At 35.5% G+C, this 72,089-nt stretch overlaps 4 protein-coding genes across 4 annotated transcripts; 3 read left to right on the forward strand and 1 right to left on the reverse strand.

Annotated features, from left to right (window-relative positions):
- Nucleotides 1–1,206: 1,206 nt before the first annotated feature.
- On the reverse strand, nucleotides 1,207–2,873 carry LOC121321552 (C-X-C motif chemokine 9-like). The gene is made up of 4 exons (XM_041260555.1): nucleotides 2,787–2,873; nucleotides 2,438–2,567; nucleotides 1,899–1,985; nucleotides 1,207–1,356 (listed from the first exon to the last, which is right to left on the reverse strand). The coding sequence occupies exons 1-4, from the start codon at nucleotides 2,851–2,853 to the stop codon at nucleotides 1,239–1,241; spliced, it is 402 nt and encodes a 133-aa protein (XP_041116489.1). The 5' UTR covers nucleotides 2,854–2,873; the 3' UTR covers nucleotides 1,207–1,238.
- Nucleotides 2,874–3,714: 841 nt separating this feature from the next.
- Nucleotides 3,715–21,981, forward strand: LOC121321653 (ras association domain-containing protein 4-like; the record flags this gene model as incomplete). The annotated part of the gene is made up of 6 exons (XM_041260649.1): nucleotides 3,715–3,780; nucleotides 13,487–13,592; nucleotides 17,985–18,127; nucleotides 18,989–19,204; nucleotides 20,120–20,226; nucleotides 21,912–21,981. Coding segments are annotated over 6 exons (708 nt in total), but the record flags the coding sequence as incomplete, so codon positions are not given.
- A 7,831-nt stretch (nucleotides 21,982–29,812) lies between these two features.
- On the forward strand, nucleotides 29,813–39,726 carry mtg1 (mitochondrial ribosome-associated GTPase 1). The gene is made up of 11 exons (XM_041261017.1): nucleotides 29,813–29,973; nucleotides 30,466–30,530; nucleotides 32,092–32,196; nucleotides 32,429–32,515; nucleotides 32,822–32,878; nucleotides 33,320–33,410; nucleotides 33,849–33,910; nucleotides 34,080–34,176; nucleotides 36,004–36,085; nucleotides 36,165–36,277; nucleotides 36,479–39,726. Exons 1-11 carry the CDS (start codon nucleotides 29,871–29,873, stop codon nucleotides 36,574–36,576), a joined length of 960 nt encoding a protein of 319 aa, XP_041116951.1. The 5' UTR covers nucleotides 29,813–29,870; the 3' UTR covers nucleotides 36,577–39,726.
- A 3,014-nt stretch (nucleotides 39,727–42,740) lies between these two features.
- LOC121321807 (enoyl-CoA hydratase, mitochondrial-like) lies at nucleotides 42,741–50,430 on the forward strand. The gene is made up of 8 exons (XM_041261018.1): nucleotides 42,741–42,916; nucleotides 43,448–43,645; nucleotides 44,184–44,311; nucleotides 44,673–44,772; nucleotides 45,321–45,425; nucleotides 46,779–46,898; nucleotides 49,338–49,405; nucleotides 49,774–50,430. The coding sequence occupies exons 1-8, from the start codon at nucleotides 42,826–42,828 to the stop codon at nucleotides 49,837–49,839; spliced, it is 876 nt and encodes a 291-aa protein (XP_041116952.1). The 5' UTR covers nucleotides 42,741–42,825; the 3' UTR covers nucleotides 49,840–50,430.
- Nucleotides 50,431–72,089: the final 21,659 nt, after the last annotated feature.

The raw sequence follows: 72,089 nt of genomic DNA on the forward strand, positions 1-72,089 counted from the left end.
TTCTTATTATAATATTTAACATTTTATTGTCTGCAGGTATTGTACAGGTTAAACATGGGCACAAGATATAAAGTAAGGAGCACACAAGAGGAGTGCTCTCAGAATCATTCATTGAATAAATGCATGCGGACTGTAGGGAGACATAGCTCACATCACAAAGGGAGGTGTCGTAGCATTTGGGTGCCTCTGTAACATGTTAGTGTATGAAGTATTCTATGTATGGGTTGATTTGTAAGATTAGAACCAGGGACAATGTGTTGGCTTGAAAGGGCCGGCTCCAGAGACATTTATATTCTCAACACATTACAATCATATAACAGTAGATAACACTTATCACTGTGCCATCTTCTACAGTGAATGCACACACCCCATCTGATGGCACATGTATATATCTTAACTTGTGTACTTGTTTTTATGTTTCTGTTTGGTACATTTTCTTTTAGTTTTCTTTTTTACTCTTACTAGTGCTGTATGTCATTTGGTAAGGTACTGTCACTCAATCTTATAAATTGATACAGACAGACAGACAGAAATAACGACCATGCATGGAAATCTGCATAGTAAGTACAGAAAACAATATCAATCAAGTTGTTTTTTTGTTTTATTTTCAACTGAACATACACATAAACACATACAGTTTTAAAAGATATTAAGAATAACATAACAAATTACATAAATATAAATATTACCTAAAGATTACAATTATCATATGAAAACCCCTGAAACCAGCAGGTAAAATCAGTTGCTTATCATTTTGATACTGTTCTATTTTGCAGAAATGCACAGATATCACATTTCTGATATTGTGTGTGTGTGTGTGTGTGTGTGTGTGTGTGTGTGTGTGTGTGTGTGTGTGTGTGTGTGTGTGTGAAAGGTGAGACTGCAAGTACAGTATTTCTTCACATTTGCCAGTCTCTGTGCTTGTCCACCCTGTTCCACCAGTGAGCCTCAACCCTGACTGGAAGAGACCAACACTGCCCGTGGTAATTGTGGTTTTACATAGCAGCCAGTTCTCCAAACATTCTATCAGAATGTCCTGAGGTTTTACAGTTGTTAGTCCAGAATATCTTACAGTGCATCTCATGACAGTGTATCGTTTAAATCAATGTACAGTAAGTGATCTCCTCTACTGTCTCCCTGTTCCTATTTGAATCAGCGGGGATCTTCCGTTCCTTTCTGTTTGCTGCTGCACTCTTCTTCTCCATGGTTTCTATTTTATCCACAAGTCTGCTGAGTGTTCACAATGTTTCACTTTTTGGGTTTTGGGGGGTCTTTGCCTTGGAGCTCTTTTTTTGTTGTTTCTGCTTATGCCTCCGTACAATGCATTTATTCTTCTTGTTTTCATCTTTATTTATTCTGAAAGACGAGAAACACAAGCATGTTAATGCTGAGAAGGTCTGGATCTTGGCTATGACTAATGAACTTCTCACACACTAATACTAATATGTAATTTTGTTTTATGATTTCCTTTATTTTTTTTAGCACAAGTACTAGTTTACGACAGTCTGTAACTATCATTAGAGACACCTCTGTCCCCATACTGTTTCAATTGCACTGAAGGGCATATTTTTTACAGCCTAATGATATTTCTGTATATATTTTGCTCATTTTTGACCTATCGCAGCACAGCACAGCATGACTAACTGGAAGCCCCTCTTCCTTCATACTATGAAGTAACATCCATTTTGGGTTGTCATACAATCCAACATAGATCTTGGCAACCAGACATCCTGCCCTATTTATTTGTATTCATAAAAATCATAATTTGAGCATTGTGTTTGTACAGTTGAAAGTGGACTCACTTTTACTGTTTCACTTGAATGCCTGAACTCTCATTCTGACTAGTTAGCAATGTAAATATTGATTCAGTCTGTTACACACAGTGAAAGTGCACTGACCTGTCGTTCCAGCATTTGATCAGCCGTTTGCCTTGTCTTCCATCTGGACTCAGACACTGTTGACGACCTGTTTCTCTTAAAGTTAATCTAAACATAATGAAATGAAAGGAATTGTTAAAAAGAAAATCTTAATCTGATTGGTTTTTGCAGCAGTAGATACGATTATCAATACATGAATAATTTTTAGGTAGACTAATACAGCTTTAGATAGAAAACTAGTAACAAATACTTTAAGCTTGTTACTAGTTTGGTAACAACATAAAGAAATACCACTTCAGTAAACATCTTGATAAATCTGTTTTATAGAAGTAGTCATATAAAAGTATTAGTTGGAAAAATGTTCATTGTCATAATAATATTGACTTGATTCTATTTCATAAAAGATCATAGCATTCCGAATAATATTAAACCAATATCATTGTTATGATATTAATCCAACAGTTTGCAACAACTTTTGTGTTACTACTACTACAAAAAAAAAAATAGTGTAGCATTCAGTTGCATACAATTGGGAAAGGACGGATATTCTAGAAACTTACATGATTTCATCATTTTTGCAATGTGTTCCCTTTTCAGTTATAGTAAAACCCACAATTGGTTCTCTAACGGATTTTCTGTTTTGTAGACACTGGCATCTTGTTGGGACATACACTGCTTCTCCTAATTGTGCTGTGAAAAAAGGAAGATAATGAAATGCTTTTCTGAAGATAATATTATAGTTACATTGGACTCATTTTAAATTTCTACTTCAAGCTTCAGAGGTTTTGTGATACGCAAATGAGCTGTGACTAATTCTCATTTCACTTGTTATGCAACACATATTCAGTGATTTATATGAATACAAAAAGTAGTAATGTTAATTTACCAAATGCAGATTTTTAATCTTACCTTTAAAAAGATGAGTGCAAGTCAATAATGCCAATACAAGGCTCAGCTTTTGAAATGTGGAGTCCATGATCCGAAAGCTGAAATGAATTTCTTTTCTCCTACAACTGAACCTTTTTATTGTGCACATTGCCTATCCCACTGGGTCACATGGCTTCCCGGTATTCCCCTACTGTAAGAAAGTGGGATTTCCATTTTTTTTTTTTTTTTTTTTGTGCAACAGCATGCTTTGTTGTGTATGATTTGTATGACAAGAGCATCTGGCTACATTCCAGAATCTGTCTTGTGATTTCCTATAAACCACACAACCTTTTGGGATGTCTGATTTCTTGCCTCCACAGAAATTCCATCCTGTTCAAACTTATTCTTGTCTATGAGTCACTTGATTCACACTCCTAATGGTACAGGAGTAACTGTTGCAAACTATCACCATTGTAGCAGCAGGGCTGGTAGGTGGCGTAATCAAATACAAAGACATAAGCCCAATATACGCTCCTTGCAAAACAAGAATTTGAATCTCAAAAGTAAATCTAGTGTTCGAATTAACCACAAATCTGTTTAAATGATTACAGCAGTGGGTTATTTTTTATTGAATGTCTATGCAAAAATTATCCCCAAAAAGTTACTAGATCCATTTCTGTAACACACATCCCAAACATAAACCTCAATGCGCTTTCCAGTGATTGGCTCACCTGTGATATTTTTGTGCACTGTTTCTTATTGCATGTTGCTTCAATGCACTGAAAGTTATTAAATATGTAAAGCATTGTGGTGTTACTAGTATTACTCCACTTGTTTTATGACCTGCATCCCTATTGATGATAAAAGAACATCACAGAAGTGTTATTTTATAGATTCTGAATGTGAGACGATGAAGGGAAACCCGGGATGAGCTCATTCCAGCTGTTTTTAATTTATTTTTTTTATTCTTTTATCCCTGCTGAAAACATACAACTGTTACCATGAAGGTAAAAGTTTCCAGATAAGGAACCAAGAGGTGCAGTATGAAGTTTGATGGATGTTGTGGTTATTTTGATGTTTCTGTTTAATGCTGAAAAAAAAAGCCAGTTTCAAGGTTTGTGCTGCATCCTGAAAGTATTCAGAACTACAATAGACTAAACATGGTAATTTAGTATTTGAAGCTTAATTCACTATGCTATATAGTAGTATTGCATCAGACAGTTTGACTTCACAACCTCATGTGACTTTCTGTAATGAGGAAATCAAATAAAAGGGTTATAGAATTCTAGGTTCACACTGAATTTAGCTGAAAGCAAATAAGTGACAGCTAAATGGAAACTATTGAACTTTGTTAAAAACATAAAAAAGAAATAGGCTTGGATCTAAATAGGAGAGCAATTAAAAACTGGTATATCCTGTCTGGACAAATCCTTCAAGACACAAATAGGTGGTTTCACATACATAGATTCAATTAGGAGTTTGTAGCTCCATGGAATTCCTTTAGTAACTCTGCATGCAGCACAATTTTAGTTTCAAAAGGAACACAAACATAACAAACATATAACATATATATATATATATATATATATATATATATATATATATATATATATATATATATATATATATATATAGTAAAGTAGCAGGTAGAGGGACAGATTCTTCCCTGTCTAAAACAGGTGGAAAAGTATGTTTTGTTTAAAGTTAGTTCTGTTGATTTGCTAATTGGTAATTGTTTAATTGTTAATTATCCCCTGCACCTGGCTATCATTGTAAATTAGAACCAGGTGCAGGGTATTTAAAGAAAGCAGCCAGTCTGTTCAGGGTTGCTGGTGATTCAAACTGAAACAAAAAGGTAGTGTGAAAAAGCCTTTTTTTGTGTGTTCTGTTTTGCAGAGTGTGTTGCAGGTAAACAGCTTAGCTGTCCTGTGTGTAGTAGTTAGTGCTCAAGAAAGAGCTAGGCGTTTATTTTGTTTATTTCTGTTTATTAAAAGCATTGCTTGAAAAAGCAATTTCAGTGTCATGGGTCTAGAATTAAAGGGGCAATGAACCTTGAATTACAGAATTCATCACTATATATATATATATATATATATATATATATATATATATATATATATATATATGTAGACATAACTAACTATGTGCTTATTGAGTTGTGTTAATTTTATAGCACATGCAGTTTGTTTTTTGGGGTCTAAACTTTGGTAGAAACAGCACTACCTGTGTTTTTGACATTTAGAGCCATGACCAGATTAAGTGCATTCATATGTGCAACATACGACTGATGTTTTATCTTTTGCCCAGCCACTCTATGTTTTCATTTATCTTGTGGGTTTTATTATATACTGTACAATTACATTATTCATTGGTTTAATATTAATTAAACAATTTAATCTTAAACTAACCAATGCCTTGGACTTTCCCAGCTTTGTTTGCCAAGTAATTTATCACAGAGGTGACTGCAGTTCAAGGATAACCCTGCTGGGTATTTCCATGATTGCAATGGAAAGAAATATCTTGTCTATTTTTATATTATTACTTTAGAAAAGCTTTAGAAAAGAATTTATGGATAGCCCAGATTTTTTTTGAAAGAAAGTATTTGAATACTTGCCAATTACTTTTAATAGATGTTTAACTACATGCTGTTATCCAAAGACCTAACTTCTGAAGCAATTTTGTTTCACTTGTATTGGAAGTATTAGCTAGCTAGTAATATAAAACTAAATAAAATTAATCCAACAAATGCAAAAAAAGATGAATTACTGTGCATATGCTCCATAGTGGGTTCTATTACCACACCATTGACAAAACTCAAGGGAAAGCACTGAACCCAGGACACCACAGATGGGCAGCCCAGTTAGAGAATCCTCTGCTTGACCCATCCTGAGACACAGTACCAAGGTCACATGTCTCCAAAAGAATCCATACAGCTATGGCAAGCATGTTGCATCATCCTATAAAATGAATGCATTTTGCTTCAAGTCAAATGAAACCTGCTGAATAATGTTATGTTAACATATTGAATTACATACTGCTTTGTAGTTTTCCATATTTAACAAACTGGCACAAATTTAAAATTTTGGCATTTCGGAATCTAACATGAAATATTGTACTATTATGGCTTCCAGTAGACAATATTATTTTGTAGTTTCTTTTATTACACGTTAAATCTAAATTATGTAAATTCTGCTCATAGTTTGTCTTTAAATGATGTCTCAATCCTAAAATTATGGGTGATGCAAAACTTTTGTCCATAGCTGTAGACTAGCTGACAGTAGGTGCTTTCAGAACTAGGCAGCACTAACATTACAGCACTAACATGTTTGTATGGATTAGCGTGGATCTGCTCAGGAAAACAATTTTATAAATGTACGCTCCACACTGTTCCCCAGTCAGTTGTGTCTGATTATCTTGCTATGTCCCATTTATTCCATATGGCCAATGATATCCATGGATTGTGGAAACCAATCACATTAGAGTGTCTGTTCAATTTGAATTCATGACAAAGCTCAGCAAGATCTCACAGAAGTGCCTCTAAGCACATGTACTTGACAGATAACGATAGAATCTGGTTTCCTATGTAAGGCAGGCCTGTTGCTTCACAGCCAATGGAATCTGTTTGTAGCGGTGCTGTTATTTCTCTATTATAATGGGTTTAAGGGCATGTCTCCACAAGGAATGGTGTAGTATCCTCTTGATTTATTAATTCTGCTGGTAATGTTTGTGTAACATCAGATAGTGTAGATGTAAACAAATAAGATGTCCCTGTTTCCTGCTATCCATCTTCTTGTTGCTTCAAGTTTGTTTTCTGTACTTTTTCATCGCAGTTGCACAATACAGATACTGTAGTGTACCTAAAAGCACGGAAGCAGATCCACAACTTTATGAACAACAACAAGGCACAGGGGTCTATTTAAATGATCAAATAATTCACTGCTGTATTAATCTGGTGTTTCCCAGCATCATTAAACGCAAAAACAAACTGAGGGGTCAGAGGTCTGCAATAGAGCAGATGTGCAAGTTTAAGGACAGTTCCTGTTTAGATCATGAAAATAAAGGCCACAGTCTCACGTCAATCTATTTTGATGATCGAGAAGATGCAATTATTGTTTTAATAAAGTTATACTTTGTTTTCCTTCTGGACCGTGTTATTATACCTCAATAGCAGACCTGCATCAGTTTCTTCTTGCCTTTGACTCCCAATACAGTACATTGGTTGGAATCCAAATCCAGCGCATTGTTCTTGTCAGTGGATGGCAGCAGAGCTGTGTTAGAAATCCATTTCATACAGGAGTTACTGCAGTCTCTACAAAGGATCTGTATTTCTAAACTGTTTTAGTAGCATACATTAACAACAAAATATTTGTATTACTAAAAGGTCCCTTTTATTTTATATTTTATGAACTACAACTAGCTCACTAACATGCTAAGAAATGTCATTTTTTGTGTAAACCCATTCCACAAATATGATCAACTCAGAGAAAAGAATCATTGAAGGTGTGGTTATTTAAAGTATCCTTCGAGGATTTTCCATCCATCTATCTAATCTGTTATGTTTGGGGAACAAGTTGAGAGGCTCAGAATCTGGGGGTATATGGAGGCATGTACTGTACCATAGTCAGGGATCGAACTAAAACTGCCATTGCATAGCAAGGTTGACACAGAGATTGATTAGCTAAGCTCAGGTGTGTGTGTGTGAGTGTGTGCTTCAAGATAATGTTTGCATTTATTCAGAGCTCTTTGCCACACCTATGCATGGGAGTGCTTCCAAATGCCACTCCTTGAAGCCAGAATAAACATTGTTAACAAGGTGCTCTTTGTCTCTGTGCCCACTGCAGCAGGGTTAGGATGTCCTTGCAAAGTGAACGGAACTTCCTCCTTTCCTGTTTGTTTATTTAAGACACAGCTGTGGCAATGTCTGAAATGAACTTGAACTGTTGTGCAAGAGAGAGGGGAAGTGTTTAATAAACCATACGTTTTAGATAAGCCATCACATATGGTAGTTTTATTCACTCAAAATCAAGAGTTGGGCCTGTCACTCGGTTATCTCTTGTCTATCAGATATCTAGCAGACTGAACATCGGAATAAGTTTTGAGACTTATTTCATATTTTATTTAAACAAGGAAACATCCAACCTCTTGCTATATCCTCTTGCTAGGTCCTGGTGCTATATATCGACATTATACTGAATTTTACTGTTCAGTTCAAGGTTAACTTTGAAAACAAAATGTGAGGGTTTGTTTTTCAACTTCTGATTCCGCCCTTGTGAACATCCAAGTAAGGGAGAGACAAACTAGCGAGAGTGGCAATAAAATAGGAGTCCTTAAAGAGCCCAAAAACGCTAGCAATTAAACAAGAAATGGCTAGAGTAAACAATAAGGAAAACATGTCAAAGGTTTAGCAGTGCTTTTCTGCATTTTAATTGGTTGTCAGTATCTTGTGGGTGATTGAGACTATAATGCATTCATGTAGATTTGTTTAGCTAATGTAAGTGCATTGACAGAGCATTGTGAGGGTAGCCATATTTATATTAGTGAACTTTAGCTTAGAAGGAATAGCTGATGGAATGTAAAGGTGGCATAACAGGGTGGTATAATGGGAAGGATGGAAGTGTATTCTAATGACAGTTTTGACAGTTTAAAAATGCATGGATTTTAATTATAAATAAAAGCAATAATGGATTCTACCCACACTATCTATGCCATTTTAATACGAGTTAATACATGTGGAAGTGCTTCAGACAAAACCTTGTTTGTGTGTTGACGAACAAAGTCTTTGTGTTTCTTGTGATCATATGGAGTTAGATAAGGAAAACACACTGAACAACACAAATACACCATTGTCATAGTAACAGCCTAAATAGTACTGAATGGTGCTAATGAGGGGATAACAAAAGGTTATGCTATTGTAACCTGCATAGAATGGTATACACATCACAACACCATTCTCTTCTGGTCATGAATTACAAGGATGTGAAACACAGTCCATTGGTATGTGAAATCTGGAGATTACTATGCGGTGGGGATGATCTATGGAATGGGATTGACTTTAGTGTAAGTTTACCCAAATAATAAATAGTATTGATGAAAATGTAATTAAAATATTTTATTAACAAATACAAAATCATTAGTTCTATTAAAAAATATATACTTCTACAATAAAAGATACATCACAATATTATTGTACAATAATACCAGTCAATAATTTAAACACATGTGCATAGCAAATCTTATTACATAAATAATTGAGTGTTCAAGCTCTCTGAGTGCACTTTCGAGTCAGGATTGTCCTCTAGCTTTTGAAATTTTGGTATATTGTTCGGAGGAGACACATAGCAGCAGGAAAATTTTCTTTAAGAGACCATTAATTGTTTTGTGATTGCGCAAACAGCCAATCCAATGGGTCCATTGTGCTTAGAAACACTTGGCTTTTACATTCCATGTGATTTCCGATTGCAAATTGAACATCGTCCAAGCACACTGGCATGAGAGCATTGTTACCCCGAGTGCTGCTTCTCGGTAGAGTTGCTGAGCTGGAAAGTTTCGTTAGAGTCTTGCTGTTGGTTTTTGTTTTCGGAAGTCTCTGCATTTTGAAGGGATTGCTGCACAGTGAGTACCCTGATGAAGACGTGGGCTGTGCCAGCTGACGAATGGACATGATATATTCATCCAGTGACTGGGATGAGTACGAAGGGGATAGGCATCCTCCTTGCGACTTCTCCTCATACATTTCACTGATCGTAGGCAACTGGTCAACAGAGAGAAGTAGTGTAGATTTCATCCTGCAACACGTGGATAGAAAATTAATTTGTTAATGCACAAGGACTTTAAAAAAAAATAAAAATAAATGTTTGCATTAAAATGTAACAAATATACACAAAGCCATTGACAAACCCATTTTTATATATTGTGTTAAACTGATTAGTTTTAACTGTAAGCTGTTTTTGTATGTTATGTTACATGTGGAGAATACATTTGAGACCAAAATTATTTTGTGGAACTAAAGTTTACACTTTTATTGGACTATAGCAACACATAAAAAAGATTCATTATTTTCCAGCTAATTTTTATAATAGTAAACTAAAGAATATTTTATTGATTCAGAGGCTAAACTGATGTGCCTAAATATTGTAAAAGATAATGCTCTGACTTGAACTATGTAACCATTACCAAGCTTCTCAGAAATACTGACTTGAAGCTGAACAATTTGGGTTAATAACCATTTGTGCACAAGAAATATAAAAAGAAGTACAGTCTTGAAATGCAGAAGTAGAAAGAATTCAGTTGTTTTTTTTTAATTTTAGGCTGTACAACACGACAGTGATGTACCATTGTACTGATCAGTAACAACAAATACCCAGCTAATATAAGCTTACCTTATTTGAGTTACTGTGATGCCCAAGTAATGCAGTCCTTTTCTCAGCTTGTGTTTTGTAAATGGTGGCTGATACTGTCACTGTAGGAAGCTTGTACTTGTCTGAGACCAGAAATATTTTCTAGGGACAACAGTGAATGGCAGAGCCTTTTATACTGTTACCCCAGAGGCGAGTTTTAAATCAAGGATAACAGATAACAAAAATAGCTTTGCCTCTGACCTCAGAACTCTAATGGGAGTGTGTGTGTGTGTGTGTGTGTGTGTGTGTGTGCGTGTGAAGCAAAACCCGGTGTGGAAGAGGACCAAGGATTCATCATTTCAACAGATGTTACAGAGTTTACATTTCTTTTGAATTTAATGTACTATAAAGTTATTGTTTCATTTGCCTCCTGCTTATCAGTTTTGCAAATATTTGCTATAAAGACAGCATGTGCGTAATTGGATGCATTTTATATGCAGACAGGAATTACAAAATATCAATGAAAACAATTTTGAAGAATCCACTGCCAATTTGTTTTCTTTTTTTTTCACATATTACACGTTTAAACAAAATATGTGGAAATTTCAGCGCAATAAAAACATATATTTTTGATCAAGAAATAATTTGTTCGGGTGTGTTCATCTGAAAACTAATAAAAATGTTATATAACAGGAAGTCAATATTTTATGACTGGGTACATGTCATTCTATTTTTGAAAGAATTATGTTAAGAGTCTACGCATTTGTACAGTGCCTGTCTCCCACATACAATAAACAAGTCATAAACCACAAAATAAACATGTTGTCAATTTGTACTATAAAGAAAATAGATACAGCGTTTTTGCTATTGTCAAAAGCTCAAACAGTTAACTCAGTTGAATGCCTTATGGTATTTTTATTAATTTGTACAACATCTTTGACTCAGTCCTTATTCTAAAACCATGCTGATTGTATATTTACCCAGAGGTGTTTTTTTTTTTTTTTTTTTTTTTTAGTTCTTCTGTGTCCTGTGAAAGGAAAAGACTTATCCATTACATTGAGTGGGTTCCTCATTGAATTAGTCCTCTAGTCCTGACCACTTTATGAGTAGTTAATCACATAGGCCACATAAGGTTCTAATATTTCTACAGTTAATCCTTTCCAACAGTCATTTAGTGAACCTTCTATGGAGAGGGAGACAGAAATAGATAATCTGTAGTGAATTAAAAGGTTATTATTTGGATAGTTTCTGGTGAAATTAGTTAATCTGCCAGAGATGAGCAACGTTCTTCGTAGAGTTTTTGTTTTCATGTTTGGCTATTTTTCTCTGGTTTAGTGTGAAAAATAGGCCGTAGACCACAATTCAAAAGACAATTCTATGAAAATGCGTTTAGTGTGACATTCATGGCTATCATGATCAGAAGACTTGTAATCAGTCCCTGATGGGTCTGGATGGAGGTCACAATAGTTATCAATGACTGGAAAACACACACGTATCAAGAAATTGAGAGAAATGCATACAAAATGAATATTAAACTTTGTCAAGTGCATTTTAACATTTGATTTCAAGGGAATGTGTTTAAGTCAATGCAGCATGTAAGACTAAAATTTTTTAACTGAATTTGTCATTAAGCATCTTGGGTGTTTGTTAGTCTACTCCTGAGATCTGCCAGCAATCTAAACTTTATAATTGTACTTTCCAGACTCTTTATTATTATTTTACATAAACTCTGAGTGAAATAATTAGTCACACAGTGAAATACCTTTGGTGTGTATTGTACTTGAAATATGGCCTTACAGCAAGATGTTGCTAATGTGCAGTGTTTGAAAGAGCCAAGTCCTACTAAAAGTCCCTACAGTATATCAATCAGGACAGAAGTGAAAGCATGAACTGAAGTCTGAACGCCAGTCCTTTCCTTTCCAATGAAAATGTGCTGCTCTGTATACAGTCCTGTTCTTCAATATCACAGATAGCCATGACACAGATCCAATGTAAAGTCTGTAGCTTATTGGAAAGCAAGCTCTAAAGACACTTTACCACTTCAGACAATGAAATACTCTACTATTCCAGCTTATGTATCCCCAGAATACCAAGTAATACCAATAATGTTGTGTGCCGTTTAAGAAAATCCAATTTAGAAGAAAAGAGTACAATGTAGTTTGTTTCATGAGGCATCCACCTCAAGCTCATCTCAAGTTGAATTGGTTTAGGAAAGTCTGTCAAATCTGCTAAAGTGTTTTTCTTATTTGAATATAACTGAAGCTCAGGATTTGATTGGCATTGATTATCAACACAGCAACCAGAGCCGGCAATTTCCATGGCCAGATGAACTGATGTTTGGGATTAGGAGCATAAATAAAGTATTTGTTTTCAACTCAACCCTGTGTAATAATAACACAAAGTTCAATTGAAATGATGGTATTGGCAGTATATCAGACAGAATAAGGCCCATTTTGTAATACTATATCTATCTATCTATCTATGTATATATAAGTTTTAGCTGAAAGAACCAACTTCCCAACGTTTCTGTATGTTTAACATACCTTTGTTAAGGGAAAGTGTGTTTGAAAACAAACATTGGAGGTATTTATAGGCTTTTTGATGCCATGGTAATCACACATTTATTTCTTTTTAAATCCAATGTCTTTGTAATGTCATTCACAAAGTAGCTGATGATGCAACAGTGCTGTTCCTTTCTATATAAACCTTCAGGAATCATGGTATCTAGTCTATTTATCCATTTATTTTCTTTATTCTTCTATATTGTACATTATCTAATTTATTTTTTTCCTAGAACCACAAACTTTAGGTCATCCATAATGTGTCTGTGGCTTGTAAAGTGCTGACTATTGGTTAATTTTATTTTTTATTTCTTATATTTGATAAGTGGTTCTGTATTCTTTTATATGATGATGTACCTGTCTTACCTACACACTTAATTTTGTGGACTAAAATGTCAGCTAAATTTGCATCCCTTCTAAAAACAACGATCGGTGCTATCGAAAATATTTTTTTTATTTATATATATATATATATATATATATATGTGTGTGTGTGTGTGTGTGTGTGTATATATATATAGGTATATAAAAAAAAAGTATAAAAACTTCAATACAGAGTTCAAGAACCTCAACAAGGCCAACGTGTCCTCAGGCACCACTTTGTAGTCTGTGACGTCACACGTCTCATCTTTATTCTCCCTCCTGGAAGTGACAGTTGTTTTGATTTGATTCAATGTACCCAACCCAGGTTTCCAGACCACTCCTATTCTAAAATGTGAATGTGTGATCAGCATAACTGCTTTTGTGCACGTAGACCTGAACTGCAACTAGAGTGGACTTCAGCCAGCAGGATTTCCTGGCTTTCGTATTATTAATTCTGAATTCATGTTTTGTACTGCTGCAGGAAGAAGGTGAATTAATCATTGAAGGTTTGCTTAACATCTCCTGTGGTCTCCGAAGGCCAATCAGACTTCAGATGCATGATGACAATGAGCGAGTCCATTTCTCATGTACTGGACAGTGAAGGTTAGACCAGACTGGTTTAAACAGGTGGGTAGCAGGGTGAGGTACACAACAAACATGATCCTGTTTTTATTATTTTTATCTCAGAATGAAAATAACACTCTTTATGAAATGTGTTGTCCCTGTTCTATGTTTTTATTCTATCAAACTTCCAGATACTGGTGCACATGTCCTGAACATGCGACTGTGTAAACAAACAAAACTCGAATCTGTTTATAACCTTCCATTAGCCTTTAATTTACAACTTATTGAATTCTGCCATTGATGAAGGAGATATTTTATCACCTCTGTTATTTTATTGAATCTGTCTAATAAAAAAATCAATCATTATCACCAAAGCTAGATGTTGTTTTTAATGTTTGTTTAATCTTTATCTACTCTATAGTTTAATAACATACTTCAGCTGTTTCTCCACTGTTTTGTTGCCTGCATTGCATCTATGTAGACTATATATCAGCCATTATTTACAACAAGTAAGGTTACACGCAGTGACTTAACAGATAAACAAGTGTCACTGATGTTTGCTGAAGCAAGACTTATTTGATTTGCAAGGGCAATTAAATGTAACAAATGAGTAATCAACAGCGGAAGATTAGAAATGTTGTAAACTGTCAAGGTCAGTACCTTCATGACACATACGGTGTCATATTTCTTCATGGTATACAGTAACTCGAGTATCACATGTTTTGAGCAGAATTCTTATATTTTTAACATATGGAAAACAGCTTGACAAACTACTGACAAAACACTCCCTGATGTATCATATTTTTGACTTGGTTAATGATCCTCCCCGTTCTTGCTATAGCCCCCTCCCAAGTTTTTACCACATCACAGTTGATTGCCAGGAAGGTGATGACAAAAGTTAATCTGATATTCACAATAATTGAATTTGTGAGTGTTTCAATTTGAACAGATTATGGTCTATTCTTTAAATATAGTCTGTTGCATTTTGCATGGCCACAGCCAGATGGACTGGGATGATGGGTAAGTAGATCTTATGGTTTCTGCAGGTGGTAGATGGGTGAATTAATGAGATATAAATATCCTGGGATTCCACGTATGTTGCAATTCTGCCTCTTAATCTCATTGAACACAAGCAGATGAATAATATTGCACTTATCCCAAGTTGAGCATAAAAAATATGATGTTGATATTTGAAAGCATTGTTTATTAACATAGAAATAGATTTCCAAAGCATAACTTGGTAAAATATCTTTGCAGAGATCCTTTCAATACCTATACAAGTTCAAAAATAGTTTTGACTAATTTTTATTTTGAAAAAATAAACTTATTGGCACCTGAAATAAATACTGTGGGTACAGGGTTAAAACAAATTGATATACCTGTGTACACAAAATTCAGTGAGACAAAAAAAAAAAGAGTAATCTCTGTGTGTGTGTATGTATATATATATATATATATATATATATATATATATATATATATATATATATATATATATAATATATACAATACAATAAATAAATAGCACTAATAAAATATTAGTTAGAAGAAGTCAAAGTCAAAATGTACTTGAGTATGGTAAATGGTTTCATTGTGGCTGGTATATTGCCAGTAAGTCCCAAAATAACACAAGATTATGAAGTACACAACTTTCCACTTTGCCTTTGCCCTGGCCACCTGGAATCCAAAACGATGATAGTCATACTTTCTGGTGTTTTCAACACTACCAAGGAAATCCCTAACAAAATCACTTGTACTTCAAAATATCCTATGTAACATTTGTGTTCCATATGTGTTCCATGAAGACTTTCAACTCAAGCTTAATTAAGCATATAGTAACAGCAAGACCTTTACCGCAGTACAGCATGTCAGTCAACCTGAATGGGAAACAGCATTTTTTCAGATTAATAACATTCCAGAATAGAAGACAATTTTAAACATTTGGAACAAAATAAGATTTTATAGAACCAAATGCCTGTCTAATCAGTACAAAACTGCATAAGAAATTGGTTGTTCTTCAAAAGACTTCCATAACTTGTCAGTTGTGCATTGGAATACCCTCCAGCTATTCTGTCTTGTGTAGCTGACCTGTGTTTTTGCATGTTATTGTGTGTCTCTTGTACAAACTTACTTACCTGCTGCTGTTTTGAAGATTTAATCAGTTATTCTCTCTTTTTTTTTTTTTTTTTTTAAAGGCATTAATTTGCTGTATGTTTAACCAATTCAACACGTTATTTGACAAATGCAACCTTCCTACTACATGCATGTCAAAAACCTATATAATATGGAATGGGACTTCGTAGGAAGAAAATAAGTTTAAGAATCTAAATATAATTGTAATCCAACCCACTGTGCAATAGGTATATTTATTAAAGGAAACGGAAGGATTCTAACTGCATTTATTTTATACCGTTATAAGTTTACAGCTGTCTCCAGTAAAAATTTGTTTGTAGCACATATTGCTGTGTTCTTGCAGTCCTGGTTGACTACAATGCTGGTCAGTACAAGCTAGTGTGAGTTTAATCAAAGTATTGACAAGTATAAACCTGTCGGTTGCACATCAGAATAAAAAAATTAAAAAATGAAGGTCATTTTATACAGTCTAAGTGGTGCTGTATCATTACTAGATAAGATTGTTAGAATTCAAGATATGGCCTTTTCACGGTGTGCTGTGCCAGGATGTAAGAGGAACTGCTCAATCAATGTAAGTAAAAGCAATATCAAAGCCATAAAGATTAAAGGGAGGTGCAACATAAAAGCCAGATAAAGGGAATGCTCTGAAAGTTTGCAAAATCATCAAGGTTCCTAGAATCTGGATTTTTTTTCCCCCCTTTTTATTTTGTTGGAATATAGTTTACGGTGGTCTTGTGGAAAGCAAGTGATCAGAAATAGTTTAAAATTAAGGGTAGGCTTATAATAATACTCTAGTCTTTTAAAGGTTACCAATCGATTGAACGTTGTGAACTGAGATTCCATTATTAATAAAACACAAAATGTAATCTGTTTATGGTAAGGACAATTGGTCAGTGTCTTTTGTTGTGAAATCAATCAATCAATCAATTAATAATAAACATAAAAATTACAGATATGAGCTCCAGTAATGTGATTTGCCCTGATTAATGTTGTTATTGTCGTATGTTCTTATTATTATTCAGAAATGAAAAGGCTGCACAGACTATTCAAAAAGAGAATACACTTTAGTCCAATAATAGTTTTTTTAACACTGAAATATTTTCCCACAATCTTTCAAGTAAGTACTGTACTGTGCTTAGAAATTGTTAAAATACGTAATCCTGCCAATTAATACTTTATCTACTACTATATATATATATGTTGCTGCTTTTATCAACAGCTTTTATCAACAGTTCGACCCTCAGAGGACGGAACGGCTCATATGAAGCCTTGACGTAAGGAAGAGAAGAGAATCTGAAAGAACACAAATAATTGTTAGTTAAAACCTCTGGTGGTCCTGGCGGAGAGGGTGCCCCCACTCCGGGCATGCTAGCTATAGACTGGTGTTCTGCTGTGATATCATATGGCAGCAATCAGATGTAGGAGTTGACTGCTGAATAAGACCAGCGCCCCATGGTCGTGATCAGGTGATGGCTGATGCGGGTTCTTGCTGTTTAAGAGGCTGTGCCAATCCTAAAGGAGTGTGTGGTGTAGAACTGGGGAGAAAGACAAGACTCTGGTGATGAGAGCAAAGAGGTGGGAAGAAAACCAGTGTCTGGTAATGATGTTTTTGGAGCAATCAATGAAGAGGGGATCTAAGGAACTGAAAGGTATTTTAATAGATATGAACTTAGTTAGGGAGGAGAAAGGGCATAGAGGAGAGACTACCTTTGATATTTGGATGAATTGACCTTGGCGAAGTTGGTGTGTCTTGGATGCTGTCAGGAACAGGATGTGATGTTGATCTGGAACTAGAGGGGTTGCAGGAGCGGATGCCTATGGCTGGGAAACTGGATGGTGCAGGGACTGTGAATTCTGAACTTCTCAAAAATCAAAAGAAGGTGGTTAGGCACATTGCTTCCATGATGATGTCGTTGAATGGATTAAAACATACTGACCTGAGAATTGATTCCAGGGTATTGTTTGGAATGCGAGTCCCCACAAAAACTGCAAACAAGCAGGAACCTGCAGAATTGGGTGGAACACACTTAAACATTGAAATTATTGTGAACTTGCCTGGTTCCAGAAAATGTGATGGGGTGGCTCTATTTATCTTTAGTTACAGAGTGGTAGGGTGGAAGAGGGCATGAATTGGCGGTGTGGTTGCTGAATCTGGAGGGGGTGATGGTTGATGTGAATGGGGTTGCCATTGCCACTTTTGGGCAGAGGTCAGATGAGTGCATGGTGGATGCGCATACCCTGTATGCGTTCACCCTGACGCCATTGAAAATACGATTGAACAGATCGATATCTATATTGGGAGCCTGAAGTAGATGCTGTAGCCAGGTTGTACTCCGGGATGCTGATAGATGGGACCAGGGACGGGGCTGAAGCTGCCTCGGCTGAGGTGAGCAAGGGTGCCGCTGAAACAGATGATGCGGTGAAGGTAGGGGTGGAGACTGGCACATGAAAGACAGAAGGAGGAACTGCAACAGTGCTGGAGCGATTGTCTATGCCATCCAAGTGAGTATTTGTTGCAGACAAGGTGTTTGCAAATGGCTGCATAAAGTTCTTCATGTCATCCATAATTTTTTGGTGCAGCTTTGCCATAGTGTCTTCTGCTATACTTGCAGGTGGCTCTGGAGTGGTGATGTATGTGGTTGGGGCTGATGCTGCTGAGTGAGCAGTGGCGGGGCAGCGAGTGGAGAAAATTGGCTCTGCTGACACAGACTCGCACGAAAGTTAAAATAATGTGGTCTGATTGCTTCCAGATGGTATTTGGATCCCTTTATCAAATAAGGCTTTTATTAATCAGGCTACGGGCTAGTCCTTAAACAAGAGCTGGGCAGGGAAGGAATCCTTTCTTTTTGGAATGACATGGATGGTAAAGCTCTGGATGAGGGGCTGAAGCAGCGGATGCCGTTAAAGGGATCGGGATGTTCTGTGGACTCTCAGGGTCGGAAGTAGAAGAGGTAGGTAAATCCATGTTCGTTGTCGGATCCAGTCTTGGCTCGATAATCGGGTAGTCGTGCTGCAAGGTCAAAAGCCAAATCGGGAAACCTCTCTCTCTCTCTCTCTCTCTCTCTCTCTCTCTCTCTCTCTCTCTCTCTCTCTCTCTCTCTCTCTCTCTCTCAGCAAAAAGCCAATGCAAGAGAAAGAGCAGGGCTGTGACTAAGTTTAAAAAGGGGGGTTATGATGGTAGACAGATGAAATTGAGAAGGAGTGAAGCCCTGGCTCATGCCCCCCAAACTCCACTAAAGAGTACATTAATGTGGTAGTAGATTTAACTGTTTAAGAATGTTTTTAAAATGCGTGTTCTACAGTAGCCTTACATCACTTTATTTGCTCAGATTTAGACTCAGAAATGAGCAACACAGAAGAGGAGACTTCTCAGCTAATGAGAACAAAGAGTGAAGCAAGTTTCATGAATGCCCAGAGAAGATCCAAATACCAAACTTCAGGAGAAATGCAAAGGATTAAACGACATAGGTTTTCCATCAATGGCCATTTGTATAACCACAAGGTAAAAATACATTGTTTGCTTAATAATGGCTAGTTTTGTTTTTTCTTGGTTTACATGTCATTATAGTCGACGTGTATGAATCCATAATGATTCAATTTCTGTTGCCACTGTTTCCATGCCTACCTCTGTCTCCAGTAATGCCACTATAAAAGGAAGTAATTATGTATATTGTTACAGACTGGTATATAACAGTACTACCTATCCATCCACTTGTCTGTCACAAATTGTACCTATTTCTTGGTAACTGCTCATCTAATGTAAAACAAAGCTGTTCCAACAACACTATTTGTCTTTTAATCTAAGCTATTTATTTTTGCAAAACAACCATTCCTTTGTCTCACACATCTTGGTTGTTGGTCTTAATTTGCCAAGTGATGATGTAATTTGCAGATGTGTCTATGTAGTGGCCATGAAGTGATTAAATTCACTTTATGACACGGAGGATGCTTTCTTTTTGTTCACAAAAGCAGACATTTCTAGTGTTAAGTAAAAGTATTTGTTTATGAATGTATTGTTTTATCAGGATGCAGCTTTTCATGTACGCCGGTGCCTGGTCAGCACCAGCAGTGCTGCTAGAATAAACACAGATACAGAACGATCATTTGACACTGCCATAAATAATATCTGAGGGAGGTTGCAAAGTTCGTTGAGTAGACAGAGGTCTTAAAACACTTGTTTAAAAAACAGAAAGGAAGCAGTGTTCCTTTTTGGAGTGAAAAACAAAATTTCTAACAGAATAAAGCTGTAAGGCAAAGAGCATGCCTGTTTGAAAGATGCACACCCCCTTTGAGTATAGTAAAAGAGTTTTTAAAATCAATTTTTCTTACCTTTTAATAGCGCCAGCAATGTTATCATTGGTTGCATTGTTCTTCTATTGGTGAGCTTTGGGATCTTTGCTTGTGTTTTGTACTTCAGTTTGACATCTGCAGATCTATCCGAGACAACGATACTGAATACAAAGCTGTTGCTCCCTCCTGGTACCGAATCACTTCAAACTCACTCACTAGCTGCAATCAGACCATGTAACTTGCAGAAAAGGAACCAGGGTGATGGAGCAACAGTTTAGCTAGAGCTGTGTATTTAAAATATTAGCAAATCCTCAATTAATGTAATAAAACCAGAGAAAACCCGAAAGATTGTCAGCACAATAAACAGGAATGGTAATTATGTTAATAAAGCAAATAATAATTGATAAGAAATTGATTTTTAAAGAATCAGCTAGCATTCCTTATAAAAAGAATAATAATTTGGTCACTGCCTTTTTAAATACAACTCCAACTAAAGCAACAAGTGAAGACGCAACAAGACAACAAAGAAGACATGGTTCAACAACAAAACATGATTAAGTTTCTAAAAGAAAATATTTGGTTTGGTTTTATTCAGATTATGAATTCTAAATAACACTAGATCTCTATTTAAAAAGATAATTATGCCAACATATTGTATGAAATACCACCAGTCAGATAAAATATTTGATTCCTGCTTTAACAAGAAAACAAGTAATATATTTGCCATTATTGCAAACAATATTTTAAATGACTTCTTCATGATATGTCAGGTGATAAAATGTATAAAATGGATTTGTGGTTTGAATGTTAAAACATTGCCTGCCATTCTTCGTTAATATTTTAATGCTATTATCCTTTTGAAAATGCAAAGCACCTCGATAGAGAATGATTTTGTACCGACGTGTCACAGAAGGCACTGCTTATATTGTTAACATGTGAAATATTTACCAGGTTACAACTGTGGATCCATGTACTGCAGTGAGTAATCTATCAGCTATTGTGTATACAGTATATATGCAAACATTGCCCATTTTATTTCATTCTCCTACAGCAACCAAATGTAATTTTGTTTTACAGATTTTACCTATCAATACTATTAACATTTAATGCAATACTTTTCAATGTTTCAGAACGGACCAAACTAAAAGACACAGAATAGCCACTGATATCTAGAATACTTCATGGTCCTGGTGAGAAAATAGCAAAGATATTCCTAATAAAGACAAACAGTTTTACAACTGTTTAAAATGTTCAGCAGGAAAGGTGGGGTTTTTTTGTTTTTTAAGGGATTAACTATGTAAATCCCTTCAGTTTCATTTATCCTAAAAAATATCAGTTTCAGTTTCAGTTTTAGTTTATGATGTTAGCACTGGCTTTGTCTCCGTTTCTTAATTTATTACTAGAGACGTTTCACTGCTATTATATCTGTGTCAGCTATTATATCACTGTCACACCATGTGCAGATTTTGTATGTAGAATGTAGTAATACAATATATGTGTACAATGCATGCAATTTAGGAGCAAAACTGATTATCTTGCTAGTGTAAAATGTAATTTCCTTTATTGATAAATGTTAACAGTAGGTTAATTGCGTTTATATATTATCAGATCTCACCAGCAGGGGGGTCAAAATTCTTTGTTGTGAGATGTTACCAAACATGGCTTCGTGCACAAGACAAGAAGCCTGTTGATTGGCTCAGATTATGCTTGTAACATAGCAACAATTACATTCTAGTTAGCTCCCACTATGAATGCTGGATTGACCAGTTTATTATATATGTCAAACTGAATAAATATAAATAAAACAAGCTTTGGGTGACTGCTACTGTTTTTATAGCAGTGGATAAGTCTATCAAGGATTACTTTGTTTTTACTTCTTCATTTTTTTTGCTGAAACTTTTTTTCCACTTTGTTTGAAGATACAGTGCATTGCGATCCATGATCCAGCAGCAGTTGGAGGACATCTCTGAGAATGACAATCGTTTCTGAGCAGATTAAATGTAAACACAGTTAACACTGAACGTTACAAAAGTACGGTTGTGTGTGTCTGTGTTTCACTTTCTGTAGTCTGATCCACCCAATAACAGACAAATCTAGAGCCTCACTGAGTTATTACAGTTCTTCATTGTATTGCCAGAAATGTAAATTAAAAAAAACAAAAAAAAAAACAGATTGTAATTCAAACCGTAAATTGTCTAAATTGATGTGTTAACACAAAATATGAAATGGCAACGTGGAACCAGCTCAGTTCTGGATTAAAGGTGTGTGTGGTTTTCTGGGGGGTTGTTTTACACATTACATGAGAAGGTATAAGACAATCTAAGTCATCCTTAAATGGAATACATCTGACAGCTTGATTGCAACAGTGGAGATCAGAGGTACAGTCCAAACCACAGTTTCTATGGGGAATGCGCCTTTCTTTGAAAGGAGTTACTGTACAAATTAAATATAAACAGCATTTAAAACTACTGTATGTCAAATTATATTTTTCCATTTTGAGTGTAATCTTTTGTGTACAATTAAGAGTATGCTAAAATACACTGCCACTGTTAAAAAATGTAGACCTACAAAAATGACAGTAAATTAGGTAAGCTTTACTGGAAATATGGTGTTAGCTCTTTATCATTTAAATGCACTTGTGTAAGCTTAATTTACTGGAGGTCAAGATGCCATCTCCTAGGGTTACATGTTCATATTTGGAATGTTTCTATCAAATAAGAACTTTGCTTTGTGTGATTTCAAATTGTTTTTAAATCTTAATTGGTTTAAATTATTGTAATATTAAAGCAGACCTTTTTTTTTTTTAAGATGGAGAGATATGTTTGATTAACTGAGCACCTGCCCAAAACATAGGGACTGCCACTCTTTACTTACCTTAAGTAGCTTATGACTGTTCATAGGGTTCAATAAAGATGTTTATAAACATTGATTTGACTTGTATTCTAAGTGAATGTATTGCATACATATATGAGAATTTACCAGTGTACATATTCTTAACAACGTTCTTTATTTAATAAAGCCTCCATATTGCTAATCACCTACATTTTGTAACATTCCTTACAAATGCTAATACACCTCTGTGTAAAGGAAAGGGGAAGTGAAACCAAGTGTTGAAAAAGAAGGTCACTTACTCTCATGTTATATCATTACATCAGCAAATCTGTCTTTCATTATGTGGTATTATTAACATACATTGATTCTACAGTTCAGTTTCAATTTTTTAAAAATGTTGTGATAGCATTGATGCCAATGCATTTCATCCTTAAGTACAAATATTGGAAGGTATTTTCCCATTGACTAGGCTGCTTTAAAGATGATACAATCATGGTCCCTTCTTGAAATGGGCTAGCATGTTTTGTATTCCGTTCCAAGCATCACTTCTAAAATATAAGTTTCACTAAACTCGTTAGAACCGATAATCTTGGATATATATATATATATATATATATATATATATATATATATATATATATATATATATCTATAATATATATATATATATATATATTAACCGTTTGTGGGAGGATATGACCCTCATTTACCGTTAAAACCGTTTGCAAACAGTGTGGGAGGATATGAGGGACAATTTTAACAAAAATAAATAAATGCTTACAGATATATGTATTGAAAAACATCATCTGTATATCTGCAGATATGTCAAGCCTCACTCATTTGGAGTGACTCACTCATTTTAGGTACATTTTTAGTGTCAGTTGTAGCAGTCTAGCATCTAAAAGTCATGAAAGACAGAGCAGCCCCTGTTATCTCATTCATTTGGATAGTCTGACCTTGGCATCTCTGTATGCGGAATTCCTAAACATTCTTATTTCTAAATTTGTCTTGCTGCTTTCCAGAAATTTGCACAATCTGAAAAATCAGCACAATGATAATAATTCCAGCAGTATGATTGTCTTTCTTTGAATTCTTATTACTGTTTTGTTTCACACGTTGACAAATTTAACAATTAAGCTGTGTGACCTTAACTCTAGTTCCCATGAACTGGTTCACTGCCTTTCTTTAAGAAGTAAAGGGAATGATGGCCCTGCCTTTCGCTGTGATCGAACAGGTCTTCCAGACAAAAGAGAAATTATGTGAATAAGTATTATTTCCTTTCCCAGACAAACAGTAGGAAGTAAGACGGAGTTTGAGAGCAACTTGGTCATTTGGCATTATGTTATGGGTAAATCCATTGATTCTAATAATACATTCAGCAATTGTTTATTGCAGCTGTACTTAGAGTTCATTGTTATTTTTTTGTATAGTACAATACATGTGTTGGTGTTGTCATGGGTTTTAATATATGGGAATGTGTAAACTGAACTGAAGAGTTACATCATTTGGAACATAAATATTTAACATTCATATCAATGTAATGATTTTGTATAACGATTTTGTGGGGGAGCTCATGAAAAATTGTGCTGTGTTGTTTTATATATATATATATATATATATATATATATATATATATATATATACAGCTCTGGAAAAAATTAAGAGACCACTGCAAAATTATCAGTTTCTCTGGTTTTACTATTTATAGGTATGTGTTTGGGTAAAATGAACATTTTTGTTTTATTCTATAAACTACTGACAACATTTCTCCCAAATTCCAAATAAAAATATTTTCATTTAGAGCATTTATTTGCAGAAAATTACAACTGGTCAAAATAACAAAAAAGATGCAGTGTTGTCAGACCTCGAATAATGCAAAGAAAATAAGTTCAGATTCATTTTTAAACAACACAATACTAATGTTTTAACTTAGGAAGGGTTCAGAAATCAATATTTGGTGGAATAACCCTGATTTTCAAGCAACGCTTTCATTCGTCTTGGCATGCTCTCCACCAGTCTTTCACATTTATGTTGGGTGAATTTATGCCACTCTGGGCGCAAAAATTCTAGCAGCTCGGCTTTGTTTGATGGCTTGTGACCATCCATCTTCCTCTTGATCACATTCCAGAGGTTTTCAATGGGGTTCAGGTCTGAAGATTGGGCTGGCCATGACAGGGTCTTGATCTGGTGGTCCTCCATCCACACCTTGATTGACCTGGCTGTGTGGCATGAAGCATTGTCCTGCTGGAAAAACCAATCCTCAGACTTGGAGAACATTGTCAGAGCAGAAGGAAGCAAGTTTTCTTCCAGCACAACCTTTTTTATGAGTGCACACAAAAATATTCTAGTACTTATTTGTGTAATCTTTCATTCATATACTGTAAACAATCATGAATAGAAAGGCCAGTGTACTGTATATGCACCAAGTTATGTTTTCAACAAAATAAATTGCAGGCGTGCCTGTGATATACCGGTGACAGATATATGAAGCCATAATGTTGTACCCTCTAGTGGTCAAATTAGTACATTACAAATCAGCCTCTAGGAGGATACTCAAAATCCAATAGGAAACGTCCCTTCTCAGAATCCAACTTTCCTAATGTGATTATTATGATTTAGAACAATGATTGATTGGGTGTAAATTTAAAAATAGTTAAATAACATGCCAAACCTTGAAAGAGAATGTTTGTTGTTGTTGAAACTGTTCAGATAAAATTCAGGGTGCCATCTAGAGGGTACAGAAGGCAAAGCAAGGATAATATAGTTTATCTATCTACACAGCATGGGTCATCCAACCGTGGTCCTAGAGGGGTGGTATCCTTCTGGACCAGGATTGGAGACCCCTGATCTACAGTATTTAACCACAGCAGGCCTTTTCTGTAATCCTATCATTGTAAATCAAAAGATTAGATAATTATGATTACTTTGCAAATCCTTTATATTACATTGCTTTTGCTGCTGGAGTAGATGCAATTTATTTTATGGGATTACCAAGTTTAATTATAGTTGTACAGGGGAATAGGATTCAAAACACTCCAACATAAATACTAAATAAGAACACTATTATTCTTTAAAAATCTATCGAAAGTGCTTTATTTATTTATAAGATAGGCACCGATGAGGTATCATAGTACCACACATTGTTATGTACTCACAACAATTCTTTAGAAAGTTTAGACGAAGTTCAGTTCTAAATCATATTGTAAGGATTTTTTCCTTTGTATTTCCCTGACCTTATAGCTCTTTACTAGGTAAGATGCTGTTTAAACTTGGCTGATATTACATGGTGTTTCCGCAATGTGTCTTACAGGGGTATTTTGACATCTTTTTGGTATTTATAGTATATAGGGTTATGAGTAATTAGCAAGGGGACTTCACTGTACACATCATCTTTCAAGTGAAAGTGTATAAGAGAATTTGTTAGACCTGTTTTGCCTTTGTTTTTACTGTCCGGTTTGTACGTCACGATAAGGGGCATTACGATAAGCCTCTGATGTATCTGACCACATCAGGTGGCATGTATGAGGGGTGATTAGACGATAAGTTCTAGTTAAGCCCAAATGTGCAAAGAAACCAAACTGCTCATAAAAGCAGAAAGGAAGGTATATGCTTTTTGTTTCCTTAGAGTATATTTAGAACAGTACATTGGGGGGGGGGGGAGGCAAAACCAAAGAAGGAATAAAGATTGTTTGAAACTTTGTGTAGCCTGAATTGAAAGGCAGTGTGCACACACATTTGCATACATATAAAAACACGATAAGCATTGTGAACTCATGTTTGGAAATGTGGCTAAAGAACTGAGCCAGAAAAGAAACTGGCAGAATTGTTTACATTTGATCCGCACATGAAAGAGAAAGAAAGAAAAATGTTTATCTGCAACAAACTAAGATGTATGAGGCCCAGAAATATTTTATTAAAAATTGGTAGTGAGCTTTAAATTACAAATTGGTACTACTAATTTGAACAGTAATGAAAGCAAGGTCTTTTATGTTGCAAAAGTGGTTATTTTAATGGTTAAATTCAGCTACCGCTAAAGTACAAATACATTTGTTAGCAAAAACAGGCTGGCATGAATAAAACACTTGCCAGTTACTTTGCAATAATGTCAAGTACAGTACTGTAATAGGGTTCTGATTCTGATGGTGATTCAACCAACGGGACAAGGGGGGAATCAAGCTGGCAACTGGGAGCAGGACCATACAGCTGACCACATAGAACTCACTCTAATACAACAGGACAATTGAAAACTGCTGTTCTGCTCAGGAACCAGTGTCTGAAATGCGATAATATTGTCACCTACTCTGGACACAATGTGGAATTTGAATAATTTACTGTAGCGTTGAATATGTTTAAAATGAATGTAGGGAAATTAACGGTAATGTTATTTGTAACAATGGGTTAGCAATAGTGTGTTATGCCGAACGAATATATCTGTAGGTATTGTATGAGAGAATATCACAAGATATAATGGAATTTTGTGTAATTGTGTATGGAAAAGGAATTGCGCCCAGTGTGTTACAAATAGACGATTAGGCATGCGTATACTATTTTAGTACTTATTCAGCGTATAGTGAGAATTTTTGTAATTATAGCTCCAGTTTTTAAGAGATTCCCCAACCTACTCGGCATTGATTGGCTTGGAGCTGCCACTAAGTACGTTTGCGCTGGGTTTTTATTTTGATCAGAATCGCACTTTTGGAGAAGCCACGCCCTACAGGGCAGAAGCGTTTGACTTTAACCACTGAGTCTGAACGAGTGCATTCGCAATCAGAATTAAGCCCTATGTGTTCTTTGATTTGCTTTCTCCTTGCTTGTGTTTTGAGTCCTAAATAAAGTATTTTTGATTGACTTTACCAGAAGAAGATTAACTATTTTCTCTAAAAAGTAGTCCCAACTGCTGATTGCACAGCAGCAGGTGGCAGCAGTATTCTGAGCAGGACACTATTTTGCTGTATTTGTATATTTTTGTGGAATAAATGTTATGAATATTATCATAGTTTTGTACACACAGTTTACAGGTTATTCTGTGTTTAATCAAACCTAATTTCTATCTGAGAATGTATTATCTTGACATGCAATACTTGTCTGAATCGTATGAAACAGATACAAAGGCACTGGGTTTCTGTTTGGAATAACATGTATGAGTAACCAATACATATTTCAGAATTACATTTTCACTTATAGTGAGAGAAGCACTTGGTTATGAAAATCTTTATTTTTTTGAGTATCAGAATCTGTGCACATATAGAGATCTGTCTGTCTGTATGTATATATCGCACTCTGTATCTGCTCAGATTTTAAGTGGGTTTTAACTTCTTATTGAATATCCCATATATCGATCGGACAACTTGCATTTCCAGTGGATGCTTTATGGTACCAGTACCACAGTATCCTTAGTATACTGTCCTCATCCAATACATAGAAAATGCTGCAACAGTAAGTGGCACCCCCTTGTACATGTCTTCTAAATTCAAGCTGGACCTCATGACCTATGAAAAAAATGACTGATTCAATAATCTGTAACACTGAAACCTTTTACAATAAACCTGCTTGTCTCCCTTGAGCCTTCACGGTTTCTGTTTGCTGGAGAAGCCAGGCATTGGTCATTTTATTCAACTACCCATGGCGCCTTGCTGTCTGGCTGAAGAGAAGCAGACAGACTGATCACTTGTTGCATTCAATCTCCTCTAATATCTCAACGCTTCACCTCAAAGCTATGAAGACTATACTTCCCATATCCAATGAATTACTAGCAGAGGGAGAGAATGAAGAATGAGACATGTAGTGCCTAAAGCCTGAAAATGATTTATTTGATTTGACTTGTACATATATACATTTCTGAAACTTATATACCAGTAAATAGAATTTTTTTACAAGTAATAAATAACACCAAAAAAAAAAAAAAAAAAAAAAACTGAAACAGCTCCATCTATTAGCATCACAAGTGTTTTAAATATGCTTTCATAAATTGTTCTTCTAACACACTGCATTCCTTTTTTTTTCCTTGATAATTCATAAATGCTATACAATAATAAAGAAAAACATAATCTATAATCTTGTTCAAAAGATTGTGGTCTGTGTCCAAAATCATATTTATACTGAAGACAGGGTGATATTCTTCAGTAATTTGCAGGATGGTTTCTTTTACAGATTTTAGATTGTCCTGCTTCAGCCAATTAAAGACTTCCAAATTTGGCTGTGGCATTGGGTGAAATATATAACACCTGCTCACTGGGTGAAATATATAACACCTGCTCATTGGGTGAAATATGTAACACATGCTCCAATCGAACCTCTCTTAGCAGATGATGCCAGTAGGCAATGTTGTTTGGAAGAGCTTGACAAGATGGAACCGAAGTGCACAGTTTTCAAGTTTGAATGACAAAAGGAAAGTTATTTCTTTAAAACATGCATATGTACACCTTATTTGTGCTCTTTGTGATTTACCACCTTCATTCAATACAAATACACAAATTGCTGTTTGTCAAATCTATCTTATTGAAAGAGAACCAACATTATGGAACATTCCTAGCAAGTGTTTCAAATCTACTGGAATATTTCTCAAGATAAATGTGAATATAATATATATATATATAGCTATATATAATATATATATATATATATATATATATATATTGTATATCATGTCAATTATTCGTTACGTTTGTACTTGTAGTCCAGTAAATAAGCAATGCAACATGGTCACCCTACACGAGAGACAATGTGCTTTTGGTCATCTCCTGTAAACAAATATTTAAATACAGTTATTAAATATACATAATTATGACAACATTGTTTAAATTATAAAGGATATATGTTCAAAGCTCAAAGACTATAAAAGAAAAACATGCTAAAAAAAACTACACTAAGTAATAATTAATCCTTTGCTGTGGTTACAATTACAATGCCGGTAGCTTTTGTGACAGGAACTGCTCTTCTGTAGATTAGAAAACCACCCGGAATGTAATAAAAGTTGCACACTGTACATTTAAGTGAGGGACAAGACAGATCGTGTATAAACACAAGAACGTGTTTAAAAGTTAAAAATGCGAATATACCAAACACTGTGTAATGTTGCAAAATTCCGACAGTTTTTTGATTTTGGTAATAGAGAAATAGCTAACTGGTTCCCTGGTCATATGGCGAAAGGTAAGAATAATTGATTTAAATTTTCAAGTTCAGGCAAAATTAAGAACACAACAACACAAGGGGTTTATTTGATCCACTTATAACTTCTGAATAAATGTATTGATTGATTTTATTAGACGATACAGCATCGTCTTTCTTGGGTTATACAACACATCTATTTCTTCAGTTCTGTAAAAATTGCTAAATAAAATTACAATCCAACATCCCGCAGGGCTGTATGTACATTGATCAACTAGACCCTAAGTAATTACTTTACACGATACGATAGTGAACTGTGAATCGCTAAGTTCATTATTATTATTATTATTATTATTATTATTATTATTATTATTATTATTATTATTATTATTATTATTAATAATAATAATAATAATAATAATGTTAGACATAAATGTTGGTTTCCGCTAATTAGCCCGAGGCTCCTGTGAAAGGGAAGCAGGTGATGTATAGTCTGTTTTGTTGTTTGAATGCTTTTTTACTTTGTTGTACTAGGACTCAGACAGATGAAGGCGACTCTGAAGAACGTGGACTGTATAATAGAAGTTCATGATGCCAGAATATCCTTTTTTTTCTCTTTGGGGGCCAATGCATTCCAGACTAGTACGGGGATGTGCTTTTACAACCTCGTTTAAGCCGCCCTATGTGCAGTGCACTCAGGCAAAAGGTCCTTAGACAAATAACATTAAAATAAATACTCCAAAGCGGCTATCTTTATTCTTTACTGTTGAAATGACAACGATGGTTTAATCAGACTATCAATACTGTCTTTTCTCTGATCTGCACTGTACAGACTGTAGGAGGTGCTGCATTGTTTTGATTTAGGTTGCTAAAATCTAGTCTTCAGCATTGGAGGTAAAATACAAAAAAAAAAAAAAAAAAAATGAACGACAATGCAAAAAAAGCAGAGTATGTTTCAGCTGAGGATCCCAAAGAAACTGTACATGCAGATGGAGGTAATTGTTTAAGCATAGAAAATACTGTAGCGTTTCACAGGCAGTGAGAGACAAACGTGCTTGTTCTTCGTTCCAAAAGCTTTATTGAGTCCCTTTCTCCCCACAGAGTCCACAGCTCTCAATCAGCTTCCCAGGAGCCATAGCAAACATAGCTCAACACAACACAACACATCACAGCGTGCAAGCTGCCCCTTTGTACCCCAAAACCCAGCGAAAACAGGTGACATTTAGTCATAACAAGACATACAATGTACACATAACACAGCACGTTATTGGACAACATTCACAGCTGCACTCACTCACATGCACAGGCACTCAGGACAGGCAAAACACGGAACAGAGACACAAAACGATACAACACATAACGCAAATAGTCGATACAATACAATCGATTGCTATTTAGCTTCAGAATCACACATTAAACGAAGGGCTACTCCAGAGGCTGCTAAACATAATGTAAAACAAACAGCTTTCAGAAAGCAAACTTGAAAGTCAGTTCTACATGTACGTTCTAGCACAGCCATCTCGCTTCAAACAACCTGCTGCTGCATACTTTTCATAATTTTAGCCCCGATTAGGCATGCTTTCTTTGTTTTGACTCGGTACTAATAAAGTAAATTCCTGAGTGGGACAAATAACATGACCACGAACGTGTTGTCTATATTGCCTTTATTAAAGAATGCCAGATGCCCTTGGGTAACCGAGTTTTGGGACTGTTTCTAATCAATTTCCACATCTGTATAACTTGCCAAAGCTTTGCCTTACACTTCCAGCCAATTCAGTGGATGCCGACGTGCCGTCTCAATGTAATGGCAAGTCCACACCAGACAGAATGTCGGCAGCAACTGCAGGGGGATGTCGCATGCTTGCCTTTAACAAATGACAGCACTCTGTTTTAGTAAGGAAGCAAGTACCACTGTTTTTAGGCGCTTTTGCTCTGAAATACTTCGGTTTATTTAATGTTTAAACAGGTCCGCAAAATCCTAGTTTTATTCCATAACCTCCCGCGAAAAGTACGTAAATTTACAGCGGTTTAAACCCCTAGTAATGTACAGTAAGAAGTGCAAACAAAGTACAGCAAATAAACAAACTTTTATTAATATAAAACTGTATGGATATTTTCCTAGTCTTCCAGTTCATCTTGGGGATTCTTTAACTAGATCACATTCCTTTCTCTGGCCGTAATCCTCTCTTTCAGGAAAGTTTAGCCATTAAGCCACATTTACTGGTGCTGAACAAAATGGATTTAGCAGATTTATCAGAGAAGCAGGCAAGTATTATTATTTTTAATAGTATTTAAACAATCAGGGCACAATTTAAAATGAACAAGTCCCAATTAATGAATTAAAACACTAAAGACACTACTGTGAGTCTGTTCAACAACGAAAACATGTAGAGCTCTAAATGTGTTGACCAGTGTGTATGTTCAGAGACTATTCATTCACACATCATTTCTGCAGTTTTGTACAATTATACTTTAAATATTGCTTTTAATTTTATAGAGAGTTCTCAAACAACTGAAAAGGGAAGGTGTGAGCAATGTTCTCTTTGCTGACTGCCTAACACAGAGAGATGAGAATATGAAGAAGGTGAGAATATTGAAATACCATTCCAATTAATAATGCTTTAACTGGGAGTTATTTCACTTTGAACAGAAACACTAAAAGAAACATTTGTTGAGAGGCTTCTAGTCCAAACCTTTGTCAAATAATCGTTTCTTATAGTGTATATAGTTGGCTATCATTTAAAGTAATATTTTGTATACATAAATTGTGATAATCATGAAAGTCTCAATTATTATAAAAACACAATTATTTAATTAATTATAAACAGTCTAAATGTGCTTTAAATAAGCCTAGCTCATGAAATACACTTGTTTTTTTTCTTTCTTTGAGGTGGTTCCAGTGGTTACAGAGCTAATTGAAAGCAGCCCCCGGTTTCACAGGACAGAGGTCAGTAATTCAGTTTGACCTGTATTGTGTAATGATAAATGTATCAGGTTCTTGTATTTCCAGGTCACAATTTGTAACTCATGCACTCAAAACATTGTAATCATCCACAAGATGATGGGTTTGTGTTTTAAATGAGAAGGCAAGACACATTTAGGGATTTACAAAAAAATACATAGCCTTTTTATTTTTGTTTATTAGATGTTTTATTTCATAACTAAAGTTAAAGTTACCACACTTTTTTTAGTTTTCATTTAACCACAAAAATAATGTATACAAGTGTGTTTACTAACTGGTATATATATATATATATATATATATATATATATATATATATATATATATATATATATATATATATATATATATATATATAATTTTACTGTAAATCATGTTTCAGATATAGTGCTGCAGTTTACAAGTGTTTTTCTTTAATATCACCAGAACATGGAGTATTGCCTATTGGTGATAGGCATACCAAATGTTGGGAAATCTTCTTTTGTTAATGCCTTACGAAGATTGCATATAAAAAAAGGTATTTAATTTAATTTCATGTACTTCCAAAACAAAATTAGCTATATTTAGAGTGCATGAGATAGCCTTAGAAATAGATATAGACAAAACGTTTGGGGACTGCTTTCTAAAAGAAGAGACACAATTCCATTATTTACCCCTACATATCATTTGATGTACCAGCAGTAACTTAGTCATGCTACCTCATACACGGGTAAAATGCAAAGGTCTTCCTGTTTAGAAAGTAACCTTTTAGAATTATTTTATTCTTTTGATTATGTTTTTGATTATTGACTAAGGAGGACTCTCTTTGTAGTAGTGCTTGCTCTGTGGAGAGGTACCTGTTCTGGACGTGGAGGGCACAAAGTGAATAAACTAAGCTAAGCCATATCGCAGTCATTGTGTGATTTACTGTAATAAATTATCAGTTTATGCACATCATTTATTTTGTTCTTTTAAGGAAAGGCTTCCAAAGTTGGAGGGGAACCTGGTATTACTAAAGCTGTCTTGTCTAGAATTCAGGTAAACGCAGTTTGTTGTCTGTGAGCACGCTGTATAACGCAGATCAGAATGGTATTCATCATTACACTTCCATCCTGGTTTTACTCAGTTATGTCCTCAGTACTGCAGGTTGCAGGTTTTTTTTTTTTTTTTTTTTTTTTTTTTTTTTTTAAAAGCTGTGTACTTCCAGGTCTGCGAGAGACCGTTGATATATCTGTTGGACACCCCTGGAGTTCTTCCTCCCAAGATAGAAAGCTTAGAAACAGGAATGAAGTTGTCGTTATGTGGTAAGTGTACACAATAGATAAAATAGTATACAGTAGTAGACTGCATCCAAATTCATTGAAGATATATATACACACACACACACACACACAGGTAGTGGACAAAAAAATGGAAACACCAATGTAAAGTCACTTATTAGGGCGTTGAGCCACCACGTGCGTATGCGTCTACCAGCCTCTGGAATTCTGCAGGAGGGATGCGGCACCATTCTTCCACGAGAAAGTTAGTCAACTCACTCCTGGTTGATGGAGGTGGAAAATGCTGGTTCAGGCGTCGTTCCAGAATATCCAATAAATGCTCAATTGGGTTCAGATCTGGTGACTGAGAAGCCATAACATATGGATAACATCAGAGTCATGCTCATCAAATCGTTGGGCAAACACAACTGCTCTGTGGATGGGGGCATTGTCATCCTGGAAGACACCCCCCCAGCAGGAAAGAAATGCTGCAGCATGGGGTGAAGAGGATCACTCGGTACCAATAAATAGCGATTGGCATTGACCTTGACTTCTAATGGAATGAGTGCACCAAAACCATGCCAGGAAAATGCGCCACACAGCATACGGGACCACCCGAACCCTTCACTGTCGGAACCAAGAACTCGGGGCTGTAGAATTCTTTAGGCTGGTGCCACACGTGCACTCGTCCATTCTTCAAGAACATGGTGAAGGATGATTCATCTGACTATATCACATTTCTCCACTGCTTGGTAGTCCATTGCCTGTGCTCTTTGCACCACTGGACTCTCAAATGTGCATTGCCAGGTGTGATGAGCGGTTTGTGCACTGCAACCCAACTTTGGTATCCCGCTCTGTAGAGTTCTACGGCGGACCGTTTTTGATGAAACTGGCTGCTCGCGCCCAAGGTTGAAACTTGCAGTTAATTGATCTGCAGTTGCTCGCCTGTTTTGCCTTGCACTTCGAATTAATGTACAGATATCACGATCTTGGAGTATGTGCTTCCACCCGCTGTTGCCCTTTGCTGATAATGTCAATCCCTCGGAGTTCTATGCCGACATCACCTTAGACACCGTTGCTCGTGAAACATCAGAAAGTTGATCTGTCTTGGTCACTGAAGCTCCTGCCAAGCGTGCCCCAACAGTCACCCCTCTTGTCACTGAGGTCTCCTCTTGCAGCCATGCTAGCCATAATTATAGGCAACCAGGCTTGTCCGGCATTTTTATGCATGACCCTAAGCATGCTGGAATGTTACTTGCTTAATTAACGCATGAGCCACACCTGTGTGGAAGCCCATGCTTTCAATATACTTGGTGTCCTTCATTTACCCAGGTATTTCCATTTTTTTTGTCCACTAGCTATGTGTGTGTGTGTGTGTGTGTGTGTGTGTGTGTATATATATATATATATATATATATATATATATATATATATTATATATATATATATATATTATATATTATAAATCTTTAGTCTTTTGAAGTAGTTATAAAAATTGTCTATTATACAGTGTGATTTTCAATGCTGAAGTTTAATAACAGTCCAATTAGCCTCTAAAAAGTAGTCCAAACTGCAATATGATTGTACAGCAGCAGGTGGCAGCAGCATGCTGAGCACGACACTATTTTCCTGTATTTGTTTGTTTTTGTGGAATAAATGTTATGAATATTATCATAGTTTTGTACACACATTTTACAGGTTATTCTGTGTTTAATCAAACCTAATTTCTATCTGAAAATGTGTATCTTGACATGTAATACTTTATGAAAATCTAGATTTCCACCCACATACAGTATGTATACAATGGTTACCTCATTTCTATTGCATGAGTGTGATATTAATTTGTATTTCCTTTTTGTTTTCTCGACACAGGAACTATATTAGACCATTTAGTTGGTGAAGATGTCATAGCAGATTACCTTCTTTATACGTTGAACAAACATGAAAAATTAAGGTAAGTCTATAAATATGAGATTATATATTACGGTTTCAGTTTTTATTTTATTAATGTTAACACTTTACTGTCTTTCCAGTTATGTTGATAAGTATGAGCTGGGGGAGCCTTGTGATGACATCCAGCATGTTTTGAAAAAGATTGCAGTTAAACTTGGAAAAACTCAGAGAGTTAAAGCCATCACTGGAGTAGGTAAGTTACTGATTTGTCTATCAGTTCTGTCATGTAGACTGGTCACTGGTGCAGAAGACTTGATCAGTCATGTAGACCAGTCAGCCAAACAGAGAAACTGTAAATGATGTGAAAGTCAGACTGGATGAAAAACGAATGAAAAAAACTAATCTTTTGAAATTGAGGCTTCTGAGCTTTGAGTTGCTGTTTTTTATGTTTCAGGGGATATCACTATCACAGTGCCAAACTATAGTGCTGCAGCCTATGATTTCATCCGAGTTTTCAGGAAAGGAGAACTAGGCAGGGTGATAATGGACTGATTGACCAAACTCTGTGGACAAAGATAAGCTGTTGTGTCTACAACGTGAAACAAACTAGAGAATTAACTAGTAAAACTCATTGTATATAACGGGTTTCTTGAATTATTTTTATGTAAAAGCACAAAGTAATAATTAAACTGACTTTATTTAAATATCATGTCCAGTTGTTGCATTGAATGTTCAAAGTTCTCTTTCACACATAATGGTACAATACAGTAACGTAGCCTTTAGAACTTAGTGTATCTATTATTAATACAGCCGTGTACCTTGGTCTGGGGAGGGGTCACGTGAGTAGGTAAGTCCATCTATGTGCAATATCCATTTGCGTCAAATATGCACAGAAATCAAGTCTTTTTCATTGGAAAATCTTAAACACAGCTATTTTAAGTCTGATTTAGTCTGTATGTAATGCACAAGAGATAATCTGATTCTACTCCAGAAATAACAACAGTTGTTTCATACTCTACATCCAAAGATTAACCTGTTTATCCTATTTTATCTGGTAAAGATTTTTTTTCCCCCTTCTGAACTTTAATGTCTTCTTAAGCCATATTTATTAAAGATAGATTGTGCCTGCTAGTATAGTATTTTTTTTTTTTTTTTTATGACGTCAGTATAAAAGATAATGCTATGCTGGCTTGGCATACCCTGGAGTCTATTTTAATTATCCAAACCATGGTTAATCTTAACAATGATGCAAACATGAAGAACCTGTATTGTGAAATGCATCCAATCATGTATATGTTTAATGCCAGCAGTACTATACAGCCCAAACATTTTCAGAAAAAGAGACACCTGAAATACAAGAAATTTTAGATTTTATTTATTTTCTTATAAATGTGTAAACTATAATCACACAGAAACACAACACATAGTTTAAAATAGATACATATTTAAAATGATAATGATAAAGATCTTGAGAAAGATCAATGTTCCAGCATGTGATAAAAAATAACCATTTATCTACAGCCCCACTGCCTCACAGCACATCAACAATTGAAACATAAACTACAGTAAGTGGTACATTAATTGTATTTACCAGTTTGTTGTCCTACCTGTGTGTGTATATATATATAATACACACACACAAAATATCTTTATTAGGCATTGGGTGCTATAAAATATTGACAGTTTTTAAAATGCAATAGCAAACTTATTTCTACACAACCATATATATCTTTATTTATAAATATAACAAAATTGAAAAAGTTACAAAATGGCGTTGTCTTGGGTCAATACACAAATTGACCCTGAAAGCACATACATTCAGCTGAAGAAGACAGAAAATAATTTAATCAAGGTATTACATAATCTATAGTGCTCATTGTGAATGTTTACAGCCTCTATATTTGAATGGGACTAAAAAAGCATAAAGTAATTGGTGCATTTCGGCTGCATTTTGTTCCCTAACAAACTGTTTAGCCATAATTTGGGCTTGCCACTTTTGCAGTGTGTTACTGAACACACTCTAATTGTTCAACTACATTTATTTAGTACTTTAGTATGTTGTTATAAAGCAAGTGCAACACACCCAGAATTACAGTATTCTATTAGATACATAAATATCCTTGAAAAGGGATAAACTTGAAATGGAATGACACACTGGAAGGATTGGAACAGTCAATTCCAGTAGTTCTAACAGTAATTCACTGCTATTATAAATCCTAGTGACTAGTGCAGGTATTATGTATGCATGTATATCTAAACTGCATGGTTCTCAGTTTGTACCTGTTACCACCACATGGACTTTAACAGATTGTCTATAAAATGTGTAACAGGCAATGTTCTGTGTTTTACTGTAATTATAGATACTGTTGCCCTCTATGGGGGAGTAAAGGTAATGCAATACTTGTCAAAGAGGCTGCTTTAGTTTGTACAGTTGTTAACATACCAGGTTAAATGATAAAGAGCTGTCTAGAGCTATTTTTAAAAGAAGCATATAACAGCTTTATAGTTACATTAAAATACTATTGAAACAGCAAACATATCTCCATGTTTTGGATACCCTGCAGTATGTCACATACTACATCACTACAGTTAACAACAGCATCTTGACATTACTGTATTATGCAAAATAGAAACCAATGTTTGATACTATTGAATATTTAACCTGTGCACATGTAATTTACTAAACTTAGTTTACAGTTAGCAACAGATGGCCCTAAAACGATGATGTGAAACAGTGGAAAACTAATACGTTCAGTACAACCAGCATACATAACTGTTCCATGCAACACCTACTTCTGGCAGTTAACTGCAAATCTAAAACTAAATATAAAGTACTTTCAAGTAGCATCCTATATCAAAACACTGTTACTTGCAGAATATTTTTTTACAGATTGTTCTAATGATAAAGCAATACAAAGGTTAAATTCAGAATGAATGCTTCATAGACTACTTTAAAAAAAAAAAAAAAAAAACCCTCCCTGTGCTCAAAAAAACGAAATATTCAAACACAGGTTAGTGTACGTGTCTGTATGGTGACTCCGTATGTACATGACATGAATGGGACATGTTTCCTATGTAAGGCTTCTACTTTCCTGGTCAAGCAAGGTAATGAAAAGTAAGCTTTAAAAGCTTGGTATCAAAATCATTCAAGAATCCTAAAGCTATCTTACAATGAAACTGCTATGAAATACCCTGCTCAGTACTGAAATATTCTTAAGAATTATTCAGAAAGACTCTAGCAAAGCTTTAACAAGGTGTGCTTTGTTGTGAAATGACCACACTGTATCACCTAGGTGTGTAATAATGTCACAGCAACACACACCTTGAAGTGTCTTATGGTGATTAGCCAGCAGGAAAACCTGAGTAGGGTAAGAAAACAAAAGCCCGATCTAGTTTATAATGGTTCATTAAAGAGCCATCAGAATATTGTATACCTTTAGGATTCTTTTATATTTAGAAAGTCCATGGATTCATTTTTATGCATGAAAAGAGTGAGACAAAGGAGGCTGCACAAAGATCACAATGTCCAGTGTGAAGCAGGATTTGGACAAGTTGGCAGAACAATGTGTCTCTAACTACAGAATGACACAAAATATGTAGATCTGCTTTTGAGGCCTGTTCTGGGGAATCAGAGTATCTGTCTAGTTATTTTTCCACTGGGGAGATTAGATAATTAATAATACAAACCCTGAAGACTTTCAGAAGCTGACATATTTGAAGACTCTAATCAGGCAGAGGGCTGATGTGATGTTGATGAAAGAACATCTTGGTTGGACCGAGGTGGATGTTCTGGCACTGTAACTGTAGTCACCATCCGTCCTGTTCCCGTACTGCCTGCCGTACATTTCGGAGCTGTCGCCCGAACGGTAGCGAGATGATGCCAGCCACCCTCCAGCTGCAGCGCCAGCAGCAGCCCCTCCCGCCGCTGCGGCCGCCACCCTCAGCGTTGACCCTGAAGACCTGTATCTCGTCGCCTTCACCCGAGACCGCGTTCCACGAGCAGTACCCCGGGCAGCCCCCCTAGCTCCTCCCCTTCCCCCCTTTGAGATCACAGTTTCACAGAAGAAAGCCGCCAGTAGCAAAACCATCCAGCAGGTTGCTGTAGTTCTGTTCATTGTGAAGAACTTGGGCACCTAAATTATTTTAAAGAAAAAAAAAAATCAAAAACAACAAGCAGATAAGGATAGATACACTAAGCATTGCGATTTTGTATGTGAGGCAATGCAACTGAGAAACACCCATCTTAGAACATAATATATTGAACAAAATGTAAGTAAATTCATAAATGTAACATACAGAAAATAGGAAAACAACTGGATGACGAGGCAAGGATGTAATGTTATTAAGATATCAATACTTTTTCCTAATTATCCCTGCTTGCATATCTCATGCTGCCGAAATCACTTAAAACAACAATAGTGTTTGGTATCATACAAAATTGTCCAGTCATTCCTGGACTGCAGTGAATTGAAGGAGTGGATTCGGGCATTATTGTCAACTATCCTTCCACAATAAGCCTCAAATTTAGTATATAACTGTAAATTAATTCCTCCCATATGTGATACTGGAAAGTAATAGGTTCATGTATGATATTGCATCTCACAGGTTAAGCTTACAAAAGTATGCTTTTTGGACCATAAAAATGTAATGGACAGAACTGGGTGCAAAGCGTTATGGGATGTACAGGAATAAAAAAAGCAGAGAATAGAATAGAATTTCTCCTAAAAATAGGTCATTGACAGAGAAGCCTATATATCCCTTCAATGGTAAGCAGCCAAAACCAATCTAAGTAATCTTGGGAAAGAATTTGAAAGGCACTGTTTAGAGACTTGTGAAATCCTTATGTAAGTCAGGTAGATATGCTTTAAATTACAACAACTTAAAAGCACAAAAGTCTTCATCCCCTATTCAGTCTTGCCTGATTTTGTTTTTAGGTCAAAATAAGCATTATTCATCAGCAGAATCACGCTCCTGTTTTGAATCTGATTTAAAAAACACAACCTCTCCTGTGTTTTTTTTTTTTTTTTTTTTTTTTTGTAGCTCGACTTGTAAGATTAATAAGACATTATTTGTGCTCATGTAGTACTCCACAACAAATCAATTTAGATGGGTGTTTGAGTTTATTATTGAGTTTATTATTATTAGTAATAATGATACTACAAACCATAATCAGGCCGATAATATATATATATATATATATAGATATATATATATATATATATATATATATATATATATATATCAGTACCCATATATATCACCAAACCCTGTATGTCACCAAACCCTGTAATTGTGCAGAATGTACATGACCTGTGCAATGTATTAACCTCTATGTACTGCATGCTCTGCTTTTGTAGTTCATGTATAACACTTTTTTTTCTAAACCATCTTCTAACAAATGTACCATTTGTAAATAACCAGTATGAACGGCAATACCATACATATGTTAAGTGGGTGCTACATTAGAATATGAATGCCTAATCATACAGATGGTTAACCTTAATAGTATACAATTTTGCATTTCATATACATAAATTACATTTAGCCATTTTTTACCCTATTAATAATTCTGTAATTTATTACTCACCGACTGGTTGCTTTATAAAATCCAACGCTGTTTGCAGCACCTCTGGGTATTTATTATTATTATTATTATTATTATTATTATTATTAATAATAATAATAATAATAATAATTTATTGTCCTAAGAGTTGAATGTCTTTTAACTGAACGTTTACCCTCCTACGCCTAGGAAATGTTAAACCGAACATAAAACAAGAATCGTAGCCGAGCATCAACGATGAATTAACTCCTCCCTTCTGAACACACTGAAAGGGATAACCTAGGAGAATGTAAAGGTGCACGTTGGCATGTTCTTGCGTTTTCCCTCGTTTTTTTCAGTCCTATAAGGTATCATTTTCGGTCAAGTGCACTGAGCATATTGCTGAGGCGAGTTTAGCTATTACCCTGAGTCCCTGATGAAGCTTACGCTGAGCAAATGTTGCATTTGTGGGTTACTGCACTGTTATTCCCCCACCCCCACAAAAAAAAAAAAAAAAAAAAAAAAACAGGCCATGGCCGTTTATAATTGAAAATAATTGGAATTGCTCATTGAGTTAAATCGTGTTTACAAAACACCATTGCGTTGTTTATAAATAATCATATTAAGAGTGATACAAAACATAGTATATTTATGTGATAACTGTCATAACCATCACTCCCAAACATTGTAAAAACGTCTCCTTTGATGCTTTCTATCACAATTCACATGCGCTTTCGGTATACAGGATGTTACCAGGAAGAAAAAAAAAACAGTATTTCCGCTCAATGTTTTCAGTGTGGAAACAAAAAAATGTAGAATGCGCCTATATTTCTGATGAATGTAAATTATCTGGAACATTACAGTTTGTGCATGAGGAACTGCAGCTTTATCTGATACACAGATTGAGCACTTGTGTCTGTGCCAAGGTCAGTTATCGTTGTTTATCAGTGCCCAGTCTTAATGTTATTCATGAGACGGAGTAATTTGTTCACGTTTGCAAATCGTTTCGTTTTCAAGCAACTTGCCTCAATTCTGTTGAAATATGCCGTATCCAAAACCAAGCTAACAATCTGCCAAGTACCAGTCCCGCTCTCAACTGTACAGTACAAAAAAAACCCAGCATGCTCAAGCTCCGCCCCCTACACACCCCTCAAGCGTGTCAAAAAAGAAATATCGCGAGATCTCAGGTTTGTCTGTAAGGACGTGGGTTTGTTTCCAAAGTCAAGTTCACGAATTAATAGAGATTGCTTTAAAATAAAATGGCTGCGCTCTGTAGAACAGCAGCGCTGCTCTTGCAGCATACAAAAACCTCGCCCTGGACCCTCATTGCAGCAAGAACATATAGTTCAGGTAAGGGTTACGTACACTCCCAGACCACAGCTGCACTGGTTGTTCTTGCAATGACAATAAATATACTTGCGTTTTTCTTACTTTTCTGTACCTCCTTAACTGTCTGCATTACGTTAATATTATTGAGCAATACTTCCCGGGAAATGACTTGTATGTGTTTTGTCTTGTTCAATAAACAACGCGTAGGTGTAATGATTTATTTGAACACATGGATTATTTAGTTGGCAGAAACACACAGGTATAACCAGAACTAACGTGCTAACGTGCTAGTTGTACGTAATGTTGTCATCAGCTTACGTGATTGACATAGTCACAAGGCTTTTGCTATATAAATCGTCAATGAATGAATATTTTACCATACAACATTTACAAATATATTGTCGTGTTCCAACCTAATGATATCATTTTTCTTTACTGAGTTAACAAAAACAATATCATGTATCTACATAAAACTGTATCTGCATGAAACATCACATACATTACAGTATAGAAGATGTTAAGTTTTGTTTTTATACATTTCATTGTTTCCAGGTGGGCAGTACCAGCATATCATTGTGGACAAGAAAGGGGAGAAACAGAATGTGGGCTTTATCCAGTTAAACCGTCCGAAGGCTCTGAACGCCCTCTGTGATGGGCTGATGACGGAGATGGGCCAGGCTCTAGAAGCTTTTGAGGAGGATAACCAAATTGGTGCTATAGTCATTACTGGCAGCGAGAAAGCATTTGCAGGTACTGTAGATTGACTTGAAGCTTCTTAATTTAGATCTTGAATAGTGGCACAGCAACCAAGTATTCTATTCTGCCATTGCATATATCGCTATAAAAAATGTTTTATCATAATTTATTTATTATCTCATAGAAAAGCACCTACAGTGGCCTACATCTGTTACACTTTCTTGTACAGTACACGCTGGTTGCTGCTGTTTTGCTGTTCTGGATTTGAAACTTCTTGATAGTTGTTTTGTTGCTACCAGAGCTGAGATATTTTACATTATGTTTTCATTGTATCCTTTTTTTAAATTTAAGCGGTAGCTCCTACCCTGTGTCTGTTTAACTGGATTCGTTTTTAAAGACCTGGGATGTGCCTTTCCCTTCAGTCTGTGTTTCAGCACACTTTAAATGGGCCAAGATGTATCACGCGATGTTAGGTTTCATCTCCACAGGCCATTTCACTTGCCTGATATTCAGTCTGTAGTACTGCTCTGCAAATAATAACAATCATGTAATAGACTACAACTTATTTAAGTGGGTGATGTATTTGTTTCAGCTGGGGCTGACATTAAGGAGATGCAGAACCGAAATTTCCAGGAGTGCTATGCTGATAATTTCCTGGCTCATTGGAACAAAGTGTCTCTCGTTCGAAAACCTGTCATAGCAGCTGTGAATGGATTTGCGGTAAATGTGTCTTTTAAGAAAAGTGTTACCCACAGGAATGACAACTGTCTTCAGTCCTTCTCTAAAAATACAATATCATTGTAGACACTTGGGGACAGAATAATAGAAAAAACCATAACTGCAACCAGCCATTGAAAGACCCGAACCTGCAATAGATTGGGCAGTGAGAAAATGTTTCGCTGTTATGTTTTCTGCGATGTATCAGTTTTTATACTGTCCCAAATGTTAAATAGCCTTTTAGTTTTACCTTAAGTTATGTTTGGAAAGTAGTTTGTTCAAATTCCAGAAAGGGTTTTTAAGTCTTTAGTTTAACTAATGTATTTAAGTGTTTTAATTTAAGGTGATGTGTTTTTGCCCGTAGCTGGGTGGAGGCTGTGAGTTGGCTATGATGTGTGACATTATTTATGCTGGGGAGAAGGCACAGTTTGCACAGCCAGAAATTCTTCTGGGAACCATTCCAGGTAAATGATTATAATTATTTGAGTTTTCTTGATGCTTTCGCTGTCCTGATGGTTTCATAAATATATGTGCATATTGAACTTAAATTCTGCAACTGCTTAGTAAAACTAACGTCCATATCATAACAGAATACTGAAAATCTGTATTAGTGATGTGTCTGGTTATTTAAAAAAATATGCTCTAAAAAATTACAAAAAAGGGATATTCTACTAGTACCACAAAACAAACACTAGGTGTCACTGTTTAATGCAAAATGTATAAACCCTGGAAACTCTAGTATTCCCCTGCGGTATGCATTTTAAAGCCTGCACATTTATTTCATCTGATGTGTTTTTGTCCTGACAGAACATCATTGTTATGGAGTACTAAATCCGTTTCCACTGTAAAATGTGCAGAGGCAGAAATGTTTGTAAAAGTTCATATCGGGTGTCAAAGTGAAAAAAAGTGATGTTTGATTTGGACTGTTGGATACACTTTGAATGTTGAGTACATTTAAAACTTTGTATCCATTCGGTGTGAAACATACAATATTTACAGTATTTATTTGTAGGTGCCGGAGGAACTCAAAGGCTAACAAGAGCTGTAGGCAAGTCTTTGGCTATGGAACTGGTCCTCACTGGCGACCGGATATCAGCTCAAGAAGCTAAGCTGGCAGGTATGGACTGATCAATAATATATGGTACAGTACTTGAGTTTTACAAATATAAATATGAAAATGTCAGTGAAAAAGGTACAGTGTGTACTGTTTTGTTTCGTGTGTGAAAACGTGTTTGTGTTATAATTGGGAAATGACTTGGCCATCAGATTGCATAATTAGGAAACCTGTTCTAGTTTAGTGCTCTAAAACGGAGCTAGGTTTGTTTTGTTTTATTTATTTATTTATTTATTTTTGTGCACAAATAAGTAGCACAAATGCGCATTTTTAAGATCCACTTCCTGTGCGTTGGGTCAGTTGTGTGCTGAAAAGAACTTGGAGGTTCTTAGGCTCTGTCACGAATTTATATATAATATAAAATAAAAGGAGGTATAACTGCAGTGTACAAGTAAGAATTTTTTCATGTACACACAGGTTTAAATTATTTTAAAATAATTTACTTTTGTGTACATCTAAGAATATATATAATGTATATATTAGTAGTTTTTTTTTTTTTCATTTATTATATATTTGCACATCTAACCTTCTATTTTTCCTAGATACAGGCACTATTGGCCTGAAAGATTAATGATAGTTAAAATAAAATAGTGTCTGTTCTGTGCCTTCCATGCATTAGCAGTTTGATGGAGGCTTGTGTTTATCAATGGAGGGCTTGACTGTAATTGGATACATCTCCATCATAGAAACCAGGCTATGTCCTTTGTGCCATAACTGTGCTTCAGATCGGATGGCATCTCCTGCAGAGTAGTGTAGCACAAACCAGACTGACACATATGTGAAGGTGCACATGAAAAGAGGCATGTACATTTCAAAACATTTTGATATTGGACACCATTTATAGAAGTCATATTCATACTGTATTTTAAATGACGTTGCATGTAAAATAATTCATAAGCCTACCAGTTGAAACCCAGATTTGGAAGACCGGCCCAAGATTCTGAACATCTCTTCATTCAAGTTGTGTTTACAAGCTATTCTAGCTTCCTCAGAGCCTTCAGATTAGAGGAACCATTCCAAATTGAACAGTTTATAGCCCATTTAGTTAAATTATTTGTACAACATAGTTGTCTTCCCTAAACTAGTTCCACCTGTGGCATGGAAACCTCTGGCTTCAAAAAGTTTAACAAAAATCAGGATTTGCTTTGTAAGGGTCATCTGGGATTATATTGTGCCTATCTATCTGTAACAGATGTTTACTTGAGTTTTTTTTTTTTTTTTTAAATGCTTGGGATGGACCCTATTAGATATTTACTTTGAGTTAGCTCGGAAGTAGGCTAGGTCAGGAGAATAATACAGGTAACTGTGTTTTGTCTTTTGAATTGGGGTGGTAATCCTTAAATTCTTAATCCTCAGGTCTTGTAAGTAAAGTGTATCCTGCAGACCAGGTGGTACAAGAAGCGATCAAATGTGGAGAAAAAATTGCTGGCAACTCTAAACTTGTTTGTATTATGGCAAAGGAAGCTGTCAATGCTGGTAAGGATCTAAAACCTGTTGCTGTATATGAACAAGCCATTACATTTCTGTTCTTTACATTCTTTTCACACCTCAAAGGTCAGACAATGTCAGTCTTTTACTATGGCTATATATATATATTACACACACACGCACACACAAATACAGTCCTGGGACAAATATTCGACATGTATCCGGATACAAAAATCAGATATTCATATTCGTTGCAATGACAACAATACCTTGCACTTATTTACCGCCTCACCAGAATTTGTGCGACAGTTTAAAAAAAATGGCAAATGAAAAAGAGCTCTGGGTGATATGTGAGAAAAAAAATTAACAACACAGGATCAACACAGCAGCTCTTGAACCTCTATTTAAAAGTTTTAGACAGCAAAAAGTAAACAAACCAGATTATGGGCTTGCACTCGGTGATCTCTATGGAAAGCCATCTGGGACAAAAATGTGTTGTGCTGTGCGAGCCAGAATATCAAGGGACCAAAAAAAAGGAAATAAGAGTAGCACAACACTCGCTCATTGAATTCCAACAAAATACTGTATTCTATCTGCATGAAAAATAAAACCATCTTGATGTTTCGGCCATGCATGCGACCTTCATCAGAGACGAAAGTTAAATACACCAAAAAAGGGACAACACACACAATTAAATTGCACAATTAAATAAACAATCAACTTGCTGAGAATTGGTAAAGTTCAGTCACCTCTATAATAAATTTAACTCGGGCACAAAGAAGTTAGAAATAATCTCAATTAGTACAAAGTGCTCAGTTTATGTTTAGGCTATACAAATAGGCAATAATAGACAATCGCTTCATCATTCTTCAATTAATTTAGAAAACCTACAGAGTACACACACACACACGGCTAACTAATATCACTGTTTAAGAAAACGAACCCAGCGTAATTTTTTTTTTTTTAAAACCTTGGTTGATATCCCTTATTCTGTTATTACTTTAGTTAATTTCTTCAAGATTGTACAGCATTTTAAAATGCAATGAAAAGGCAGGATGCAAACATACATATTTATGAACAAACCAGTTGGTATAACATGTTGCATGAATCTTTTAAACGTAGTGGTACCGTGCTGGAATTAGCTTTCATTTTCAAAACACCTCGGTTGTGGTTGTAACCTTTTAATTTATAAGTTCATACAATGCAGGATTCAGTATTGTGGCACATGTTACTTCTGTCTTTTATAGATGTATATGATTTGTTAGTTATCGAAATCTCAGTCAACAACTGAAGACATAAGAGGATAATTTCGTACCACTTAATTTGCACCGATGAAACATTACCTGGTTAACTGTACTGATGGCATATCAGATGCTTAGATGATAGATAGGGTTGCATTCTTTTAGAACTTAAGGATAAAACAAAATTTATTTTGACAAGAAATTGCATTCGTTCCATTACTTAGTTGAGCACAAGGTGGAGTCAATAAATACTTTCTGATTGAAATATAGCCCTATGTCATAGTTTGGGTTATTCAGTCTATTTAAAACAGTAGGTAGGTGTTTATTATTTTAATTAGTCGAATAAACTACTACCAAATACTACTACTACCAAATAAGATCATTTTGTTACCTACTGGTAGCATATCCTCGCTACTGCCTTAAAGTTAACTTGTAGCCCTGATATTATGTATTTTTTGTTGAGACTTTATGTGGCATGTAATAAACGAGAAGCAACATTCTCTTTTACAATGCCATTTCCATGTTTGTTTTATTTGAAGTGTTTTAAAGTTTAAATTTGTTTGTTTGCTTGTTCATCTACAAAAAGGCACAAGTAAACCTTGTGTTATTAGTTTATGAAAACGTGTCTGTGGCCACTGTTTACTGTCAAGAAACGGCAATGGCAAGGAATGAAAAAAATAAATAAAATGTGGTGGCTTTTATATACTATTTATTTTGGGATTAAACAAAACTTGAACTGTTATTTGGCATCCTTTGTTTTGTAGTTAATTCACTGGGGCAAAGTAAGTCCTACACAACTTATTCTTTACTCCTGGGATATTTTTCTGTTTTAACATGTTACATATGTCTTGCTGTAAAATATAAAGGCATACACAGGGTCCAGGCCACGCCCCCTGGCCCTGCTACTATGTTGTCTCTGCCTATGTTCAGAGCAATTTAATGGTGTTTATTACTTTTTGAAAAACAAACGAATATCCAAACAAATATTTAAATTATGAACAAATATCCGAACATGAAAATCCTGTGTTCATCCTAGAGATATATAATGTACATATGCTTTACAAGATAACTGTAAGCTGAAACAGTTGTTTTATTTCAGGTCTTGTGTTATCAGGGAGGATTGTGCTTTAATCATTCACTCTATCTGTAGTCATAGCTTAAGTTGCTGGTACATTATAACTAGAACAAACATTTTTTACAATTTCCAGATTGTCAAATAAATGTAATGTGTGTTTTTCTTTTCCAGCATTTGAGTTGACATTAGCTGAAGGAAACAGAATGGAAAAGAGATTATTTCACGCAACCTTTGCTACTGTAAGTAGGTTACAATGCCTAGTTTTAATTAAGACCTAATCCTCTGTCTTAGTAAATTATATATAAAAATAAATTACTAATATACAAACTATTGAAACACACTCCTTTTACAGTGTTCTGAAGACAAGTTGTTGAAACGCGTAAACATTGTTGCTTGCTGACTTTTATCTACAAATTGACTATGGATCTGGATTAATCGAGGGGAGTTGCTTTTTCCCTCTGTCTGGTGTTTTCTACAGTCAGGTATTTTGTCTATGTTTAGATCCCGGGATAAGAGATTGGAAACAAGCAGATAATATTTTTAGCGCTGGTATAAACTTTTGATAAGAAACAAAAAAAATATATATATATTTTTTTTTTTTTCCTAGGACGACCGGAAGGAAGGAATGACTGCATTTGTGGAAAAGAGAAAAGCTGCCTTTACTGACAAGTAAAGTGCAGCAACACTGTGAAAAGCAGGTTACAAAATGAGTAAGCAGCCATTGAAGTGGACTTTAGAGGCCTTGAATTAAACTAGGTTTGTTTTTGCTTCCTATCAGAAGAAATAAAATCAATATTACATATTTTACAGACTTCTTTTTCCTTTTCAATTAACAGTATACATATTAGAGCTGATGTGTTATGTTATTTATGTAAATCATTCTAATAAAACTGTCAGACTTAACAAGTTTTAATGGTTTTCATTCTTTGAGTCTCCCACTCTGATCAAGCTGATTGACAGTGGTGTTCACTGCTGCTGGACAGCTCTCCATAGCCTGGGAAACAGCTTTCATCTAGGATCCCTGTGGTAAAATTGCCTGATTTCTGCCCTAGAGCATTTGTTTAGGGCTAACGCATATAGGCAAATTAGGGACTAAACGCTTAACTTTCAAATGTGGTCATAGAGTTACTTAGCCCCATGTCCTTGTGTTCCCTAATTACAGGGCCATTACTCGCACAATTTGAATGTTGATGAATGCAGAAATGTATACTGGCTTCAGATGATGAAGTTATTAATAAAGATTGTGGCAACCTCTCATTGGAAATGTTTTGGTCTCCTTGTCTGTATGTGTATTTAAGACCCATTCCAAGTTAACTTCCAATGAATGAGTAAAAATGTGTTTGTTCTTTTCCCTTTTCTCAAGCACTCTCAGTAAAATAAATAAATAAATAAATAAAGTTAATGGCAGAAATTTCAGCTTATGGAATGGATTAAGTGGAGTCAAATTTTCTAGCAGATGGTTGTACGAAAATGAGGGCTCAGGGTGATTATTGATAGGATAAATGCCCTCAATTACAGCACTACCTGGTAATGCTATAAAGCCAGCATGCTCTTGGGTATTGGCTGAAGGTGGCAGTTAAAATTACATCCTGACAGACTGAATATAGAGCAAGGCTCCTTTTTCACTGATGAAAGTTTTGTTATTCAGCTTGGTTTTTAATGTCATGTTTATCTTGTTTTTTTCTCATTTGCTGTGCTCAGATTACAGAGCAATTAGAGAATTAGGCATGGAGCTCCATTGTTCCCTATCAATTGCTTGCAATACCAGATACGTTTTTTTTTATGGAGCAAGTCTTTACTTGTCTTGTACAGTATATGCAGTTAGATACTAACTATTAGTGCAGTCAAACCATGTCAACACTGTGCTTTTTAGGAACCAATGTTTCACAATGCTGTTTTCAAGAACCTAAAAGGCAGTGCCTGTAATACAAACAGAATTAAGTGTTTACTCGTGTGTGTGTGTGTGTGTGTGTGTGTGTGTGTGTGTGTGTGTGTGTGTGTGTGTGTGTGTCATATATATATATATATATATATATATATATATATATATATATATATATATATATATATATATATATATATATATATATTATATATTCTGTTGTGCCTTTTTAAATACCAAATTCCAAACTATCAACTGCACTGCAAGGGGCATTCCCATAATTATCAGTTTGCCATTTTAGGCATAGGAAATTACAAATTGACTGCTTGCAGCATAATTTTATTGTCCTTTAGAGCCTATAAAGTAATACAGTATTTAAAGCTGATGCTGTTGTTGGGTTATTAAGCCACACTTATAATATTTGCTATAATAGTCGTACTTGGTGATTCGAATGACTTGACGTGCACAGCCTGGCGTTTATAATCGCTGTTATTTATGTTCACCACAAGATGGCACGATTTAATTAAAACGCAAATATATTGGTTATTTGGAATCTCCATTGACAAACAGTTGTGCAGTTGATCAGACGGGAAAAGCGGCAGTGAACAGACTGGTTAAAAATTTATATATATGCATTTTATATATATATATATATATATATATATATATATATATTTTAAAGAAATATAAGGATATTTTAAAAGCGTTGATTCTATTTTTCAATCAACAGTTTTTTGAAGATACAACCCCATGGGTATTAATATTATAAATGTAAGTAATAAAAAAAGAGGTTGCGACATTACTTATACGCCGAATTAGTTATTTCGTTTGTATTTTTTATTTGTTTTGGGGGTTTTTTGGGGAGGGATACAAAAAAAATCTGACACAGAAAAAATAGCAAAACACTTGTTTAGTTCTGAAATACTTGATATTATTGTGTTTTTTAGTTCTGTGTCAAGAATCTAAATATAAGGAAGACAGATGCCTTTCATGTGTGGCGCAAGTGCTGCACTTTACATGCTTTGAAACTAAAAGTTACACTTGCCTCGCAGGTGTTATTTTTTATTTATTTATTTTTAAATCAAGGTAAAGATTTAGGAATTTAAATCTATAAGGTACTTTACCGCCTACAGGCTTCCTTTCAAAACGTTATATATTGTGAATTTACAAGAAAGAAATAAACGGAGCGTGGCATATTCCTCGAACTTATTATTTATGTTCTTGATCTCCAGCTATTCGATGAATTTGAAAGTTTGAAAAGGTTAGCTACAGTGTCCGTTTAATTGTCTTGTCTTGTCATTTTTTTGTAATGCAATTTATCGATGTTAGCAGAACAGGGTGTAAAAGTGAATTCCTATACATTTTGGATTTTATGAAGATGAATTAAGACGCAGAAAAGTTAATTAATTATTGATTTCCCTATTAGTGATGCAACTTTCACTTTGTTATCTCAAATGACTGTTTCTCCTGGAAATCTCTGCACGGTTGTCAATGGAACCCCTTTTGAAACGCTTTCAGGAACAATTGAAATCATGTGGAGAACATTAAACTACTCTTGTGTTCAAAGTGCAGTGTTATTTTAATCGCGTTTCTCGTCTCTTCATGAAGACCCGAATCTGTGCCTCAGCGTTGATTGTTAAATACTATAAGGTGGCGGATTTGCCGATGTTTTATATATATGATAATTTAATTATATATTTTGCATCAAACGAATTGTCTTTAATTATACTCTTTTAAAATAAATAAACGTTTTGGACCATTGGTATTAAACTAAAGGATTAATTTAAAACAAGTAATATACTAACAAAAATAAGTTTGATGGAGATAAATGTTCAAATTCTTGTACCGCGAGAAAAATACTATTTAAAAAAAAACTAAATATATTCTTGTGAAAAGCACGTTGTTATGTTTTATAAGTTTATATTAAGTTACTTTTGATATTAATTCACATTAAATTTCAAAGGCGTCGTTATGAAAACCAGCTATAATCTCAGGCGCCACAGAGATGTCTCTGTGGGTTCATTTTATGCTTAGGTGATTGACTCTGAAACAAGGCATTCTGCGCGATTTTTAACCTTTGGGCAGCTGTAACACCATCATTAAAGTCATCTGTAACTGCACATATACAAACAACAGCCATATTAATTGTAATTGGAAGAAAGCAAACATGTATTCCTCACAATCCTGTGACATACGTATATTTTTGTTAATACAAAATTATTTTAGAACAACATAATCGCTATAAAAGTACTAGCACGAAAAAAAGCAGAACAATTTCATTTATGTTATATACAATAGTCTCATATAAAAGGTAAGTTAAATCAAAGGGATAACCGATGAAGCTTATAATAATTTATGGTAACTCCTTCAACTATAACGACGTCTTTTTTTTCTGCACAGCGTCTCTTCAGGGAATAAGCTTTGTAGTTTAAGAGGCTCGAATGTGTGTTGAACAGTGAATAGTGAGCAGTGAAAACGGCTGAAATAAACAATCAAGCTGAACAATAGATTTCAATTAGCTTCTTCACAGGAATCGTTTAATTACCTTTTTTAACGATTGTAAACCCATGTGTGTAATAGAAAACATTAAGTTTGAAGTGAATACCGTTAGCTTTGTTTTTTATATCGTTTTTAATAGCAAACTTGTTTTACAATTGATTTGAAATACCAGGTTGCGTTGTTAAAAAGAGAAACATATCCAAGTGCTGCTCCAAAATGATCTAGTCTGTCAAGTAAGATTTTACCACCTGATAGTTACATAAAACTTTAAAAATGTAACCTTTAAAATGTACCATAGCAGATTTGATTATAGAAAAGCCTTTTTCCCCCCAACCTCTAAAGTCAGTCATTTTTTTTTTTTTTTTCGTGATCTCAATGTATTTTCACACTGCTTCACCCTATCTTCACAAGCCCATAGGCTAATTGATTTTTATTTTCATTCAATATTGCTTCAGTTAGCTTTCTTCTCAGCTACTGGAACAAAACTTCTTAAAGGAGAGAAAAAAAAGTCTCCTTCTCACACTGAAGAGAAGACACAAAGAGTCCCTTAAAGGAAAACCCCAAAGGTTCCACTTTGAAGTCTCTCCCCTGCTAACTAAAAGGTCAAAATAATAAATGTAGACCCAAATTGAAGCGTTCAAGGGGGACAAAAGAGGCAAAACGTTACATTTTGGCTGAGGCAGTCCCTCATAGCGTGATAAACTCATTTAAAAAAGCAGAACCAAAGGGAGATCAGCATGGGTCCTCAGATAAAGAATAGAGCTTTCAACAGATCAGACAAGACTGGCTCCTCCATTCCTCCTTTCTTTTCCATATCAGCCTCTTTCCATTTCTCTCCATATTCTGCAGCTGCAACGCCTCCACACTTCCATTCAAAACTGCAACAGAGAAATTTTCTCTAAATTACAACCTCATCAAGAAAGAGAAAAAGTCACTTTGCATTAGCAGCAGCTGCACGTTAGGGGATTATTCTATGGCCGAATCGCTGGCTTTATTTATGTAACTTGATTTGTTTTCCTAACCCTTTTTATGCAGATAGAAAGCTATTCAATTAAAATGCGCCTGATAGCCTTGATGTTGGTAATTAGACAGTATCTGCTTTTTTAAAAGCTATTGCACAATTCCATGGAAAAACAAAAAATGAGCTTATAATATAGCATACAAACGTATACAATGAAATATATAGTCATTCGTTATTATTATCAGAACAGCAGTACACGTAACTAGATTTGATTTCACTATAGTTGTTCAAATCTTATATTTATTATTTCAGTGATGACCAGAAAATAGCGTACATTATAGAGGTAATGATAACTATAAATTAGTTATTGATTAATTTTGTTTTAAATTGGCATTATGAATGTTTTGCAGTGTTAATCATGTTAGAGAGAGCTAGGTTACCAGCTGCTTGCATCACTAAATCAAAGTAAAAAGTGAAACAATATTCTTTTGTTTTCCTTTTCAGTTGAAGAACTGAGGCGTGTGATTGCAAAGTGAAAATGTCTCATCTGCGAGGCAACGTTTTGAAAACTGCCCCAATTGATTGATAACCAAGAATTTAACCAAGTTGATAGATAACTTCATAGAAATTAACTTTTTTTTTTTTTTTTTTTTTTAAGACCGCATGAGCTCCTGATCGTCTTCCTAACACAAGGATCCCGTGGTAGAGGAGAAAAGGGGACGCTTAATAACAAATTGGGCGAATCATTTTTGAAATAATTCTCAAGCAGAGATATTCGAAAAGCTGGACTTTGAAGATATGATGAGACTTTGAAAACAATTACAGTGAAGGGGTTGCGCATACCAATACGACGAATAACAACTCGAAACAAGTTGACTCACACTAAACAAGCACATCACACAGAATGGCATATCTATCTATCTATCTCTCCCTCTATCTATCTCTCCCTCTATCTCTCTCTATATATATATATATATATATATATATATATATATATATATATATATATATATATATATATGTGTGTGTGTGTGTGTGTGTGTGTGTGTGTGTGTGTGTGTGTGTGTGTGTGTGTTTTTGTTTTTTCATGCAGTCCAAATGTTGCACATGTTTAAACATTACAGGGATTTGCTATACAAATGCGTATAATGATTATCAATTAAGGTACTGTTAAAATATGTTGATATTACCTACAGAAAAAATAAAGCAGCGATGCCCATATGTTTTACAAATGCTTAATATAATCGCTTGCTAATTTCTATTTATAATGTCCATTATGAATTGGCATCTATTAAAATAACGCAGTACACGTTATTAATTAGATACAGGCAAGATAGGTATTTTTTATGTTTTCTGCTTAAGGAATAATAACTTCCAAAGTAATTAGTCATTCCACAATGTGTAACAGAAGCCACCTCCCATCCCATAATAACGACTATATATACCATGTTTTGAGGTCTATTCTAACTCTGAATGTTTGCTGAATCCACTGTAACTGGTTGAAGTGCACAGTAGGACTTCACAGAGTACTGCCTGTCTGAACCCCATGGTGAAGAATTGGCAAATCAAGTGAAACAACCTCTACATATTTGGTCTGCATATATTTGTGTATGATATTTGTTTAATAAAGTGAATGATGAGCCTGCACATCACTCAAGGAATTCTGTGGAGCTGAAACATGCAGACATGATTTCATACCTACAATAGGCGTTAACGGTTTACATTTTACAAATCTAAATGTGTTGTTGGCATTAGTAACTCATAAGTCACCGGTGATGAGAAATTATTGAAAACTATTAATTATTTTATCTAAAGAAAACACATATTCTGCATCACACCTTTTAGGTTGTGTGTCATATTTGTACTGTCGATACACTTTATGTAGATGCAACAGAACGCTGGCACCAGCAAACTTTGCAGATGCCCATTCTTCATTCCTAGCTTATATTAACAACTGAAAAGGGTGGTACTTTGATAAAAGAGTCACGAGTGACAAGACCTGAAACCCATTAAAGGAAAATAACTAAATCAAATCAACTACCAAGAATACAATTAAACATGCACGATTTTAGTATAATTTCTGAAATGAATCACAATACTGGCCGAATCATAATATCTATTATTATTTTTCTGGAAGTGAGTGTTATCCAGCTTCCTTCTTTAAGTGTGTTGGAATGGAAACTACACTCTCCATGTGTACATTTACATGATTCATTATCCTCATATAACACATATTTCCTCAGCTTGTACAGATATAAGAGTGAGCTTGAAAATCAAATTAATTCATTGCATGTATTATATGCTCAAATAAATACTGGCCATCCATTATACTGTAGGCTCTAAATACTTAGCACATTTGAACAGTTCATTCTGTTTTGAAGGCTAAACCAACTCATTTGTTTGACTCACTCCAGCCAACTTTTTTTTTGTTTGTTTTTTCACTCTGACTCCTCTGCCAAATATGTACCCATTTTAGAAACTGACTTATATAAAATGGACCAGAAGCTGTGCCATGATACATTTTGTTCAATTTGCAGGCAAAAACTTGAGAACACACATGACTGCTCACAAATTATAGTTTAAACTAAAGTGAACATTTCTAAAAAAAAAAAAAAAAAAATTAAAAACTCATGCAAAGTGACATATTCCATAATGCCAGCTATGAAGACTCCTACTTCAAAGCATGTGAATAATCAATTAACTGATTAGTCACATATTTTATAAATCCTTGAATGATATTCAATTGTAATACTAGCTTGTCTCATTTGGAACTTTTACAATAGAATTCATAGCATGTAAAAGTCTTTTTTATGTATTCTATTTTTAGATAATCTATTTTAGCAGTGTTCCCCATTAATGCCCATGTTTTAACAGTGTACATAAATAACCAGAGCAGTTGGAAAACAAGAATCTCTGTTTACATGCCATGCCCATTTCTGCCAACAGAAGGCTCTGTGTGTACTTTATCGACTTCAGTGGAATAGGGGGTTTCAGCTGCAGCATTTGTCATGAACTGAGAAGGTATGGTCTGCTGCAATGATAAAATTAAAAGAAAATGTGTTCTTTGATTGCATAGGCTTATGACACTTACCTCATTATGAGCGATGCACTTTTCTTTTGTGATATTTACAATTACAAGATAAATATAATGCTATTGCATTAGGTTTAGCAATATTATATATATATATATATATATATATATATATATATATATATATATATATATATATATAGACACACACACACACTCACAAATCAATTAAAAATAAAAACCTGAAATGTCTTCATTGGATAAGTCTTCACTCCCTTTGCTGTGACACTCCTAAATAAGCTCAGGTGCAACCAATTGCCTTCATAATTCACACAATAAGTTAAATGGAGTCCATCTGTGTGCCATAAAAGTGGTTCACATGATTTCAGATTAAATACACCTGTCTCTGTAATGTCCCACAGTTGGGTAGTGCATTCAAAGAAACCAAGGAGTTTTCAATACAACTCTGGGTAAAGTTGTGGAAAGGCACAGATCAGAGGAAGGTTATAAAAAGATTTGAAAGGCATTGAATATCCCTTGAAGCATAGTCAAGTCGATCATTAAGAAGTGGAAGGTATACGGCATCACCCAGAATCTGCTTGGAGCAGGCCGTCCTCCCAAACTGAGCAGAGGGTAAGAAGGGCATTGGTCAGAGAAGACACCAAGAGGCCAATGACAACTCTAAAAGACCTACGGCACTCCATGGCTGAGATGGGAGAAACTGTCCATGTGTCAACAATAGCTGAGGTACTCCACAAATCTGACCTGTATGGAAGAGTGGCAAGAAGGAAGCCATTTCTTAAAAAAGCCCATGTAAGCTTCATTATGAAAGCCACGAAAGCTTCATTATGTCTATTTTTACTGTCATGATGGTCGTGTGGTGTTAAGTTGGGTGGATACGCCTATTATAATAACGAGTGTGTTTTCCAGATGACCCCACCAACGTGTATGATGCCAAATACACAGTATTCCATCCTTCCGGTAGGTGGTCACGTGGGACGCAGAGATCATGTGAAGTGGGTGGGTTGGGAAGAGTGCGAGTGTGACAAGATAGTGAGATGGCATCGACTGAGCTAAGACACTGTCCTGGCTTTCGGTAGTTATCCACTTACAGTAGGGTGGGCAAATGTCATTTCTGATTTTAACTATGAAAAAATCTAATAGACTTTTTGTAAACATCTAACTTAAACATATCTGAAATAGAAGGACACAAAGACATATTTTAAAAGTGTAAAAAATACTTTTTTGCGCACCAAAACTCAATTCAACTTTCATTCAGGTCGGCCAGGGTGTCCTTGGCTCACCGCACACCAGCGATTAAGCAAAAGAAATTTTATTAAATTGTGTCACCTGATTTGAGTCTGTTACACTACACTTTCTAAAATAAATATTTTTTACAATGTATCATACACATATTTAACTTAATAGAGTAACAGTACCTTTTTGTAAACATTGGAAATTGGTAAATTGGCTACTGTAATATACTGCACATTCATGCCAGCACAATATAGCATAATAATTACACACAACATTAACAGTTTGAATAAGAAATGTACAACATTTATACCATTACAGGTTGAGATAGAGGTCAAGAAGAGCTACTTTCTTGTAGTGACCCGTGGGCAACATCTCTGACGGCAAAAAGCTCTTCAAATAAAACTTACCATGCAATGCTTAAGCAAAGCAATGTTGGGCTTGGTTAGTACTTGGATGGAAGACCACCTGGGAATACTGAGTGCTGCAGGCTGCATGTTAAGCTCATATGAATATATATATACAGGTTGAGATTCTTTAAAAAAAAAAGTGCCTTTTCTCCCTGACATGCATTCTATATACAGTATAAAGAGACAGAAAATGTGGAAGACTTTTATAGAGGAACATCATATCCATATCCAAGAATGCAAGTAACTTCTGTTTTACTAAGAAAACATGACTCTATATGACACTGAGGAGAGCATAGCCTGCTGCAGATTCCCTGCCGGAATTAAGAGGTGGTAATCATTGAGGAATAGTCCCATATCCGTTCAGCCTGTGATAGCCTTACACCTTGTTGACAGTGTTATGGCAGGCTTATTGTCTAAACCCAGTACATGATGGGATTGATCGCTATGTATTGCATGTTTAGTGTCCAAACCCAGTACATGATAGAATTGATCCCTTTGATTTTTGCAGCTTTAACCTATTCCCATATGCAATGGTTTTGTGGCATTCACTTGGGAGTATCTTGAAATGGAAAATGTGACAACATGCATGTGACCAATCCTCATTTTTAAACATAAGTACATTATCATGGTAAATATCCTTTTGTTTTAATTAAATCCTGATATGTGTACCGTTTCAGCTTTGTACTCTGTACAAAACCAGTCATGGAAGAGTGACTGTTTAAAGTCTGGTTACAGTTGACAAAGATGTAAATATCAATTTAAGACTTGCCATGGGGTTATTAGATTCAGAGCATTGCATGTTTAGAAGTTGAAGCAGTCTGCCAGTTACATGAGCCAAAGTTACAGATTTTTCTGAATTATTTGAATGTATTCAGTCCATTACATACTGATGTGGTAGTTGCCAGATTATAATGTGCAGTTGGCTTGCAATAATTTAAACAGACAAATGTAGCTGTTACGTAAATACTCAGCACAAATTCACAGCAATTGGATTAATATGTATACAACAATCACTATCATATTTTACTTGTATTGAAGAAATTTACATTGTTCTTTTTTCTTGAACCAGTATCAGTCTCTTAAACCAGCAGGACCAGTTTAAAACCAGCAAACTGCCAACTCACACTATAATAAACTAGTGTTAGAATTTCAAAACAGATTACTTTCAATATACTTGAATTTATTAACATTTACAACTGTTTACTCTATATTCTGATACAATCAATAATCATGACAATGACTGGACAAATATATCACTTTCTATATACAAAACTGTAAAGAGTGACATATGTCCACATGTGCCTAACTGCACTATATCCCAGTTGACAAGGATAAGCACCCCCCCACCCCCAGCAGGGGATGATAGCCCGCGTGGTGGAAATGTGGGTTTAGTTCTCTTTTTTAGCTTTGTGCAATCAGTTCGATGTTCCATATTATGATGGGACTACAACCCCAAAAAGAGCTCATTGCGTTACTTCTCAAATCCAATCCTTCTATTTCCAAGCAGGCTCCCCCCTCAGTACAGTCCGGACATTGACGTGCACAACCCAATCCTCGGCTCCTGTTCATCCCGTCCCTAACCCCTCTGCGGCTACCAATGCCATTTCTAATGAAGACATCTTTCAAGCCATACAATCACTTCATTCAACCACAGCCAGCTTAGATCATTGCCTTTCCTCCTTGGAGAACCACCACAACTAATTTTCCCAGTCTAAGCTCAATTTTCTTGCAGGTGCTATGGAATCCCTTACTGCAGTCCAGCTTCCTGTGTTTTCCTCTGGGCCCAACACTTTTCTTCAATCTAGTAACCTTTCCACAGCAGTCTCTGCTTTCGAAGCTCTAAGCACATCGACTCCCATGACTCACCCTACTCTAGTTTCCAGCAAACTCTGGGGTTAGATTCAGGAAGGTAAGGATGTAAATCTAGTCCTATTGCTCCTATCTTCCCTAGATGTTTATTGTATTTGGGTCCTGGGTGGCGGCGACGTATCGATCATCCTGAAATCCAAAAACCTGTGTCTGCTGAAACAATTCACCATTCCAGAGCTTTCCATATTCAGAGACATTCTCTGTGACACATATCTTTTGCGCTACCCAGAACTGGGCACCTACCTTAGCATCCTGATGGAAAGTGTTTGCCCTCGGCTCAGCGCATGTACAAGTTCACAATTGGGATCAAATAAAAAATGACTAAGCATGACGCAGTCCATTCCCATTAATCCAGTAGCCCTGGGGGCTTCACTAATTCACCACCCAGATAGAGTGTTTGTAGACTATCTCATATCAGGTCTTAGCGACAGATTCCCCACGGCCATGGAAAACACCCCCCTCCATGTATTTCTCTTCCAGCAATTTAAAATCTGCTGTAAATGTGCTGTAGACAAGCTGCTGCCTAAAGAACTAACTAAAGGGTTCGTGATCGACTCATTCTCTGATCCCCTTTTCCTTTGTACGGCTTTAGCCCTTTAGGGGTTGCGATTTGCAAATATTCTGGCAAGAAAAGGCTCATCATCGATCTATCAGCACCGCACTCCAGTTCCATATCAAGTATTTATTTCCCCATGAACATTTTTCCTTACCCTATGCCAGAATCAACCATGATATTTGCTTAATATAGGCCAAAGTGCATGACTCTCTAAGGCTGATGCAGCCAATGCTTTTAAAGTCATGCCTATTCACCTCTCCCAATGGCACCTATTCAGGGTTCTAAAGAGAAAACAATTTTATTTTGCAGTACGCCTCACCTTTGGATGATTTATATATTTCTAAAGGGGTATTTATATATTTATTTAAAACAAATTACGCTGTATGTCCCTCTTTTGCTCTTTCCAGCTAGCTGTCAATGCACCCGGGTGACAGTGCATTGAACCTCCTCTTTCTCAGCCCAAAAGGGACTTTTCCAGGGTTTGGTTTTGTGGCAATCTATGCTCAGCTCTGGAGTGCTGGATTCCCTCCCGACAACTACACCGGGCATTCCTTCAGGATCTGCACCACCACTTCAGCTGCTTCAAGAGACATCTCTCCACATTATGATCAAGTCTCTGGGGCGAATAACATCAGGGGCGTATTGGGCATTATGTCTTAAAAAAAAAAAAAAAAAAGAAAATATTATTTATTATTATAATTTTTAAAACAAACTCGGAGGAACGGTACCCCTCGGCCATGGATTCCCTAAGGTTTCCTCCTGCCTCCCTCAGTGAGAAGGGATTTTTTTTTTTCCTTACCTGAATGCCAAGCAATTTAATTCTGCAAGATGAGGAGGGCAATGTGGACCAAACCGGGCATAAGTACTAAACTCCATCTATTATCGTCAATAATCTAATTAAGAGCATTTGGTTATAGTACAAGGAAGGCTGAGCAGGGCTTTTGAATTTAGGTTTTTTTTTTTTTTTTGGGGGGGGGGGGGGGGTGACTCGCGCCATTCTCTCAGCTGATATGATATGTAGGCATAATATCAGTAGACCGTCACAGGCCAGAGGTGGCCTTGACCATTTGAAGGAAGGTGGCCCAGAGTGCTACGGTTCTGCCGCTGGCATGACTATCATTAATCAATAACCATTTTGTCACAATCAGCCAGTAGTTGGGGCAGTGAAACGTAGCCAGAGTTCCATGTCCTGCTCACTGGCAATAGCATCATTAAGCAATAATCATTCATTTCAGTCAGTCAGCACATGGGCAGCCCAGAGCTCAATGGACAAGGCCATGAGCCAAAAAGTATATTACGTCTCTTGGTCCTTCTGTTAAACACAATAAAGATTTGGTCAAATCAATCTTTGGTGGATGCCTCCTTTCTGAATGGGAAAGATTATAAAACTGCCAGCACTTTAAGAACATAAGAAAGTTTACAAACGAGAGGAGGCTATTCGGCCCATCTTGCTTGTTTGGTCGTTAGTAGTTTATTGTTCCCAGAATCTCAACAAGCAGCTTCTTCAAGGATCCCAGGATGTCAGCTTCAACAACATTACTGGTGAGTTGGTTCCAGACTCCAAAAATTCTGTGTCAAAAATCTGCCTCCTATTTTCTGTTCTGAATGCTCCTTCGTCTAATCACTATTTGTGAACCCTTTGTTTTGTTTGTTTTTTTTCAGGTCGAAAAAGTCCCTTGGGTCGACATTGTCGATGCCTTTTAGAATTTTGAAAGCTTGAATCAGATAGCTGCATAGTCTTTTAGCCTGTCTGCATATGACATGTCTTTTAAACCCGGAAAAATTCTGGTTGCTCTTCTTTGCACTCGTTCTAGAGCAGCAATATCCTTTTTGTAGCGAGGTGTCCAGAACTAAACACAATATTCTAGATGAGGTCTTAATAATGCATTGTAAAGTTTTAACATTACTTCCCTTGATTTGAATTCAACACTTTTCATTATATATTTGAGCATTTTGTTGGCCTTTTTTTTATAGCTTCCCCACATTGCCTAGATGAAGACATTTCTGAGTCAACATTAACTCCTAGATTTTTTTCATAGATTCCTTCTTCAATTTTAGTATCTCCCATATGGTACTTATAATGCACATTGTTATTGCCTGTGTGCAGTACCTTACCTTTTATATATTAAATGTAATTTGCCATGTGTCTGCCCAGTTCTGAATACTGTCTAGATCATTGAATCCCTATTGCATTCAGTTTGAGAATTAATTGTTTATGCGGGACTTTGTCCAAAGCACTGGAAATCTAAATAAACCATGTCGTATGCTTTGCAATTATCCATTGTCGATGTTGCATCCTCAAAAAAATCAAGCAGGTTAGTTAGACACGATCTCCCTTTCCTAAAACCACGCTGACTATCTCCCAGGATACTGTTACCATATAAGTAATTTATAGGTAATATAATCCATTTTGGATCTTACTGAGTTACTTTTCCAACAAGTAAATCAGTGTCTTACACAACAGGCTGCTGTTATGAATGTAGTAGAATATGACAAGCAGAGAGGACTGAAGATCCTGAAGTGTGGGGGGAATATGTGTGACTCCTTGACCAAGCTAAGCCAGTTAATTACTGTAAATGCTGCTTAAATGCTTTTGAGTTTTTATGTAGTGCTTCAGTCTGCTTGCAGAACTATGTACACCTAAATCACTTTTATAAATGCTTTTTTTTTGCAATTTTGGATACAGTACAAGAGTACTGTTTTCCTTTCTTTAACATGAAGCAGTTGCACATGGCTGTTTTACCGCACCCCAGTAGTATGTTAATTTCAGTAAAAGTGTATTTTGAGAAAAAAAAAAATGTAATTAAAATACAAACTCTGCATTGAAATGTGATGTACGGTGTTCTGTGTGTAAGAGTTACTCTTTCTTTTACCACTGAAAATTAAATACAGCAGACATTTATGGAAACAGACTTTAGTATACAAATATTGACTAAAGTTAAGGCCTTCATGCCAAGTGGAGGTCACGTTTCCAAACTGAGTGTTGTTTTAAAGAACGTTTTCAATTTGCAGCAGTAGTTCAGTGTTCTGTTATGAACTTTCTTTTTTGTTGCGCGAAACACCAAATTCACTTTGGCATAGACTGTGACACTGCAAGATTTTCCTGGCAGTCTGACACCAAATCAAATAGACAAAACAATATTTTTATTTGGTTTGGTGAGTTTCAGAACCCCCAACAAGTTTGTAGTGATGTGAATTGTATGATGCCCAATGTCTCATTACTTGATGTTAACAATACAATATTTAGCACTTTAATAATATATAACATGTATATAATTGTGGCATATCACATTTTCTTTCTTCTTAAAACTGCTTTCAAGATTTATAGCATGGGAAAAGATTGGAGAGTCTTATTCTCTAATGTGCGTAACAAGTATTTTACTTGGAGAGCATTTACAAATTATATAGCAGTTTTTTCATTAAGGTTCAAAAGCTTTTGCCTTGAGCATTCTTTTTTAGCTGCAAGATAAGTGTTTCTGACTATCCACAAGACATTGACCATGTGAAAGCTTGCTAATCTACAAAGAAAGTTCTTTGCTGCATGAAATCAGTAATCACCATTATATACCCTACCCTACCTGTTTAATGCATTAGTGTATTAATGCATTACTCTCCTTACATAGCACTGTGGAGTAAATACATTTCAGTTCAGAGATTGAAGGGCCTAGTTAGTAAAAATAAATAAATAAACTGTAAAGCCCGATTTTGTAATTCCACCCTGTCACCTCGCTTTATTTCAGCTACAAATATCTCATTGACTATTTGCGATAGAGAGTTAATATTTTTGAAAGTAATAGAAACTCCTCAGTCAAAATCACTTTTACCTTTTACCACATACCTAATACGGCTGTGTAGCATTCTTACGTGTTGTTCCCACACTGAAGCAAGCAGACAGGCAGGTGAGAGCCGGAATGGAGGCACTGAGACACAGAAGTGCAGTGAAACACGCCAGCATGGTGCTCAGTATTTATTAACACAAAAAAAAAAAAAAAAATCAATAATGTCAGGTGACGCTACCAGCAATGGTAGCACACAGAGGGCGGTACAAGACTGTAAAAACATAATACAATCAATTATATTTTTTGTATATTCCCCAATCTTAGCTATCATTATGTTTTTATACTGATGCTCCGCTGAGACACGCCCACCTGCCTGCTGGAACAGCTGATTGCTTTCAGCTGCTGTTCCACGCAGACGGGTAATTGTTCCCGGCAGATCGCCAAAGCAGCTAAACAATTAATTAAATCAATCTATTTACAACAATTATCGAAAAAATACACAATAAACTACATATTTCCCATGTGCAAGGCTTCCGCCCTGGCACAAGATGTTATTAAAAATAATCGTAATTTTCGTTACCAGACTGTAAGTTTGTGTTCAGTAACATTGTTTGCTTGTTTTATTCCTTTTCCAGAAATCCGTGGAAAAAGTCAAAAGATTTGTATTTTATGAGTGGGCTAAGGAGGCTGCTGCTGTTGCTGCCACAGGGTAAGGTGTTTACTTGCAAATCTCCTTTCAGTGTTTAGATAGTATGACAAAATGGCTGAGTGGATGTAGGTGCAGCGGTGATGCAGTGCGGTAATGAAACAAACAGAGAGGTTTAATCCGGTTTGGAAAAGGGATCTTTATTTTTTATTTTTTTGTAAAACCAAATGCGAAGGAACAGATTACGATTCTCTGTCTCCTTTTATGCTGTCACAGATGACCCCTTGGAAAACGAGTGCAACCGCCTCTCCAATCTACGGCTGCCACATCGTTTCTCTTCCAGGTCAATGCATTATTGCAACAGTGTCTTGCCCCCTTCCTGGCTGGCCAACTTCTCTTGAAACCTGGGAAAGAACTGTCAGACCAGCCCATCCAAGAAACTCTGTTCTCGCTGCTTAGCAACCTCAGAGGTCGGGAGGGAGATTTACAACTAAGAATCATTGTATTTCTGTCACAATACTTACAGTCAATTACCCAAGTGGGGACGAAAGAGTTTAAAGCAGAAACCATGTGAACCAAGCATGTTCCCATTACATTAATTCTTCATTGTAGTACACTATTTAATACATCACCTGTTGTATGCGTAAGGAAGGACAAGAAATACCTTAGTCCTTATATTGTAATACAGTATCTATATCATTTAACACTGCTTTCATAATATAACTTGAATCTTAAATGTAGTCATATGATTTCAAATGCCTTTGAAAAACTGCACATATATAAATAGTAAATTCACATCATGGCACATTTTTTATTGTTTTATATGAAACAAATGTTTTCTTAATGCATGCATAACTCATTTTTAGAGAGACTTCGCTATATGGAAATCTTATCATCAAGAAAGGTGGAATTGCAGCGGAAGACCAGTGCTGACCACGAAGCCATTTCATAAAACCTAATGACTTAAAACTGTTAAACAGTTTGGTTGTAAAGAATTTAAAGCAGAATCAAATATCCCTCAAGCCACTTGGCATTTAGTCCACTGTTAACTGCTAAATAAATGTGTTTTTGCAGGAAAGCATTTAAACTGGAACATACATTTTAAGTATGAATTGTTGTGAATTTTTAATATACTTTATTTTGTAAACTCTGCTTTGATTACAAAGAAAACCGATCAAGACCTACATAAAACAATAGAAAAGAAAGGTTGATGGTACTACCAGTATCATATATATATATATATATATATATATATATATATATATATATATATATAGATATATATGTGTGAACTTGCGGCTCTCCACACAGGCTCACACAGGTTCTTTTCCCTTCAAAGTCATGACAGGACACAAGGATTGAAAGAACAGCACTCACGCACACTTTTAATAAACAAAATGAAATAAACAAAAACAAACACCTAGCTTCTATTTGGAGCACTAACTAAACATTCACCAGGAACCTTATCTAACAAAAGCGGACAGCTAAGCTGTTTACCGGCTGACGCAAAAACATAAAATTAAACCTCAAAAAGACTTTCACAATACCTTTTACATAATGGTTGAAAACACCATCAACCGGGCCCTCCACACAGCAGCAGCCCTGAGCAGACTGACTGCTTTCTTTTTAAATCCCTGCACCTGGTTATATATATATATATATATATATATATATATATATATATATATATATATATATATATATATATAAAATTTAGTCCAATTTGTCATACACTGACAGTCAGTTACAATTACGGTACTAGTTATATATGTCCCAGAATGATTAAATTTAAGGTGAATAGTGTAAGTATTCTCAGTAAATAATAAGAAAGAATCAATTGCGCTTTTTCGAAGGTAGTATAAACCAGCCAGTGTGGCATGATTCAATAATACCTGTAATTCTGTGCATAGCTGAGTTGATTTGTCTTATTTTAAAAGGGATGATAAATATGATCGCGGTCTTCCTCTGGCCCTTCCATAATTTCATAACCTGGCTCTACCATTCTTGCGGGATAGTTCTCAGCATTAGAAGCATCAAACGAGGCATGGTATAGGTGATCCCTGTCTTCTTCAGGTCCCTTCATTTCTTCTGCATACAAGCCTCCAAATTCTTTGGGAAGATTTTGGTAAACCACCATTTGTTCTTGAGTCTTGTTCTCAAGTATGGCTGGGACTTGGAAGCCCTGCTGAACAGTATCAAAGTGAAGATTTAGTGCATCATTTTCCTCTTCTGCTTGCTTGTATTTTTGTTCCCTTGAGTATTTAACTGCACTCCAGATCTTCATGTCTGGATCAATATCATATGTTAACTCTTGGTCTTCTGGTGGTTCAATCTCCCTCAGCCCAAGAGACATCTTCCCATTGACTACAGCTCTGTTAATAATGTAAAAGAAGAACAACAATGGCAATTTGAATCTTTTTTTTTTTTTTTACTGATATTACGATAATTCCCACATTTGTTTCCTCATATGACAAACATGGATTGTTTATTATAAATCCAAAATTAGTGAAAGACATAGTTCAAGAGATGCAGCACCATGTATCACAAAAATAGGTAATAGGTACAGAGAAACATCATCTGTAATTGACAAACTCAGGACTGAAAGACCCAAAAAGCTGTTTAATGAGGATGAGCAATACTTGAAGATAATATCTTTAAGGAATAGAAAGAAGACAAGTGTTGAATTGACAACAGAACTGGCAGATGGCACAGCTGTCTCTGTCCATCCATCAACAGTCCAAAGCACCTGACCATCGTTCCATAGTCCAATTTCTGTGTTCTTGTGCAGATTTTAGTTTTTTTGTCTTGTTCCCCTTTCTTAAGAGAGGTATTCTTACTGCAAAACATCCATTAACTCTTGATTTCAAGAGTGACCTTTGTACTGTTGATTTGATGGACAAGGGCACCTATGCCTTCTGCCAGTTCTGTTGTCAATTCTGTTGTCTTCTTTCTATTCCTTAAGGATATTACAAATAGTGTTTGCTTCTGCAAACACTACAGGGTGTTCAGTATCTCGCTAAACAAGTACACATCAGGTGATGATCCTAGATTTCCCACTGGTTTGCCCACTTTGACAGACATCAGAGAGTACTGGTGAGGGGAGGAACCTCAAGTTACGATGCTGTACTGATCAGGGCTGGGACCCCTTCTCTTTCTCATCTACATAAATGACCTCAGACCATGTCAATTTGGTGGAGGGTGAAGCTGACCTGTATTCAGCAGCTTGGGGAACCTAAAATGTTCTAGACCCTTTACAGAATTGGTAAATTAAATTCAATGTTAATAAATGTAAAGTGTTGCATGACGGCCACAGAAATGTAGGTTACAAATACCATGAACATAAACAAGCCTGCTACAAAAAATAAATAGATAAATAAATAAATAAACATTTTTGGAGTTGTCAATACAAGAATCATTACAGGCTTAATGGAGAGGAATGATTGTTTAAATATACTAAAATGCACTTACTTTATCACCTCTTGTTCTGGGTATAGTTTACTTTCTTGGTGTTTAGGCGGGAACTCCTGTTTCTGTGCAACAACACATATTTTACAGCTTAATATAGTCATTATCTTTAGACATTTATATCCTTATAAATTACACTGCGTTTCACCTTTTACATTTTTAATATTGTGTATTCTCCAGAGCAATGGCTATTTGTTTTTATTTGTAAATAAGAAATATATAAGGTAGATCATAGATAAGGCTGTTTATTTCAATTCCAGTATTAGAGTAGTGTATTATGGTAATTTTAACATCAATACAATTTATAACGTCAATAAATATGGATTCTGCAATATGTAAGTGAACCAACTGTAGTGAACTATTCTGATTAGCACCTACCGGCCCATTATTAAGCTAACCATATTAAAGAAGACCAGAACACTTACTCAAGTATTGTATGGCTTTGCACTGGCGTTGAGCACCAAAGCTGTACCAATTAGAAAGAGAAATGTCCTGAAAGTACAACAAAAATAATTAAAGTATTTAGATTATTTATAAATCATCTAAGCATCCACATAAAGATAATACCTACCAACTACACATAATTAACTTTTGAACAATGTATCTTCTATTTCTTTTAAGACATTGTATCCATTGTATTTTGGTTTTTTAGGCTGTTTGTATGTAGGGTAGCGTGGTGCTGGTGGAGTATATAGATATAAAATATGCCAATGCCAGTTAGAAAATCCTGGTCCTTAAGTTTATGAATGAATAAATAAATCAAATTGAGTTTCTTTTAATTATTGTATATTCCTCTTAATCACAAAGAAACCTCTCTATTAAGGTTAGTTAAGGGACCAGCAAAATTGAGCTTAAATAGTGGGATGGCCTTTGTACTGAGGAGGCCATAAAGCAAAGTCTGACTGTATTATAGGGCCGAGCACCAGTAAACAACAGTTCACTTCTGCTCAAATGACTATAAGATATCGGCACAGATATTTGCAGCTGTCAATTTAACTAGTGATAAAATCCTACCTTTTATAAAACACAGAAATCTGTCGTGATACATATTTTACATATGTCTATTATCTTTATATTGCAGTGTTTTTAAGAAGCTAATGTACAATACATTTAAAGCCATATGTATGGAGGTAGAAATATATACTAGTTGGTTGAAATTAGAATACCGTTTGCAGTGTCTTTGACTCAAAAATGTATACTTGTGATAAAAGAAACCAAACTATAATACATACACAAGTTTTAATTATCACTTTGTTGTTACATTGAGTTAATTGCTCAATTAAAACTAAATCACACATTAATACTTTCTGAAATGACAGGGATTAAGGTACAAATATTATTTAAAGGTTAACCTTGGAATCAAACGTCTCTGTCAAATTGCTATGCCTAAGTAGTTTGCAAAGTGTAGGAGAGCATGTAGTCTAGCAAAATAATTAGCTTACAAGAAGTGGCACAAATGGTTATTTTGCCAGTAAGTTATCTTTAAAATGGTCAGGATCTTAACACAAATGTATCAAAATTAAATGGTAAAGTACCCAAGTGGATTATGGGTTTACCCCAAAGCCTTATTTTCCCAGTTAACACTTAAAGCATTAAATTCTGTCAGAAATGTCATTTCAGTTCCCTTTTCATAGCTGGTGTACTGTATATAAATCATATGTCTAAGTCTTGTGCTAATATTTGTTTGACTAGCTTAAGCTAAATATTTGTTTTAAATTTTTATCTTATTTATTCAGTCGTCTTTTTCATCCTTTCCTTTTTCATTCCACCAGAAGTTAAAAAAGACACGTTTCATTGGAAAAATAACAAAACAAACTATTAATATGGAAATAAACTGAAAGTGCTCTTACCCGTTCATTGTATCGTCTTGATTGTACAGTCTGCTCTAAATGATCAGCAACAGGCTGTTAGACTGTAAAGCAACTTGCATCAAATGTCATAAAACTAAAGTAAAGAGTAAAGTCCACATAATAAATGAACTCCAGGAACCAAGTGCTTTATTATTATACACATCTTTATGTACTTACAGAATTAAATAGGAATACTGTTCCGCACTAGCTGCTAATTTAGCTGCATTTCTTTTTTGTTTTTGTTGTTTTTTACATGTCAGATTCCTATATTGTAACTTAGCTGTTTTTATAGATGTAAAATGTTTTTGGTCAGATTTATTAAACTTTTGTCCAACCACCAAATACGACCTTGAACTTTGATATCCCAAATCTGCTACTGTGTAACCTGTAGAAATTGCAATGATCTAGTCAAAAGATACACCTTTCCACGTCCACTTCAATGCTGCTGCTTACACTTTTCTGCACGAAGAATCCTCTTAAAAGAATGGCAGTGAATGAATGACAATGATGAATGCAACTGCAATTGTAGATGATTTATGACTGTGAAGGCTGCTCAGGGCCAGAGTAAAATATATATTTGGATGGAGGTCTTGTCCACGGGTGCCCGATGGCTACCTGCGTGAGGCCGGCTGGTAATATATGAACAGATACATGCATCCCAGTGCCGCAGATAGGATGTGGTATGAGCCACCTCCCCCAGGGAAGAGGCATGCTGCAAGGC

Source organism: Polyodon spathula, chromosome 10, assembly GCF_017654505.1.
Source record: "Polyodon spathula isolate WHYD16114869_AA chromosome 10, ASM1765450v1, whole genome shotgun sequence".
Taxonomy (NCBI): Eukaryota; Metazoa; Chordata; class Actinopteri; order Acipenseriformes; family Polyodontidae; genus Polyodon; species Polyodon spathula.

Bases quoted from the DNA above. Each gene is read 5' to 3' on its own strand.
- LOC121321552 (XM_041260555.1), bottom strand. From the start codon at position 2,853: ATGGACTCCACATTTCAAAAGCTGAGCCTTGTATTGGCATTATTGACT. The intron at 1,986-2,437 runs GTAAGTTTCTAG...CATTATGTTTAG, and splicing joins TGCAAAAATGATGAAATCAT to ATTAACTTTAAGAGAAACAG. The intron at 1,357-1,898 runs GTCAGTGCACTT...CTCGTCTTTCAG, and splicing joins ATCAAATGCTGGAACGACAG to AATAAATAAAGATGAAAACA.
- mtg1 (XM_041261017.1), top strand. From the start codon at position 29,871: ATGCGAATATACCAAACACTGTGTAATGTTGCAAAATTCCGACAGTTT. The intron at 33,911-34,079 runs GTAAACGCAGTT...GTGTACTTCCAG, and splicing joins CTGTCTTGTCTAGAATTCAG to GTCTGCGAGAGACCGTTGAT. The intron at 36,278-36,478 runs GTAAGTTACTGA...TTTATGTTTCAG, and splicing joins TAAAGCCATCACTGGAGTAG to GGGATATCACTATCACAGTG.
- LOC121321807 (XM_041261018.1), top strand. From the start codon at position 42,826: ATGGCTGCGCTCTGTAGAACAGCAGCGCTGCTCTTGCAGCATACAAAA. The intron at 43,646-44,183 runs GTACTGTAGATT...TATTTGTTTCAG, and splicing joins CAGCGAGAAAGCATTTGCAG to CTGGGGCTGACATTAAGGAG. The intron at 49,406-49,773 runs GTAAGTAGGTTA...TTTTTTTCCTAG, and splicing joins TTCACGCAACCTTTGCTACT to GACGACCGGAAGGAAGGAAT.